We start from the raw sequence: 72,089 nt of genomic DNA, 5'->3' as shown, positions 1-72,089 counted from the left end.
TCCCTGGTGTTACGCTGATTTCCTTCCCCAGCCGATGAGTTCCCTCTCTCCCTGCTTGGCCCTTCTCCGGCATCGCTTGGGAGCTCTGCCTCCACTCCTGGCTCCGTTGTCAGTTCCCTGACATCTGCAGACAGTTTTTCTGAGTCATGTGGCCAGCATGACTAAGCCGCTTCTGGCGAAACCAGAGCAGTGCACGGAAACGCCGTTTACCTTCCTGCTGGAGCGGTACCTATTTATCTACTTGCACTGTGTGCCTTCGAACTGCTAGGTTGGCAGGAGCAGGGACCGAGCAACGGGAGCTCACCCTGTCTCGGGGATTCGAACCGCCGACCTTCCGATCAGCAAGCCCAGAGGTTCAGCAGTTTACACCACAGTGGTTTACACCACAGTAGTAGTAGTATTTATTACATTTGTATACCACCCTATACCCATGGGCCTCAGGGCATTTCACAACACAAAGTTACAATATACAAAGTTCAGTGAGTCCTAGTAAGCTAGCAAAAATGTATAAGTACAAATATCTGTTGGAAATGTAAAGAAAAAGAAGGTACCTTTTATCATATGTGGTGGAAAACATTCTGGGAAATGATATATAATGAAATGGGGAAAACGTTTAAAATAACTTTTATAAAGAAACCAGAAGCATTTTTATTTGGAATTGTAGGTACCGAGATCCCAAAAGAGCAGAAAAGACTTTTCATCTATGCATCAACTGCCACACAGAGGTTACTAGCCCAGAGATGGAAAGAGGATAAAGTCCCTACCAGGGAAGAATGGCAAATTAGGCTGTTGGAATACGCCAAAATAGCAAAACTGTCCGGAAAGCTCAGGAACTTCAAGAAAGAATGGGAAAAAACTATAATTTATTTAGGAGGCCATTGTAAGCAGATGAAAACATTAGCAGGATTCTAATAACACTTGCAATGTAACAAATATTATGGAAAATACGGAGAGATATAAAATACGGATGATGAAATAATAGGAGTTGAAAACGTTAACAGTAGGACCCAGGGAGTTAACAGTAGGACCCAGGGAGGGGAAGGTGGGAAATCAGGAGATTTGGAGAAATCTCTAAACAGAGATATGTATTTGGTATTGTTATAACTCTTCACTTGTAAAATCAAATATATGTGGTATAGAGTGGTACCTCAGGTTAAGTACTTAATTCGTTCCGGAGGTCCATTCTTAACCTGAAACTGTTCTTAACCTGAAGCACCACTTTAGCGTTAACAGTAGGACCCAGGGAGGGGAAGGTGGGAAATCAGGAGATTTGGAGAAATCTCTAAACAGAGATATGTATTTGGTATTGTTATAACTCTTCACTTGTAAAATCAAATATATGTGGTATAGAGTGGTACCTCAGGTTAAGTACTTAATTCGTTCCGGAGGTCCATTCTTAACCTGAAACTGTTCTTAACCTGAAGCACCACTTTAGCTAATGGGGCCTCCCGCTGTTGCCACGCCGCCAGAGCACAATTTCTGTTCTCATCCTGAAGCAAAGTTCTTAACCTGAAGCACTATTTCTGGGTTAGCGGAGTCTGTAACCTGAAGCGTCTGTAACCTGAAGCATATGTAACCCGAGGTAGCACTGTATACACAGTATATACAATGCTCAGAATATATAATAAAAATAATCAAAGCAGAAATTACTTAATAAAAGTAATCAAAACATAATAAAAGTAAAAGTAATAAAAATGGAATAAGAATAATCAAAACAATTAACAATACTAATGTATACACAGGGACGCGGGTGGTGCTGTGGGTAAAACCTCAGCACCTAGGACTTGCCGATCACATGGTCGGCAGTTCGAATCCCCGCGGTGGGGTGCGCTTCCATCGCTCGGTCCCAGTGCCTGCCAGCCTAGCAGTTCGAAAGCACCTCCGGGTGCAAATAGATAAATAGGGACCGCTTACCAGCGGGAAGGTAAACGGCGTTTCCGTGTGCTGCGCTGGCTCGCCAGATGCAGCTTGTCATGCTGGCCACGTGACCCGGAAGTGTCTGCGGACAGCGCTGTCTCCTGGCCTATAGAGTGAGATGAGCGCACAACCCTAGAGGCTGTCAAGACTGGGCCGTATGGGCAGGGGTACCTTTAGCTTTACCTTTAATGTATACACACTAATAAACAACACAGTCCCCAACAAAAGCCCCTAAGTAATACTCCAGCCCACAAATCCAAAAATCCAAGTGAACGTGTATCATTTAACAACAATTGGAAGCAGTCCCACACTCCAAAAAAACAACAACAGCCTCACTGCCCTCACAGCATGGATTTCACCTGAAAGCTGGGTTGTGTTTTCTCCCTGCATATTAGGAATGCAAAACTGGTATTAATCTATTTTCCTAGAATAAGGATGGATCAGCCAAGCATACCGCAGCCTTACAGTAAATTAGTTAGTGTAATTATATCATTATATCCACTAGAGTGCTGATAACGACAGTCATAATCAGCCGCCCCCAGGCTGGGGAGACAGATTGAGAAGTTGCAGGATCATGTACCCCGGCAGCAATTGGGACCTGAGGTGGTGGCAGAAGCAGGAGGAACTTTGGGGAAGCAGCGAGGTTTTAATTTGCACAGAAGACTCGAAAGATGCCAGATGTTAATATCAGTGCAAAGCATATAATTGGTAGGTATGCTAATGAGCAGGCACAGATCGCTCTATGCAAAGGGAAAAGGCAACTTGTTATCTGGGACGCTGAAGCTTAAAGACAAATTGTCTGCTTGAAATGATGGGCATGCAGGCCTCCTATGAACATAAGAGCTCAGGGGAATGGCCTGTCTGGTTCCAGTATTGTGTTGCATGGCAAGTCCCTCTCCCCCCCCATGAGAAATAAAGACACAGGACACGGTATATAAGGTTAATGTGCAGAAAATGGCCACAACTTTATTGATTGCAGGAATTGCAGGAATTGAGCGGTATTGGCTTAGGCATTGGTCCTATCAGCTAACCGGTGAGGGTTAAGCACCAGTAGGGGGAGTCCTGCTGATGCACGTCAACTAGGAGCTCCCCTGGGGTCACCGCTTGGGGGCGTGCCTTAGGCCCACACCTCCATAGGCTTCAGACAAGGCAACGCCCCCCAGAATCCTTTACCGGACTACCCTTTGCTTTGGGGGAAGGTGATGGCACTTCCTTCCGACAGACGCACACACCGCAATACAAACCAAACCTGATCAGCTGGAGAGGCGAAGAGAGGGCGGACCTCAGGTGCGCTGGGCATAAATAGCCCAGGCCATGCCTCCCTGACCAGCTGATTGGCTAGGCAGGGAGCTGACGCGCCCAAGGATTCCCTCAATCTTGCAGGGGCTGGAAGCCATCCCCGGCGTGTGTGGGGAGGGTGTGGGCCCGTGACCCCACCTCCTTGCCATTTCGGAAGTGGCTTTCTCACAGTTAAGCAGCCAAATGCCTGTGGCCAGTGATCCTTCTAGCCCAGCATCCTGACATAAGCCAACCAGATGCCTCTGGGAGCCTGAAAGCAGAGTGCACTCATTGCTTGTGATTCCCGGCATATCACCTTTGACAGTGGAGGTAGAACATGGAGGTAGTCCCCTTTAAGCCCTGGAGGTGATAGGGGCATACAGCATCAGTTTCTGTGATTGGTGGGCAGTGTGGATTGGCCAAGCCTTCCACTTCACTGGGGTATGGAAATGTGGGCTTGGGTATACATCCAGGGGCAGGTATCTGGCACTCAAAACATGGGACCCAAAACACACGCATGCATGCACACACGCGCACACACACACAGAGAGAGGGGGGGAAGCTTATCTGTGCTTTTCAACAATATGGGGGGGGAGGAGGAGGAGGAGGAGGAGGAGGAGGAGGAGGAGGAGGACAAGAAGAAGAAGAAGAAGAAGAAGAAGAAGAAGAAGAAGAAGAAGAAGAAGAAGATGTCAGGTGTGCGTGCAGGAGCCAGGCCCTGTGACCAGGACTGGGGCCTTCCTAGGTTTGTTCTAAAGAGGCAAGGTGTGACCTCACAGGTGAGGCTGATTGGTAACTCATAGCACCTGGTGGCAAGAGCCGGGAAGGGATATAAGATCAGCATTTCCGTTCAGCTCTTTGCCACAGCAGCACGTTCCCTGCCTTACTGCATTTGGTTCCTTGACTCCTTGCTCCCCTGCCTTTGTGACTCCTTGATCCTCTGACCCCTGCCTTTGTGACTCCTTGCTTCTTGATTCTTGGACCCCTGCCTTCGCGACTCCTTGCTCCTTGATCCTCGGATCCCTGCCTTTGTGACTCCTTGCTTCCTGACCCTTGGACCCTTGGCTTCTTGACTCCCAGCTCTCTGACCCTCAGACTCTTGGCTTCCCAACTCCTGGCTTCTGGACTCCCATTCCTCCTCCCACCCCGCCATCTTGCCCCTGGTTCTGACGTCCCCAGCCAGGACTTCGGTTGCCCGTGAACCAGACCATGACAGAGGAGGAGTAGGAGGAGTTTGGACTTGATATCCTGCCTTTCACTCCCCTTCCAGAGTCTCAAAGCGGCCAAGAATCTCCTTTCCCCTCCTCCCCCACAACAAACACTCTGTGAGGTGAGTGGGGCTGAGAGACTTCAGAGAAGTGTGACTAGCCCAAGGTCACCCAGCAGCTGCATGTGGAGGAGTGGGGAAGCGAACTCGGTTCACCAGATTACGAACCCACCGCTCTTAACCACTACACCATGCCCACTATGAGAGGCCCACTAGCGCTAATACGCCCAGGAACCTCACCAAAATGCTGGAGAGGATGCACCTCTACAGGCACATACTTCCACATGTGGTGGGAATGCCCCCAAACCCAACTATTCTGGACAACAATCATACAAGAAATATGCAAAATAACTAAGCAAGTATTAGAAATCACCCCAGAACTGGCCCTACTAAACATCTTCCAAGATAAGAATGCCAACTCACATCATAAAGAGCTCATAACCCACCTACTCTCACCATCCAGAAACATCATAGCCAGACACTGGAGAGACCTGTCAGGAGTAAGCATGGACCAATGGTATCAAATAGTATGGGGAACAGCCTTATAAGAAAAACTAACCAATAAACAGAAACTGACATGGGGACAAATAGAAGAAGACACTTTTATCGCATCCCCTTTATCACATCCACAGCCCAACAGGACAACGACAAAAATCCACCAACCGGTTTAAGCCTTAAAGGATACGCTCTCTCCGAAGGTCCAGTCTTCCTTAAAAAACTGAACCCCTTGAAGGGACCCCTCCATATTCTTATTTCATTGTCTTGTATCCTTTTCTGATCTTATAGCTCTGTGGTTTCCTATATCTTTATGTTCCCTTAATTCCATGGCATTTGCAAGAAATAAGCCTCTCAGTAGTTGTTTTCCCATACAAAAATTCAATAGCATTTTTTTATGAAAGAAAGAAAGAAAGAAAGAAAGAAAGAAAGAAAGAAAGAAAGAAAGAAAGAAAGAAAGTTTGTCCCAAATGCCACTTGCAGAGCCTTGAAGTGCTTGCATCTGTTTTGTTAAAGCACAGCAGTGAGTTTTTGTTTTTATTTTAGTTGAAAGCTTCATTTAATTTTTATGTTGCTTTGCTTTAATGAAACCAACCCTCCTGATCACTTCAGAAATCTGTAGGCAACATTCTAAGCCTTTCATCTTGGGTTTCATCAAAAGCCTGGTATCAGGAAAGGCCAGAGTGAAGCTTTTAAAAAAAAGTATCAGCAAGAATATCCACAGTCCAACCAGGGGGTACTTCTGGCTCGATGCTTAAGACTCAGGTGGCCTCGACGGCACAGAGTGCCTTCCATTAGGTTCAAATGTTGGCCCAGCTGTGCCCCTGTCTGGACAGAGATAGCCTAAGTCCTGTTGTCTGTTCTCTGATAACCTCTAGGTTGGATTACAGTGGTACCTTTGTCCTCAAACGCCTTGGTTATCAAACGCTGAAAACCCAGAAGGAAGTGTTCTGGTTTTCGAATGTTTTTCGGAAGCCGAACGTCCGACGCGATTGTCGGCTACTGTTTCCGGGGCACCTGCACCAATCAGAAGCTGCGCCTTGGTTTTCGAATATTTTGGAAGTCAAACAGTCAAACAAACTTCTGGAACGGATTAAGTTTGGTACTTCTGTTTTTGCTATTTATTTTGTGTTTTTGAGGCTTTTTCGGTTAATTTGTTTTTGTGGCTGTGTGGAACCCAGTTCTTGGGCTGATTAAACAATCTATGGCCTTTTAAATGTGCTTGTGGGGTGTGTGTGTTTGTTATTAGTTTGTTTTTGTTTTATTCTGCATTTTGTGTTCTCATTTTGTATTGTGTGTGTGTGTGTGTGTGTGTGTGTGTGCGCCCTGTGATCCTCAGATGAAGGGTGGCATACAAATTTAATAAATAATACTAATAAATAGGGACGCGGGTGGCGCTGTGGGTTAAACCACAGAGCCTAGGACTTGCCAATCAGAAGGTCGGCGGTTCGAATCCCCGCAATGGGGTGAGCTCCCGTTGTTCTGTCCCTGCTCCTGCCTACCTAGCAGTTCGAAAGCACGTCAAAGTGCAAGTAGATAAATAGTAATACTAATAAATAACTAGAACTAATACTAATAAATAGATACTAATAAATAACTATAACTGAGGGAAGCTTAGGATATATGGTTTCTTCTAGAGTCATTTTTTGTTGTTTCCCCAAAGGATTTACCTGAGAGACTCAAGGGGGAAGCATAGGCAGTAATGAACCATGGATGTTCTGGAAACATGAACCAAGATCTCCAAATCACACTGAGAAACGCAGAGGCATACCTTCCTGATGTTACTAGCAGTCAGGAACAAAAAACACTTATGCAAAGGTTCAAAGTGTTCTCTCTCTGCACTTTAAAGCAACACGTTAAATGCTCCCCTGGGGAGCTGCTGCCACAGCCTTGCATAGGCTTTTTATTAATCTTCTTCAGATTTCCCCAGTAAGGAATTGAACCTGTGGTCTTTGACACAAGAAGCAAATTATCTAATAGCCGGTTCCTGCCTTTGAGGGTCCAGTTCAGACAAACACACTCACACAAGAAAACCACAGCCTGCTTCTGGGCCATTCCTGCCTCCACCTCCCAGCTCTGGGTGCTCTAAGACACGGTGGAAATTAAATTTATCTCATTTCTTTCCTGGTAGCTGCTATTCTTCCGTCTTCTTTTTAAAAATCCTACTTATCGTTCTTTTTTTCCATGGCTCTCTATTCTTAATTCTAGTCTGCTGGCTGCAATTGTATTAGGCTGAGGCCAGAAGATCAAGGGACCATTGTTTGTTCAGCAATGTCTGGGCTTCTCAGATAAGATTAAACAGCATTTGAAAGGCGGGCTGGAGGATGAAGCCTTCCCATGTACAGCTTGGCCATAAATCAAAGGAGGAAATGAAACAACGGGGCCTTGATAAAGCAACATTGAAAGGAAGAAAAAGTACCCGGAGGTGTATATTTTGAAACTTTGGGAACAAGAAAGATGAATGGACTATCTCCCTTTTATTTTATTTTTCTTTGGGCTTCTTTTTTTTTTTTATAAAAAAAAAACAACAACCCAAATGGTTATTGCAAGTTTTGTGCAATAAATTGTAAACAGAAACAGAAATGTTTCTCGGCTTTAGCAAAAACATTTGAAGGAGTTAAGTTTAAATATGGTTTAAATTTCGAAATTTTAATGTTTTGAAGGTAAGATAAGGTTAAAGAAATTAATGGTAAATTGAACTGTAAAATTTTCAAATGTTAATGATGTTGAAATGAAATGAAGTGGTTCTAGTAATAAGGTAAAATAAGAACTTGTAAGAATGGATTGACATTAGATGAAAATCTGAAGTTATAATGAGGCACCTAACCATAAGCCTGCATTTTTATCAAAGCTTCTATATATTTCAATCAAGGCTTGTATTTAAAAATGAGCTTAAAAAGGATTTTCAAATGTTTCATGCCAGGCAGAGAAAACCTTGGCCATTCTCCTAAGACAAGGGGGCCCCATTGATTTATAGTAGAAAAACAATTCTCCAAGTCATAAAAAGGGAGAATTACATATGCTGCCCCAAGGCTGAAAAAACACCATTAGGAATGGGGTAAGATAATACTAATGTGCCTCCCAGTAAAATGAGCCAGATCTTCTTTCTAAGGTTGAAAGGCCAAGAGCAATGGAGAAGCATCTAGCTGGCTGTGAAAGGAGGGGTGCAAACTGAAGAGGCTTCTTTTAAAAGTTGTGTTTTACTGAGTTTCTTCCTTTTTACTTTGAAAAGCTTTATTCTTTTAAGAGGCTACCTATGATAAATGTATGAAATATATTAGCTTAAATATATTGGCTTAAATGTAATTATGCAAAGGATTTAAGGAATGCTAGATTCTTATTTCATATGGTTGTAAGAGTTGTATTTATCCTGAAATTAAGTCAGCCACCAGCCTAGCCCCCCCCCTGCCAGACAGAAGACGCCATCCAAGCAGTCTTGATATATAGTTGTCAGGCATTTGTTTAGAAACATTAAATGAAGGAAATCTTTCAATGTTGATGTGAAACTCAAGATCCTTGACATCTGTTGAACATAAAAATGTAAGATTAAACATTTGTTTTAGAAGGCAATAGGGCAAGGAGGGCAAGAGGTGAGCTGGTAATTAAGATTCCATGTAAGATATATTATTACTTATATGTCATATATATAGCTCTTTGTCTCCCTTATAAGGGCAAGGAAATGGGTGTATCTTTTGTGGGTGTATCTTTTGTGATTGGTTCTACCAAACAGCCAATAGGAATTTCAACCAGGCTGATTGGACAGAGGCAGCCACAGGAGGAGCAAAGGGGGCTGGATTAAGGGAATATAAGTGCTGGCCAGAATGGCAGGAGGCCAGGCCAGAGCTTGGTAACCATGTACCACTGTGCCTCTTATTTATTTGTCTGACAAATAAATTACTATTTTAATTTCTCTATTGCTGCGTTGAATATTTCATTCCAGCTAAGCGTTAACCACAAGCAGGGTGCTACAATAACATATTAGGATAAACAATTAAGGGTAAATTAAGAGGGTATGAATTTGCTGAACCAACTTTTAAATGGAATACAAAAAAGGGAGGTGAGAGGAAGTCAGGAAAATAAGTAAATGAATGGTAAGAAACTGAAAAGAGATATTTTTATTTTTTATTTTTATTTTTTTATGTTAAATTTTGGTTTTTGTATTTTTCTTTTCTTTTTTATTATTGTTCTGTAACTTTTTTCTTGTTAAAATCTAATAAAATATCATTAAAAAAAACCACACAGAAATGTTTCTCTATAACTAGGCCTTTGGTCGATTTATATTCTATGACCTTTTAAATGTGTTTGTGGGAAGGGGGTTTGTGTTCGTTTTATTATGTATTTTGTGTTCTTATTTTGTATTTTATGCTGTGAATCGCCCTGTGATCTTCGGATGAAGGGCGGTATATAAATTCAATTAGCAACCACCACCAGACATATATATAAATGACTACTTTCCATAACACATTCATTAGTCATAACTACACATATTAAAGTAATTAAGTAAAAATGAGACTGTTATACGTATATTGCTCAGGGCCAGATTTAGGTTTGATGAGGCCCTAAGCTGCTGAAGGTAATGGGGCCCTTTATATGTCCAGCTGCCCTTTGTCAACAACAAATTGTCACTGTTTTTTGTGTTGTGAATATATGCTATATGGTAATTTACGGACCTAATAGGTATCTCAAGCCATTTGCACATAACAAAATATGTATTTTATCAAAGTAATTGTTGAACTGAAATACCATTAAGAAGTATATTAATAGTGAAATACCATTAAGAAGTATATTAATAGTGAAATACAATTAAGAAGTAGTATATTTTGGGTGGGGTGGCCCAAGAGAGTGGGGTCCTAAGCTATAGCTTGTTTAGCTTATACATAAATCTGGCACTGATATTGCTTCACTGATATATCTAGCAAATCATAAACACATTGTACCAATCAAGTTTATCTGGACTCTGAAGAGGAAAAGTGACTGAGTTTATTTGACCTAAGGGAACCCAAACCTACAATCACCACTCTGTGAAGTTTGTGGCAGCAGCACAAATAAGTATCAGTGATGGATAAGTAGTGAAGTCTCTAATCACTGCTGTCATCATTACACTTCATGGTCCTCTGCCTCCCTACTTCTGCGTAATTTCTAAATTGGGCTCTGATGTTTGCAGTAATGAGATTTGTTGGGATGGCACTTACCTGCGTTTGTGCATGTTGTAAATGCCCCTCTCTGGTTTGCTTCAGGCAAAGAGTGGGCACTTGCCCTTAAAGTATAATCCATAGGTCTGAAATATCAGGCATGAACAAGAGATGGTATTAGCTCCCGAAGGGGAAGAAATGTACCATTCCATGTCATGTTCCTGATTAGGACAAATAAATTAGATGCTCAGCTTTCTATAAGTTCCCTCTACTAAAAACACAACAACAACCTGGAAATTGAAAATATAATAATGCCATGCACTTAGGTGATTCATCCTGTTACTATGCGGTATTCCCAAGCTACGTATTATTAACCCTGAGCATACTGGAAAATAAGCTCTCTCCCTTCTCCAAACCTCCCATTACCAGGTGCACAACAAAAACAAGCTGATGGCAGAAAATGCCAGTTGTTTCTGAGGAGTGGAACTCTTGTGCAAGTGGTTCTGGGAAGTAATGGAGGAAAGGCCCTAGCTCAGTGGTCAAGCATCTCTGCCTTGTATGCAGAAGGTCACAGGTTCAAATCCAGGCATCCCCAGGTTGGACTTGGAGAGATCCCTGCCTAAAACCCTGGACAGCGCCTGCCGGTCAGCATCACCCATAGTGTGCTAGGTGGGTCTCCTTCTCCTTCTGACTCAGTGTTAAGCAGCTTCCATACATTCTTATCTACCGTATTTTTCGCTCTATAAGACGCACCAGAGCACAAGACGCACCTACTTTTCGGAGGAGGAAAACAAGAAGAAAAAAAATTCTGAATCTCAGAATCCAGAACAGCAAGAGGGATCGTTGTGCAGTGAAAGCAGCAATCCCTCTTGCTGTTCTGGCTTCTGGGATAGTTGTGCAGCTTGCATTCACTCCATAGGATGCACACACATTTCCCCTTACTCTTTGGGAGGGAAAAAGTGAGTCTTATAGAGCAAAAAATACAGTATTTGAGGAAAGAGCTTTTCTTGCAATGAACGGTGCTCTTTGCTGAGGGCAACAGCAGCAAATGGTTTCCTGAAGGGGAAAGTTCTTTCCACATTTTTTTTTTCAAGCTTGGAGCTGCAGGCAATGATTCTGTATACAGTGGTACCTTGGTTCTCAAACACCTTGGTACTCAAACAACTTGGAACCGAAACACTGCAAACCCGGAAGTAAGTGTTTTGGGTTGAGAACTTTTTTCGGAAGCTGAACGTGCTCCTTTTTGAGAGTTATGCTTCCGATTTGAGTGCCACACTGATGATTTGAGTGTTACGCTGAGGTCTGTCTGTTTTTGCTATTTATTTTGCGTATTCGTTTTTGCGGCTCTTTTTGTTTTGTTTTTGTGACTGTGTGACCAGTTCAGCTACTGATGGATTGATTGTGTGATTGCAGTACATTGTTTATTGCTTTCGTTTTATGGATCAATGGTCTTGTTAGATAGTAAAATTCATGTTAAGCTGCTGTTTTAGGGGTTGTTTTTAAAAGTCTGGAACAGATTAATCCATTTTGCATTATTTTCTGTGGGAAAGTGTACCTTGGTTTTGGAACACTTTGGTACTAGAACAGACTTCCGGAACGGATTAAGTTTGAGAACCAAGGTACCGCTGTATAAACATGCAGAATGTAGAATGGATGTTTGATTCTACATCCTCTGTTGAATGTCCATCTCTGCCAACTCTGAATGGGGTGGAAGATCTCAAGTGGGAACAACAAGTATAAGGTAGCAGGCCTGGATCAGCTGAGGAGCTGTCCTTCAAGGACATAGGAACCTGCCTCATAACTACTTAGAGTCCATTGGCCGATTTAGCTCATCATTGCCTACACCAGTTGTCTTCAATCTTTGCAGGTTCAGAACTTGCCTTTAGCCCAAACATGCTGCTGTTGTGACTTTAGGTCAGGTAGTGGCTTCTGACCCACCTGTTGAAGACCAACTGGGAATATCTCTCCGGGGTTTCCGGTAAGAGCAGGCATGTTCAAAGTCTGGCCTGGGGGCCTAACCTGGCCCTGGCCCGCCAGTCAGTTTAATCCGGCCCTGTGGCAGTTTATTTCCTGGGGTAAAATTCTAAAAAAAGTTCAATCCTAAAAAAAGGTCAACAACTTTGGTCGGCCCTCACGCATGTTCACTTCATCAAATTTGACCCTCTTCGAAAAATGTTTGGACACCCCTGGGTAAGAAGGACTGAGTGGAATCCATTGTGCATCCTGGACACTGATTTCCAGCTCCAAGGGTCTTCTGGAGGTTTTCTCACTGTGAAAAGTGAGGTTACAGGGAACCAGGCAGATGGCCTTCCCTGTGGTTGCACACTCCCTGTGGAACGCCCTCCTATCAGATGTCAAAGAGACAAAGAACTACACAACTCTTAGAAGACCTCTGAAGGCAGCCCTGTATCGGAAAGTTTTTAAGGTTTGACATTTTTTTATGTTTTTATATTTTGCTGGAAGCTACCCAGGGTGGTTGGGGAAACCCAGCCAGATGAGTGGGGTATAAAATAATAAAATGATGATGTTGATGTGCAAGATATTAGTCAGGAAACCTGGGTCAGCTGAGTTCTCCAGTGGCGGCAGCAGTGGCAAGGAGGTCTGGAGCTACACAACAGAATCTAGGTAGCTAGGGCTGGATCTGCAAAACAAAGGGAGGTGTGTTAGGATATTTCCGTTCTACCTTAAAAAGGGAGCAGGTTGTTGTGACACAGCCTGCGTATTTCCTGTTCACAGGATGTTTCTGTTTTGTATATAGCTGTTGTTTTTCTCTCTGTGTGTCTGGACACAGTCATGTTTTACTTTGTTCTGACCAACGCTGAATAAAGTTGCAAATAATGCTCTCCTGGGTGCATCTTTCATTGTGTGAACTCTGCAAAGGGCGTGCACCAGTCCTTGGAATGTGGAATACTGTTTCTGAGGCTTGTGTTGCTAATTGACTGATACTGCATTTCATAGAATCATAGAAATCATAGAAAAAGCATAGAATCATAGATTTGGAAGAGACCCCAAGGGCCATCGAGTCCAACCCCCTGCCAAGCAGGAAACACCATCAGAGCACTCCTGACATATGGTTGTCAAGCCTCTGCTTAAAGACCTCCAAAGAAGGAGACTCCACCACACTCCTTGGCAGCAAATTCCACTGTCGAATAGCTCTTACTGTCAGGAAGTTCTTCCTAATGTTTAGGTGGAATCTTCTTTCTTGTAGTTTGGATCCATTGCTCCGTGTCCGCTTCTCTGGAGCAGCAGAAAACAACCTTTCTCCCTCCTCTATGTGACATCCTTTTATATATTTGAACATGGCTATCATATCACCCCTTAACCTCCTCTTCTCCAGGCTCTTATGAGCCGTTCCTCATAAGACATCGTTTCCAGGCCTTTGACCATTTTGGTTGCCCTCCTCTGGACACGTTCCAGTTTGTCAGTGTCCTTCTTGAACTGTGGTGCCCAGAACTGGACACAGTACTCCAGGTGAGGTCTGACCAGAGCAGAATACAGTGGCACTATTACTTCCCTTGATCTAGATGCTATACTCCTATTGATGCAGCCCAGAATTGCATTGGCTTTTTTAGCTGCCGCATCACACTGTTGGCTCATGTCAAGTTTGTGGTCAACCAAGACTCCTAGATCCTTTTCACATGTACTGCTCTCAAGCCAGGTGTCACCCATCTTGTATTTGTGCCTCTCATTTTTTTTTTTGCCCAAGTGCAATACTTTACATTTCTCCCTATTAAAATTCATCTTGTTTGTTTTGGCCCAGTTCTCTAATCTGTCAAGGTCGTTTTGAAGTGTGATCCTGTCCTCTGGGGTGTTAACCACCCCTCCCAGTTGGGGTGTTAGCCACCCCTCCCAGTTTCTACGGGAGATTGATGGATCGTCCGGAGACGGCGTGGGGGCATGATGGCCTTTGTCTCCCTGGAAGTATCCCAACAAGGTGCTCCTCCATAGAGTGTTATTCTTAGCAGCTAGGGCACTGGATCTGCCTCTTCCTGGATCTTCTCTGGCCCCTTCTATGTAGTGTAGAGCATACATGGACCTCTTCCTGAGTAAGCCAGATGGGATGAGGAACATTGGGCTGCTAGAGGGGAACTGCACCTCTTGAACTTCAGTTTCATCATAACGGGCCATGAAGTTTTGAGGATGGTGAAAGAGGAACCAGGTATTCTGAAAGGGGTGTGTGCACAGCATCATTCCCTGGGGCAATCTGGGTAAAATTTCAAATGTAGCTGGGTGGAATGAGCCCAGCCAAGCCACTGTAGCACCCTGCTTGTGGTTAACGCTTAGCTGGAATGAAATATTCAACGCAGCAATAGAGAAATTAAAATAGTAATTTATTTGTCAGACAAATAAATAAGAGGCACAGTGGTACATGGTTACCAAGCTCTGGCCTGGCCTCCTGCCATTCTGGCCAGCACTTATATTCCCTTAATCCAGCCCCCTTTGCTCCTCCTGTGGCTGCCTCTGTCCAATCAGCCTGGTTGAAATTCCTATTGGCTGTTTGGTAAAACCAATCACAAAAGATACACCCACAAAAGATACACCCACTTCCTTGCCCTTATAAGGGAGACAAAGAGCTATATATATGACATATAAGTAATAATATATCTTACATGGAATCTTAATTACCAGCTCACCTCTTGCCCTCCTTGCCCTATTGCCTTCTAAAACAAATGGTTAATCTTACATTTTTATGTTCAACAGATGTCAAGGATCTTGAGTTTCACATCAACATTGAAAGATTTCCTTCATTTAATGTTTCTAAACAAATGCCTGACAACTATATATCAAGACTGCTTGGATGGCGTCTTCTGTCTGGCAGGGGGGCTAGGCTCATTTGCCCCTCTGGTCTCCTATTGCAATATGACTCTATGAAATAAGAATCTAGCATTTCTTAAATCCTTTGCATAATTATATTTAAGCCAATATATTTAAGCTAATATATTTCATACATTTATCATAGGTAGCCTCTTAAAAGAATAAAGCTTTTCAAAGTAAAAAGGAAGGAACTCAGTAAAACACAGCTTTTAAAAGAAGCCTCTCCAGTGTACACCTCCCCCTTTCACCCCCCTTTCCAGCCTCAAAATAAAATAGGAAGAAGCTTCTTCTTCTGCCAAGCCAGTTGCCTTTCCAACATTTAACACATTTTAACCTTTTTAACTCTCTCAGTTTAAGAAACAGCTTTAGAAGAGACTTTTCAAAAATGCTCTCTTTCTTTCTAGCTAAATGTTTTTCCCCATTTGCTCCTGGCCTTTGAACCTTAGAAAGAAGATCTGGCTCATTTTACTGGGAGGCACATTAGTATTATCTTACCCAGTGTTTTTTCAGCCTTGGGGCAGCATATGTAATTCTCCCTTTTTATGACTTTGAGAATTGTTTTTCTACTATAAATCAATGGGGCCCTCTTGTCTTAGGAGAATGGCCAAGGTTTTCTCTGCCTGGCATGAAACATTTGAAAATCCTTTTTAAGCTCATTTTTAAATACAAGCCTTGATTGAAATATATAGAAGCTTTGATAAAAATGCAGGCTTATGGTTAGGTGCCTCATTCCCCCCTTTCAAGCTCAAGGACCTTCATCCCAAGTGTCCTTGATAGCTTGACCTTCATCATATTCCTGAGGTAAAGCTCTGTATAGGGCCATGATATGAGGTAGAGTTTCATTTGAAACCATCTTGCTAATTGTACTTCTAAAACATGAAATGATACATGGCATCATACATAAAACCAATACTACTACTGTCAAGAAAAACAAGCAAGACAATAGTATCCCTTTGAGTCCTGTGACATTAGGTAACCAATTGGTGAGCCATCCCATATCCCATCCTTCCCATGTTTGTACTGGGACGTGTGCTATATTCTCCATCTTTGTGGCCAACACACGGATTGCCTCACCATTATCAGAAATGTTAAAGCAACAGGCATTCCCTGTCAAGTTCAAGACTCCACATAGGCCTCCCTGCCTGGCAAGTACATAATCCATTCCCATTTTCAGCTGCAAAATGGCGGCTCTACTTTCATCCAACTGTTGTGCAATAAGTCTCAAACTCTGGGCCGTTGCATTGGTTACAAGTTCCACTACTGCTTGCAATCGAATTATTCTGTTTAGATTATAAATAGGATCCCGTGCCCCTTGTATGAGCTCACCAGGATTCCAGGAGGCAGGATCATAATAGGCTATAATGCGCTCTGGCGGCCAATCATCAGTACCGCTCCAACTTTGGGTACTTCCTCCTGCTATATGAGAAATATCAGCATTCCTTCGTGTTCGCCTGGCCGAACTAGTGGGCATAATCCACATTGGTGGTAATACCCAACCCAAGAAACAAGTCCCACTCCATTTGGAAGGGAGTTTCTTGTATGCCCATTCTCCACATATCCACCACAACCATCGGGTCTGAGGTTTTTGGTACGTGGAGTACAGAAGGCGAAATACCAAAAGGGGTAGAGAGTTCACAGTGCAGTATGTTAGATTGCCTTTTTCTGTCACAGTTATGTTCCACACCACTTTCCATGCGTGAATAAAAGGAGGTGCACAGGGCAAGGCATTCCGAGTTCGATAGGTAGTACCGTGCGCCCAGGTATGACTATTCTTAATATAATCCCAAGTATAGTGACAATGAGAAGAGCCTATCATGGGAGAATCAGCTGCATCTGATGATTTATGTACACAGAATTCCCCTTGTACAGGTATAACTCGTAATGGTTTAGTTGAGTTCCATCCGGGGAAATTCTGTATTTCAGTTTGGTGTGGCATTTCGCTTACCATACCAATGGCATCTAATGGTATCGGTAATAAGGGCATACCTCCCTCTGAATCATCTGGCCCAAGAGAGCAAACAAGGCAATTGGTCCTATTTGCAACATTAGCTACCATTTCAGCTAAACCTACCCACATATTGTGGTCATGGCTGAATCCATATTTAGCCAATTTGGTCAGATTCAAGGACCCTTCCCCTTCCCAAGGGATCAGGATTAATAATAAAATCATGTTGATGTCTAGTATATGCATTCCTTCCACAAAAGATTACCTTATTGTGATAGCAAATAATTATTAGCCCCAATATAATTCCCCCAGTGACAGAAATGGGGAACCACCAAGACCAAAACATATATCCCGAGGATCCCCAATGAGTAATATCTCTGATAATTGTTCCACAAGGGGGGGCAGTCAATCAATTGTATTAGAGAATCTTTCCGTTCACAGTCGCTGGTTCAGACGCTCCTCAAGCTTTAGGCGTGCGCAGGTCAGCCAGCTTCCAGGTTGTGGCTGCAGCAGGCCGGTCGTCAAATGTTGCCCGTGACCTAGCCCGTTCCCGGTAGGGCTAGATACAGGGGTTTTTGGAGAGAGTTAGTTTTAAAGGATTAGAGGGGTCACCTTTGCACGTCCAACTGCCTTCAGACCTCTTCAAACGAGAGTGATGAATCCAGGGGGTCACCTCAGCTACCTTCACCGCTGTTGGAGTAGAGAGCAAGACGGTGTAAGGTCCACGCCACTTAGGTGCAAGTGGATCACGTTTCCACTCTTTCACCCATACGCTATCGCCAGCCTGGAACTGATGAATCGGCTCGGCAATGCTGCACGGCGTGCGCTCGAGGGCCCACCTGTTAAGAGAAACAAAAACACGGGAGAGAGATTGCACTTGTCCCTGTGTCACATGATCTCCTATTTGTTTAAGGTCAGCTGGAATATCCTGAACAAAGGAGGGCGGTCTCCCATACAGGAGCTCAAAAGGTGACAACTTAAGTCTTTTTGTGGGTGCACACCGAACACGAAACAGTGTTATGGGTAACACATCTACCCTTCTGAGACTTTAGACATATTAGTGGGCTTCTGGCATGCCCTGCGGATACCTTGCACAAGTGTCTGGCGGTAGGTGGTGAGTCTGGCCAGGTGAATTGCATTGTTTGGATCCCAATTAGGATCTTCCAAGGGAAAGTTATCTTGGAGATGACGGTCAATATTATAAATATTTCCCACTCTGGCCTGCTCACGCAAATATATCTGTGCCTTTTCAATTATGTCTCTCCTTTCCTCAGTGGTGAACAGAGTATTTAGGAGCTGGCGACAATCTGTCCAAGTAGGGCTATGAGTATTTACTATTGAAGTCACCAAGTCCATCATAGCCTGAGGTTTTTCTGCAAAAGATGGGGTGTGTGTTTTCCAATTCATCAGATCTGTAGTTGTGAATGGAATATATTGCAGGGTCGAAGTTCGAGGTGGCCGTGGTCCGGGTTGCCCATTAACCAGCGCAGGCTCCTCAAGTGCATCAAATACTCTTCTAAGAGGGGCTACTACGTGACCTTTCTCTTCACTTTGCTCTAGGGGCCTCAAATCATAGGGGATGGTATCTGTCGCAAGGCGTTCTTTTAGCAGCTTTATACGCCTGGCTGTATTGCTTGCTGACCGAGCAAGGTCTCCCTGTAACTTCTGTAACATTTCTCTGGGACTTGGATGTACAGGGGTTTGGGGTGGGCAATCAGTTGTTCCACTAAAGGAGACTGTAGATGGAGGTCTATTAGGAGTCACAGGTGGAATAACCACTTCTGCTTGGGCTTTATTATAGGACTCCAATGCCTCCTGAAGATATTTATCATAATCTATCAAGGAATCAAGCTCTGTGACTCCACCCCCATTATTCATTCCAGTTTCTTGCCTTGGGGTTACAACTGGTGGAGTGTTTGGATTAAGCTCCCTTCGATGTGGAGCATAGGGTGGAGGTGGAAGCACCTCTTCCTCTGGCCCCTCAAAAATGGGTTTGAGTTTATTTGGCAAGATTCCTTTCCTAGCTTCGGCTTTTACAGCCAATAATTTGCATCGTTTGACTTTGCATTCCCTTATCCATGGAGGATTTTTATTTAATGTGCTCAGCCAGGAATCTATATATGGAAATTGTTCTGGGCACCCTCCAGTTTCTTTGGCGATATCAGTCCAAAGTTTGCTCACTAAATTTATATCAAAGGTTCGCTGGGATGGCCATCCAGTAATTTGTTTTGGCCATTCTAGTTCACATAACGTTCTCAAGCGCTCTGGCGTCATTTTGACTCCATATGCCCCTGAGAAGGCTTTCTTAAAATTATTTAACATACACTCAAGAGGTGTATTTTCCCCCTTTGAACCCCCAACTCCCATTGTATGGCCCTGTGAAGTATCCACTCAGTCACTCACAGACGCGCTTTGTGGGTTTCCTTGCCTAGATGGAGTCGCCTCACTAGGAACCGAAGTACTGCCCACTCCACACTCAGGTCAGCTACAGATTGCTCTGTACTTTCTCACACATACAATGCGCTGGATACTTCACCACACTCTACCTCCCAATTTTTCCCTTTCCCTACACCAGATCACCATCTGATGTACCCAACCACCTAGCGTACTCAGTTTCCCCTTACTGAGACGCAGAAGTTTGATCAAGACTTCTCTTCCTCCCAATTAATTGGAGGGCCAAAAATCCCTTTGTGCACTTACCCTTGGTTGGTTCCCTGTTTCCCCCGGTCCGTCGCCGCCAGTGAGCAGGGTATCAGACAGACGAGTCTTCTGCGTTCCCCCTGGAAAAATTTACCAGTGCGCGCTTTGGGTAAGCAGTTGTCCTCTCTCTTGTACCCTGCCCAGTAGGGCGAAGGGGCTGCGTTCCAGCAGACCACTTATCCGAGTCACAGGGCACCATAAAATGTAGCACCCTGCTTGTGGTTAACGCTTAGCTGGAATGAAATATTCAACGCAGCAATAGAGAAATTAAAATAGTAATTTATTTGTCAGACAAATAAATAAGAGGCACAGTGGTACATGGTTACCAAGCTCTGGCCTGGCCTCCTGCCATTCTGGCCAGCACTTATATTCCCTTAATCCAGCCCCCTTTGCTCCTCCTGTGGCTGCCTCTGTCCAATCAGCCTGGTTGAAATTCCTATTGGCTGTTTGGTAAAACCAATCACAAAAGATACACCCACAAAAGATACACCCACTTCCTTGCCCTTATAAGGGAGACAAAGAGCTATATATATGACATATAAGTAATAATATATCTTACATGGAATCTTAATTACCAGCTCACCTCTTGCCCTCCTTGCCCTATTGCCTTCTAAAACAAATGGTTAATCTTACATTTTTATGTTCAACAGATGTCAAGGATCTTGAGTTTCACATCAACATTGAAAGATTTCCTTCATTTAATGTTTCTAAACAAATGCCTGACAACTATATATCAAGACTGCTTGGATGGCGTCTTCTGTCTGGCAGGGGGGCTAGGCTCATTTGCCCCTCTGGTCTCCTATTGCAATATGACTCTATGAAATAAGAATCTAGCATTTCTTAAATCCTTTGCATAATTATATTTAAGCCAATATATTTAAGCTAATATATTTCATACATTTATCATAGGTAGCCTCTTAAAAGAATAAAGCTTTTCAAAGTAAAAAGGAAGGAACTCAGTAAAACACAGCTTTTAAAAGAAGCCTCTCCAGTGTACACCTCCCCCTTTCACCCCCCTTTCCAGCCTCAAAATAAAATAGGAAGAAGCTTCTTCTTCTGCCAAGCCAGTTGCCTTTCCAACATTTAACACATTTTAACCTTTTTAACTCTCTCAGTTTAAGAAACAGCTTTAGAAGAGACTTTTCAAAAATGCTCTCTTTCTTTCTAGCTAAATGTTTTTCCCCATTTGCTCCTGGCCTTTGAACCTTAGAAAGAAGATCTGGCTCATTTTACTGGGAGGCACATTAGTATTATCTTACCCAGTGTTTTTTCAGCCTTGGGGCAGCATATGTAATTCTCCCTTTTTATGACTTTGAGAATTGTTTTTCTACTATAAATCAATGGGGCCCTCTTGTCTTAGGAGAATGGCCAAGGTTTTCTCTGCCTGGCATGAAACATTTGAAAATCCTTTTTAAGCTCATTTTTAAATACAAGCCTTGATTGAAATATATAGAAGCTTTGATAAAAATGCAGGCTTATGGTTAGGTGCCTCATTCCCCCCTTTCAAGCTCAAGGACCTTCATCCCAAGTGTCCTTGATAGCTTGACCTTCATCATATTCCTGAGGTAAAGCTCTGTATAGGGCCATGATATGAGGTAGAGTTTCATTTGAAACCATCTTGCTAATTGTACTTCTAAAACATGAAATGATACATGGCATCATACATAAAACCAATACTACTACTGTCAAGAAAAACAAGCAAGACAATAGTATCCCTTTGAGTCCTGTGACATTAGGTAACCAATTGGTGAGCCATCCCATATCCCATCCTTCCCATGTTTGTACTGGGACGTGTGCTATATTCTCCATCTTTGTGGCCAACACACGGATTGCCTCACCATTATCAGAAATGTTAAAGCAACAGGCATTCCCTGTCAAGTTCAAGACTCCACATAGGCCTCCCTGCCTGGCAAGTACATAATCCATTCCCATTTTCAGCTGCAAAATGGCGGCTCTACTTTCATCCAACTGTTGTGCAATAAGTCTCAAACTCTGGGCCGTTGCATTGGTTACAAGTTCCACTACTGCTTGCAATCGAATTATTCTGTTTAGATTATAAATAGGATCCCGTGCCCCTTGTATGAGCTCACCAGGATTCCAGGAGGCAGGATCATAATAGGCTATAATGCGCTCTGGCGGCCAATCATCAGTACCGCTCCAACTTTGGGTACTTCCTCCTGCTATATGAGAAATATCAGCATTCCTTCGTGTTCGCCTGGCCGAACTAGTGGGCATAATCCACATTGGTGGTAATACCCAACCCAAGAAACAAGTCCCACTCCATTTGGAAGGGAGTTTCTTGTATGCCCATTCTCCACATATCCACCACAACCATCGGGTCTGAGGTTTTTGGTACGTGGAGTACAGAAGGCGAAATACCAAAAGGGGTAGAGAGTTCACAGTGCAGTATGTTAGATTGCCTTTTTCTGTCACAGTTATGTTCCACACCACTTTCCATGCGTGAATAAAAGGAGGTGCACAGGGCAAGGCATTCCGAGTTCGATAGGTAGTACCGTGCGCCCAGGTATGACTATTCTTAATATAATCCCAAGTATAGTGACAATGAGAAGAGCCTATCATGGGAGAATCAGCTGCATCTGATGATTTATGTACACAGAATTCCCCTTGTACAGGTATAACTCGTAATGGTTTAGTTGAGTTCCATCCGGGGAAATTCTGTATTTCAGTTTGGTGTGGCATTTCGCTTACCATACCAATGGCATCTAATGGTATCGGTAATAAGGGCATACCTCCCTCTGAATCATCTGGCCCAAGAGAGCAAACAAGGCAATTGGTCCTATTTGCAACATTAGCTACCATTTCAGCTAAACCTACCCACATATTGTGGTCATGGCTGAATCCATATTTAGCCAATTTGGTCAGATTCAAGGACCCTTCCCCTTCCCAAGGGATCAGGATTAATAATAAAATCATGTTGATGTCTAGTATATGCATTCCTTCCACAAAAGATTACCTTATTGTGATAGCAAATAATTATTAGCCCCAATATAATTCCCCCAGTGACAGAAATGGGGAACCACCAAGACCAAAACATATATCCCGAGGATCCCCAATGAGTAATATCTCTGATAATTGTTCCACAAGGGGGGGCAGTCAATCAATTGTATTAGAGAATCTTTCCGTTCACAGTCGCTGGTTCAGACGCTCCTCAAGCTTTAGGCGTGCGCAGGTCAGCCAGCTTCCAGGTTGTGGCTGCAGCAGGCCGGTCGTCAAATGTTGCCCGTGACCTAGCCCGTTCCCGGTAGGGCTAGATACAGGGGTTTTTGGAGAGAGTTAGTTTTAAAGGATTAGAGGGGTCACCTTTGCACGTCCAACTGCCTTCAGACCTCTTCAAACGAGAGTGATGAATCCAGGGGGTCACCTCAGCTACCTTCACCGCTGTTGGAGTAGAGAGCAAGACGGTGTAAGGTCCACGCCACTTAGGTGCAAGTGGATCACGTTTCCACTCTTTCACCCATACGCTATCGCCAGCCTGGAACTGATGAATCGGCTCGGCAATGCTGCACGGCGTGCGCTCGAGGGCCCACCTGTTAAGAGAAACAAAAACACGGGAGAGAGATTGCACTTGTCCCTGTGTCACATGATCTCCTATTTGTTTAAGGTCAGCTGGAATATCCTGAACAAAGGAGGGCGGTCTCCCATACAGGAGCTCAAAAGGTGACAACTTAAGTCTTTTTGTGGGTGCACACCGAACACGAAACAGTGTTATGGGTAACACATCTACCCTTCTGAGACTTTAGACATATTAGTGGGCTTCTGGCATGCCCTGCGGATACCTTGCACAAGTGTCTGGCGGTAGGTGGTGAGTCTGGCCAGGTGAATTGCATTGTTTGGATCCCAATTAGGATCTTCCAAGGGAAAGTTATCTTGGAGATGACGGTCAATATTATAAATATTTCCCACTCTGGCCTGCTCACGCAAATATATCTGTGCCTTTTCAATTATGTCTCTCCTTTCCTCAGTGGTGAACAGAGTATTTAGGAGCTGGCGACAATCTGTCCAAGTAGGGCTATGAGTATTTACTATTGAAGTCACCAAGTCCATCATAGCCTGAGGTTTTTCTGCAAAAGATGGGGTGTGTGTTTTCCAATTCATCAGATCTGTAGTTGTGAATGGAATATATTGCAGGGTCGAAGTTCGAGGTGGCCGTGGTCCGGGTTGCCCATTAACCAGCGCAGGCTCCTCAAGTGCATCAAATACTCTTCTAAGAGGGGCTACTACGTGACCTTTCTCTTCACTTTGCTCTAGGGGCCTCAAATCATAGGGGATGGTATCTGTCGCAAGGCGTTCTTTTAGCAGCTTTATACGCCTGGCTGTATTGCTTGCTGACCGAGCAAGGTCTCCCTGTAACTTCTGTAACATTTCTCTGGGACTTGGATGTACAGGGGTTTGGGGTGGGCAATCAGTTGTTCCACTAAAGGAGACTGTAGATGGAGGTCTATTAGGAGTCACAGGTGGAATAACCACTTCTGCTTGGGCTTTATTATAGGACTCCAATGCCTCCTGAAGATATTTATCATAATCTATCAAGGAATCAAGCTCTGTGACTCCACCCCCATTATTCATTCCAGTTTCTTGCCTTGGGGTTACAACTGGTGGAGTGTTTGGATTAAGCTCCCTTCGATGTGGAGCATAGGGTGGAGGTGGAAGCACCTCTTCCTCTGGCCCCTCAAAAATGGGTTTGAGTTTATTTGGCAAGATTCCTTTCCTAGCTTCGGCTTTTACAGCCAATAATTTGCATCGTTTGACTTTGCATTCCCTTATCCATGGAGGATTTTTATTTAATGTGCTCAGCCAGGAATCTATATATGGAAATTGTTCTGGGCACCCTCCAGTTTCTTTGGCGATATCAGTCCAAAGTTTGCTCACTAAATTTATATCAAAGGTTCGCTGGGATGGCCATCCAGTAATTTGTTTTGGCCATTCTAGTTCACATAACGTTCTCAAGCGCTCTGGCGTCATTTTGACTCCATATGCCCCTGAGAAGGCTTTCTTAAAATTATTTAACATACACTCAAGAGGTGTATTTTCCCCCTTTGAACCCCCAACTCCCATTGTATGGCCCTGTGAAGTATCCACTCAGTCACTCACAGACGCGCTTTGTGGGTTTCCTTGCCTAGATGGAGTCGCCTCACTAGGAACCGAAGTACTGCCCACTCCACACTCAGGTCAGCTACAGATTGCTCTGTACTTTCTCACACATACAATGCGCTGGATACTTCACCACACTCTACCTCCCAATTTTTCCCTTTCCCTACACCAGATCACCATCTGATGTACCCAACCACCTAGCGTACTCAGTTTCCCCTTACTGAGACGCAGAAGTTTGATCAAGACTTCTCTTCCTCCCAATTAATTGGAGGGCCAAAAATCCCTTTGTGCACTTACCCTTGGTTGGTTCCCTGTTTCCCCCGGTCCGTCGCCGCCAGTGAGCAGGGTATCAGACAGACGAGTCTTCTGCGTTCCCCCTGGAAAAATTTACCAGTGCGCGCTTTGGGTAAGCAGTTGTCCTCTCTCTTGTACCCTGCCCAGTAGGGCGAAGGGGCTGCGTTCCAGCAGACCACTTATCCGAGTCACAGGGCACCATAAAATGTAGCACCCTGCTTGTGGTTAACGCTTAGCTGGAATGAAATATTCAACGCAGCAATAGAGAAATTAAAATAGTAATTTATTTGTCAGACAAATAAATAAGAGGCACAGTGGTACATGGTTACCAAGCTCTGGCCTGGCCTCCTGCCATTCTGGCCAGCACTTATATTCCCTTAATCCAGCCCCCTTTGCTCCTCCTGTGGCTGCCTCTGTCCAATCAGCCTGGTTGAAATTCCTATTGGCTGTTTGGTAAAACCAATCACAAAAGATACACCCACAAAAGATACACCCACTTCCTTGCCCTTATAAGGGAGACAAAGAGCTATATATATGACATATAAGTAATAATATATCTTACATGGAATCTTAATTACCAGCTCACCTCTTGCCCTCCTTGCCCTATTGCCTTCTAAAACAAATGGTTAATCTTACATTTTTATGTTCAACAGATGTCAAGGATCTTGAGTTTCACATCAACATTGAAAGATTTCCTTCATTTAATGTTTCTAAACAAATGCCTGACAACTATATATCAAGACTGCTTGGATGGCGTCTTCTGTCTGGCAGGGGGGCTAGGCTCATTTGCCCCTCTGGTCTCCTATTGCAATATGACTCTATGAAATAAGAATCTAGCATTTCTTAAATCCTTTGCATAATTATATTTAAGCCAATATATTTAAGCTAATATATTTCATACATTTATCATAGGTAGCCTCTTAAAAGAATAAAGCTTTTCAAAGTAAAAAGGAAGGAACTCAGTAAAACACAGCTTTTAAAAGAAGCCTCTCCAGTGTACACCTCCCCCTTTCACCCCCCTTTCCAGCCTCAAAATAAAATAGGAAGAAGCTTCTTCTTCTGCCAAGCCAGTTGCCTTTCCAACATTTAACACATTTTAACCTTTTTAACTCTCTCAGTTTAAGAAACAGCTTTAGAAGAGACTTTTCAAAAATGCTCTCTTTCTTTCTAGCTAAATGTTTTTCCCCATTTGCTCCTGGCCTTTGAACCTTAGAAAGAAGATCTGGCTCATTTTACTGGGAGGCACATTAGTATTATCTTACCCAGTGTTTTTTCAGCCTTGGGGCAGCATATGTAATTCTCCCTTTTTATGACTTTGAGAATTGTTTTTCTACTATAAATCAATGGGGCCCTCTTGTCTTAGGAGAATGGCCAAGGTTTTCTCTGCCTGGCATGAAACATTTGAAAATCCTTTTTAAGCTCATTTTTAAATACAAGCCTTGATTGAAATATATAGAAGCTTTGATAAAAATGCAGGCTTATGGTTAGGTGCCTCACCACCACTAACTTCAGGACAGAGAAAATAAAGCACTTCTTCACACAGAACATTGTTAAACTACCAGATCACTGGACCAGTTCAGGAGAGCTCTTCTTAACTTCTTGCCACTTGCAAAACAAAATCGAGCAGAATAGTCTCTGATGCAGTTGTTAGTTTGATTTTATTTTGAAAGAAAGATAGCAATTTTTATTTTCTCCCTGGCACCCTTTCAAAATCAACACATTTCACTTTCAATTTCTTTCTCTCACTAGATGGAACAAAAATCTATCGCTCCCCATTCCCGGAGCACCGGCAAATTTCTAGTAGCTCTGTTCCCTTGATAGTCGGTTATCATTTTGACTATTTCTTCCAAACTCCCCGAGACATGTTTTGATGGAGCAATTCACTTTTCTGCAAAACCTTTTGTTTTCTGTTACATTTCAGCTTCTCTTCCTCCCCCTTCCCGCCTGCCCCAAACACAACACAAAAGGTTTAATAACTGTTAGTGTTTTAGCAGAAATGTTCTGTGTCTATCACTTCCTTATACCTCCATTAAGCAATAAAGAACAATTGATTTTCTGTCCTGCTGTCCCTTGGGACCACACTTAACCTTCTGAAGTTGATCACCTCTCGTATTTTCAGTAGCAGGTAATTTATGCAGTCCACCTAAAAAGCACTTTTACTGGGACACATCACTGCCCAAAATCCTGTTGACCTTTATGTTTGCAGAGACTGGAACTAAAACTAAGGGGTGGGCATCCAGTTTAGGTTTTAGTTGCTTTTTTCATGTGTATATATACAATGAGGGGGGGAAAGTATTTGATCCCCTGCTAAATTTGCCCCTTTGCCCTCTGACAAAGAAATGACCAGTCCATAATTTTAATTGTAGGTTTATTGTAGCTGTGAGAGACAGAATAACGACAGGAAAACCCCCAGAAACTCAGAAGACAAAAGTCAGAGATTGATGAGTGAAATGAGTATTTGATCCCTTTGCAAAAGATGACTTAGTACTTGGTGGCAAAACCCTTGTTGGCAATTACAGAGGTCAGACGTTTCTTGTAGGTGGCCACCAGGTTTGCACACATCTCAGGAGGTATTTTGTCCCACTCCTCTTTGCAGATCCTCTCCAAGTCAATAAGATTTTGAGCCTGATGTGTAGCTACTTGAACCTTCAGCTCCCTCCACAGATTTTCGATAGGATTAAGGTCTGGAGACTGGCTAGGCCACTCCAGGACCTTAATGTGCTTCTTCTTGAGCCACTCATTTGTTGCTTTGGCCGTGTGTTTTGGGTCATTGTCATGCTGGAATACCAATCCTTGACACATTTTCAATTGCCAACAAATTGCCAACAATTAAAATTAAAATTATGGACTGGTCATTGCTTCGTTAGAGGGCAAACGGGCAAATTTAGCAGGGGATCAAATACTTTCCCCCCTCACTGCTTTCTGAGAAACTTACTATGCAGCTTACTATCTCCAATAAAAACCAACCCCACCTGGCAATAAAATATAAAAATACAAAATACAGTTGAACAAATTGAAGTACAGAAATAGAATATAAAACATCATACAGATCATAACACAGTATTAAAGCATAAAACCAATGGAACTGTCAAGGGGAGGGGGGAAACCCCTGCAGAAGACAAATATGACTAATTTGCAAAGGCCAGAAAGAAAAGAAAATGATTTCATGTAGGATAAGGCTATGAACGGCTACAACAACTGGAGAGATACCAGTGAGCCATCCTGATTTGAGGGGAGATGCCCTGGGTCTGTTGGTGGAATTCAGCACAGTGCTAAAGGGAGCATTCTGTCAAGGCACAGATTTTTCCTTGCACAATGAAACAGTATTCCCCCTCCTCCCTCTGCACTTCTCCCCATATATATATTTAGGGCAGGCATATCCAACTCCCAAGAGACTGTGATCTACTCCCAGTGTAAAAAAAACTTATAGATTCTTCAGGTTACAGACGCTTCAGGTTACAAACGCTGCCAACCCAGAAATAGTACCTCGGGTTAAGACCTTTGCTTCAAGATTAGAACAGAAATCGTGCTCCAGCGGTGCGGCGGCAGCAGGAGACCCCATTAGCTAAAGTGGTGCTTCAGGTTAAGAACAGTTTCAGGTTAAGAATGGACCTCCGGAATGAATTAAGTTCTTTACCTGAGGTACCACTGTACATGATAAGGATCCCACAATCCACCAGGATCAGCTGGGGATCTACTGGTAGATCATGATCTACTGGTTGGACATCCCTGTTTTATGGGTTCTCTCAACCCTCTGGAACAGATCTGGGATGGCCTCAGGGGCAGGAGAAGGGGTCAAGTCCTGTTGTGCAATTAGCAGTCATTTTCCACATGCAATTATTATTTAGTCGAATGCTGCCCTGTTTCTGTGTATTCAGACTGGGGCAATGCGCTAAGGAACTGAAAGTATTCTGTGTTCCGGGAGTCAAGTTCCTTCTAAATTAGTTTTCAATTCTGTACTGTAGAAAGTGAATGAAAGTAATGAACTTCCTATTTGTTTCTCACCAGAAAGGATGAGAGGAGTGTGTTAATGGACACCTACAGAAAGAACTTAAAATGACACCCTCGCCCCCCCCCCCATTGATTCCTCCTAATGGCTCTGCCATATTGTCATGTTGATGAGCTCTTGCTCCCTTTGCGGGGGCACAAGGCACAAGCGACAGATCTCTTAGCAAATCCTCAAGGGAAAGCTAAGCAGCATTCTGTTACATGCTCTGACAAATTGCTCTCTGTGTTTAAATGAATCACAAGTACTTTGCTGAGACTCGCCTTTGCCAGTGCTTTGTGCTGCAGTGTTAGCCTGACGGCAAAATTGCTTATAAGATAAAGAAGGGTGGATCGCTTGACTCAACTCTATGGTGGAATCTATACCCATATAAAAACCGTTCTGAAAATGCTTTTTTTAAAAAAGCGTTTTTAAAAACACATTGAATTTTCCATAAGGCTCACCATCGCCATCTAGTGTCACATTTTATATTGCACTTAAAACACACTTCAAACATTTTATTTGCAGCTGTATAAAGGTAAAGGTAAAGGGACCCCTGACCATTAGGTCCAGTCGTGGCCGACTTTGGGGTTGCAGCTCTCATCTCGCTTTGTTGGCTGAGGGAGCCGGCATACAGCTTCCGGGTCATGTGGCCAGCATTACTAAGCCGCTTCTGGTGAACCAGAGCAGCGCACGGAAATGCCGTTTACCTTCCCGCCAGAGTGGTACCTATTTATCTACTTGCACTTTGATGTGCTTTTGAACTGCTAGGTTGGCAGGAGCAGGGACCGAGCAACGGGAGCTCACCCCTTAACGGGATTCGAACCGTTGACCTTCTGATCAGCAAGTCCTAGGCTCTGTGGTTTAGCCCACAGCACCACCTGAGTGCAAAAACTTGCATCCATCCAAGTAGAACTTGCTGGGAGGCAGGGAGAATACTCCAAAAGTTCTATTTTTTATTTTTATTTTTGCAGGAGATTTGGGTGGCAAATATCAAATACGAACTCCTACCTCTATGGTTCAGACAGAGTTGGATGCTAGTCCAGTGGAGGTGTCTAGAGCACTGCCTGTTCCATCTGTACTGGATCAGTTTAGATAATTGCAGCCTGAGGATGTTAACAAGCTGCTTGGAGAAATGAAGCTGGCCACCTGTCTCCTTGACCCTCACCTATCTTGGCTTCTACGAGCTAACTGTAGGGGGTTGCCTAAGTGGATCCAGTGAGCAATTAATACTTCATTGGTGAAGGGGATGGTATCAACTGCCTTGAAGGAGCTGGCAGTTCACCTCCTCCTTAAGAAGACCTCCCTGGACCCAGAAGTGTTGAGCAACTATCGCCCAGTGGTGAATATCTCCCTATTGTGGAGGAAGAAGAAGAAGAGTAGTAGTAGTTTGGACTTGATATCCTGCCTCTCACTCCCCTTAAGGAGTCTCAAAGCAGTTAACATTCTCCTTTCCCTTCCTCCCCCACAACAAACACTCTGTGAGGTGAGTGGGGCTGAGAGACTTCAGAGAAGTATGACTAGCCCAAGCAGCTGCATGTGGAGGAGTCCACTGCTTTTAACCACTACATCATGCTGGCTCTCTCTGGAAGACGCCCCCTTAGATGGAAGTCAGCAATTGCACACTTTGTAGGTGGTGCTTTGCAACTCCAGGAGAGGCCTGCTTTTCAGATTGAGAGGTAGGAGAACCCAAGGTTACTCAGTAAAACCTGCCAGAAGTTTATGAAGTTGTCAGAAAGAATGGAACTGGGAGAATGTGCTGGGTGGGTCTGGAAGGGGACTAGTTTCCTCTGCCCTGTAGATGTTGCTGCCCCAACCAGTGGTGGAAGCTTCGTGGGCAAAGGAGAATGCCAGTTTCTTTTTTTATATATATAAATAATTTTTATTAAAGTTTCCACAATTTTTTATCAGAACAAACAGAACATAACAATAAAAGACATACAACACGTATAATTTCAACTCTTAATTTCATATACCTTTCTTTCCCGACTTCCTCATACCTCCCCTTTCTGCATTCTCATTTCTAGTTAATTAATTAACAAATCCCTCCCTTACTTTCAACTTAATTATAATAACACTCATTTTCTTTAACTTGACCATTACCGCTGTTAACCCCTATTTTTCTCATCCAACATCAATCTAACATTCACTGATTTTTGAATATTTCTTTAGATAGTCTTTACATTTTTTCCAGTCCTCTTCTGCCGTTTCTCTTCCCTGGTCTCGGATTCTGCTCGTCATCTCTGCCAAACCCATATAGTCAATCACTTTCATCTGCCATTCTTCCACGGTGGGTAGATCTTGTGTCTTCCAGTACTTTGCGATGAGTATTCTTGCTGCTGTTGTAGCATACATAAAAAATGTTCTATCCTTCTTTAACACCAATTGGCCGACTATGCCCAGGAGAAAGGCCTCTGGTTTCTTAGGGAAAGTGTACTTAAGTACCTTTTTCAGTTCATTATAGATCATTTCCCAGAAAGCCTTAATCCTTGGGCACGTCCACCAAAGGTGAAAGAATGTTCCTTCAGTTTCTTTGCATTTCCAACATTTATTCTCGGGCAAATGATAGATTTTTGCAAGTTTGAGAGAATGCCAGTTTCTTGCCCCATAATCATTACACAGACATGGGGGAGAAATTCAGTTACATTCACATGTAAAGACAAACATACCTAATTCTCAGTTTGTGAAACAATATGTGAACCAGTGGCTGTAAAATGGTGGACACTGGAGGTCACCAAGATCTGAAGGACCACAGGTTCCCCATCTCTGCTACATGGGCAGATGGTACCATACTAAATGACGCTTTCTGTCCTAAGGGGACAGAAACCTATCCATTCTGAAGGAAATCAGCCCTGAGTGCTCACTGAAAGGACAGATCCTGAAGCTGAGGGTCCAATACGTTGGCCACCTCATGAGAAGAGAAGACTCCCTGGAAAAGATCCTGGTGCTAGGAAAGATGGAGGGCCCAAAGAGAAGGGGACGAAAGTGGACGAGATGGTGGGACAGTGTTCTTGAAGCTACAAACATGAGTTTGACCAAACTGCGGGAGGCAATGGAAGACAGGAGTGCCTGGCCTGCTCTGGTCCTTGGGGTCACGAAGAGTCAGACACGACTTAGCAGCTAAACAACAACAAGAAGTCCTAAGGGGTAGTAAGTTCCAGAGATCTGTCATAGTCGAGCAACCACATTTTCATATAGAAAGAAGATTCCTCAGCCTATAATACATTGGTTATTTTCCTTAGTATTAGATAATACAAATTTGTGAGCTGGCTTTATAGTTATGCTTTTTGTGATCTGAAGTTTCCCCGGGGAAATGGGGTGTACTGGGAGAAATCTGCAATTTGCTGCCACTTGTTGGGTACCTGCCATCGAGGGGGAAAAATTTTCTAATCCAAAATATCAGGATAATCTCCTTCTTCCTGCACATTCTTTTGCTGGATAGAATGAATTATTTCCCCACAAATATAATGTGTGTGCTTATGACAGGTGCTATAAATGCATTTGAGGGGGGGTGGATATTGAAATATACCATGTAATTTTCCAGAAGTTGCTTCTTCTGCCTCTTATGCTCCCCCCAGCAAGAGAAGGTGCCTGAATTAGTAATGTAGCAAATTGCATTTCGAAGTGAATTCTGGTGTTTGGTAGGAAATGAAGACAGAAACATGCTATAGAGGTGCAATACAGAATTCAAGATGAAATCCAGATTTAACTCAGGTGGATTCATGCTCCAGAACTTGCTCTGTAACCCACACAATTTATCTCAGATTCTTCTTGGTCACTCTTAATACATACCATATTTCACGTTTGAATGGCCCTGGATATCTTTGTGCATGGACTTATCACTCGCACTGCACCATGTGCTTTGCAGTCTACATTCACAATCCAAGTGTAGCTCTCCCACATGCTCATTGCACAGCCATGCTACACTGGAACAGAGGTTTCTTAACAGAACATTGTCGTGTGCGCCCCAATCTCTGAGCAGCGAGAGACTTCAGGGATTCAAGAACTTACCCAAGATTTGGTTTCCTTGGAATTAAGGACACTGGAGATTGTGGTGTCTTTAGGATATGTGGTTTAATTTCAACATATCTACATCCTGTGTATAAGATAGCAGGCTCATAGCATTTACACTCCAATGTATCCTGCTTTCCAAATAGGTTTTCAGGAAAGCCACAGCTTTAGTCTCAGCTTGGAGAACAAGCTTCATCTTCCCTGCTTCCAGCTCCTGACATAACTAAAACAAAAGTTTAGGTAAAGGTAAAGGGACCCCTGACCATTAGGTTCATTTGTGACCGACTCTGGGGTTGCGGCGCTCATCTCGCTTTGTTGGCCGAGGGACTAAGCCACTTCTGGCAAACCAGAGCAGTGCACGGAAACACTGTTTACCTTCCCGCTGGAGCGGTACCTATTTATCTACTTGCACTTTGATGTGCTTTTGAACTGCTAGGTTGGCAGGAGCAGGGATCGAGCAATGGGAGCTCACCCCTTCACGGGGATTTGAACCGCTGACCTTCTGATCAGCAAGTCCTAGGCTCTGTGGTTTAACCCACAGCACCATCTGCGTCCGTGTCTTTAGGATATGTGGTTTAATTTAAACATATCTACATCCTGTGTATAAGATAGCAAGGCTCATAGGATTTACACTCCAATGTATCACACTTTCCAAATAGATTTTTTGGAAAGCCATAGCTTTAGTCTCAGCTCAGAGAGCAAGCTTCATCTTCCCTGCTTCCAGCTCCTGACATGACTAAAACAAAAGTTTAGCTCCTGGGATATTGCTCTCCTTCCTACAAGATGATGTGTCCTCCAACCAGGTGAGGAGGGGAAGGCTTACATCCTTCTGAAAAAACATCACCCAGCTCTTCCAATGCCAACACAGCTATACTCAACCAGCTCCTTAGACGTGTAAATAGATACCTAACAAACATGGCCAGGCCTACTGACTTAACAAAGAGAATGTCCAATGCTTTTAAAAAGGTAAAGGACCCCTGGACAGCTAAGTCCAGTCAAAGGCGACTATGGAATTGTGGTGCTCATCTTGCTTTCAGGCCGAGGGAGCCGGCGTTTGTCTGCAGACAGCTTTCTGGGTCATGTGGCCAGCATGACTAAACTGCTACTGGCACACAGAGGACCAAGTGCCAGAGTGCACAGAAACACCATTTACCTTCCCGCCACAGTGGTACCTATTTATCTACTTGCACTGGGGTGCTTTCAAACTGGTTGGTTGGCAGGAGCTGGGACAGAGCAATGGGAGCTCACCCCATTGTGGGGATTTGAACTGCAAACCTTCCGATCAGCAAGCTCTAGTGCCTCAGTGGTTTAAGCCACAGCGCCACCCGCGTCCCTATGCCTTCAGAAGTTTCTTCTAACACCGACAACAATCTTACAGATTTTTTTAAGCTGCCCAATATCATTGTGAAGCCAAAATGACTTACTGTTTTAACAAAAGATCCGTGATTAATTGTCATATCTTCAATCAAACATGCAAATACCACTAGACAGAAAGACAGAATTTCCTCATGAGCACAGCTGTTGCTTTCAGTCACAAATGGAAATCCAGAAGACTGAACAGGTTTCTACCTTCATGAATCTGATGAAATGCTTAGCTGTCAAAAGGATGCATTATCAACACTGGCAAATGTAAACCTGAAAGGTGGATAAAATGCACACACACCATTTAAGTGGTGTGTGTGTGTGTGTGTGTGTGTGTGTGTGTGTGTGTGTAGAATTTTGCCTCCAACCCTTTAAGGAAATGAGGCATAATGAGGAATTAGTTTATAACTGGGGTGTTTTCCATGAACAGCTGCTTCCCAGTTCAAGCAAACAGAGTCATCAAAGATGCATCGACCATCCGGACGATGATCTTCAGAGGAAGATAAACCACCCTGAGATCTATGAACCACCCTGAGATCTATGGATGAAAGGTGGTATACTAAATAAATAAATAAATAAATAAGGGCTCTACAAGTACAGCAAAAAGCTTGGGTTGGATAAGTGTTTTCAAAGACTGTGGTTGGATGACGAGACTTCGAGGTGCTGGGGCGGCAGAAGGTAGCAGACGATGGCTGGCTAGAAAATAAACAGCCAATATGATGTATATTTTCTATATTGGGAGTGTTCTAATGGATAAGCTCTCACAGACTCTTTTGGACTCTGAATAAAGTGTGACTAATTGGGATTCTGGTTTAAGCCTCTGTACTGAATCCCTAAAGGTAATACCCACCCACACTTTCCATTTTAAAACGGGTTAACATTTTCCTCAGCTCCAGATGCACCACACATCTTCAATGGTGTCTAGGGGTCCACACAACCTCTGCTTCCCAGCACTTCCTGCTGCCCTCCTGCTAGAAAATGCAAAAAAAAAGAAAAAAAGAAAGTGAGTAGCAGGGGGTGTCTCATTCAGACTACGGGGCTTTTGCATTGGTTGGTCAGTCTCAAAGGCTTCACACATACAGGAAGTGGTCACATTATTTCATACCCTCCAACATGTCGCATAAAAAAACTGGGGTACGTGTCTCATGGGCCATGCTTCCAGGTGAGTCACGTGACCTGAATGAGAGTACAATGCCACAAAGCCCACTTTTTTGGTTCAGTGATCTCGTGTGTTTTTGAGCTCTGTGCTCTTTCGTATTTTGAGGTACTGGGCTCTTATGCGAAAGCACAGAGCCCCAAAACAGAAAGTCCCAATTTAATCAGGACAGTTGAGGGGTATTCTGAGACCTGTTGCCTCAATTGCACTAGTGCTGTTATACCAGTGCAAGTCTCTATGGTACTACCAACCTTACTGTATGCTTGTGAAACATGGCAGGCACAGGGCCTTCTCAGTAGTGGCGCCCGCCCTGTGGAACGCCCTCCCACCAGATGTCAAAGAGAACAACAACTATCCAACTTTTAGAAGACATCTGAAGGCAACCCTGTTTAGGGAAGTTTTTAATGTTTGAAGTTTTATTCTGTTTTTAATGTTCTGTTGAAAGCTGCCCAGAGTGGCTGAGGAAACCCAGCCAGATGGGCGGGGTAGAAATAAATTATTATTATTATTATTATTATTATTACTACTACTACTACTACTACTGCTACTACTACTACAGGCCACTTATAAATGCCATCTCCAACTCCTTGAAAGATTCCATCAATGGTGTCTCCGAAAATTTTACATATCACTTGGGAAGACAGACGAACTAATACCAGTGTACTGGAAGAAGCAAAGATCACCAGTGTCGAAGCAATGATTCTTCAACATCAACTTCGTTGGACTGGTCATGTTGTGCGGATGCCATCTTCCAAAGCAACTACTCTAATCCAAACTTAAAAATGGAAAGCGTAATGCTGGTCGTTAACAAAAGAGGTTCAAAGACTCTTTCAAGGCAAATATTAAAAAATGTAGAATAAACACTGACAACTGGGAAACACTGGCCTGCAAGTGCTCCAATTGGAGAACAGCCTTTACCAAGGTGTCTTAGCCTTTGAAGACACTTGAACTCAGGACGAAAGGGAGAAATGTGCTAAGAGGAAGGTATACTTGGCAAATCCACACTGTGATCAACTTCCGCCCAGAAACCTATGTGCCCAGTGTGGAAGGACGTGTGGATCCAGAATGGGCCTCCACAGTCACTTACGGACTCATTGTTAAATCCGTGTTTATGGAAGACAATCTTACTCAGCTACGAGTGATCGCCAAAGAAGAAGAAGAAGAGTAAGTCTCTAAATAAAGTTTTAATGCGCACCACACTCACAGTGGCCTGTTGGCAGGACTCAGCCCCCAACACGTGAGCCAGAGCTGGTCACAGGAACAGAGCCCAAGCAAGTCCGCAGACAATGATGTTTCCAATTAAATCCAGCAGTCTGCGAAGCATGGTAACCTGGGGAAATGAACAAGCCTGGGCTGGAACTGCCAGCAGCGGCCTCTTAAACATATTGCCCGCTCTCCAAGACAGATAGCTCCGGGGAGCATCCATGTGTGGAGAGCCAGGCAGTCTGCAGAATGAAAGCAGCAGTTTGTCTTAGCCAACTGACCCAATGCTTATCTGAATGTCCCAGATGGCTTGCTAAAAGGTCCAGGTAGTAACCAGTCCAATTGCAGCATCTGGGGGGCCATGGCATTCTCATCCCCTAAGGTAAGGTAAAGCTTCTACAAGGATGAGCCCTGTGGCTAAATTGGGCCACATTGTAAACTCCAACTCCTCAAAAGATTACATCAACGGTGTCTCCGGAAATTTTTATGCATCGCTTGGGAAGACCTGCGAACTAATGCCAGTGTACTGGAAGAAGCGAAGATCACCAGTGTCGAAGCAATGATTCTTCAACATCAACTTCATTGGACTGGTCATGTTGTGCGGATGCCTGATTATCATCTTCCAAAGCAACTACAGTGGTATCTCAGGTTACATAAGATTCAGGTTACAGGCTCCGCTAACCCAGAAATAGTACCTTGGGTTAAGAACTTTGCTTCAGGATGAGAACAGAAATTGTGCTCTGGCGGCACGGCGGCAGCAGGACGTCCCATTAGCTAAAGTGGTTTTTCAGGTTAAGAACAGTTTCAGGTTAAGAATGGACCTCCGGAACGAATTAAGTACTTAACTCGAGGTACCACTGTATTCTTAAAAATGGAGAGTGCACTGCTGTTGGTCAGCAAAAGAGTTTTAAAGACTCTCTCAAAGCAAATCTAAAATAAAAATAAAAATGTAGCATAAACACTGACAACTAGGAAACACTGACCTCCGAGCGCTCCAGTTGGAGAACAGCCTTTACCAAAGGTGTCATGGGCTTTGAAGACACCCGAACTCAGGACACAAGGGAGAAACGTGCTAAGAGGAAGGCACGCTTGGCAAATCCTCACCGTGATCAACTACCACCCGGAAATCTATGTCCCCACTGTGGAAGGATGTGTGGATCCAGAACTGGCCTACACAGTCACTTATGGACTCACTGTTAAAACCGTGTTTATGGAAGACAATCTTACTCGGCTACAAGTGATCGCTAAAGAAGAAGAACGTATGGTGATTCTGATGTGGGCGCTACTTACCTTAAGCAATGTGTAAGTTATTATTCAGAATTAGTGAGACACCATACAAGACCAACATCACAATCCTTGTTTGAGATCACTGGTTATTCAACAATAAAAAGGCTGATCACTGTTGGAAGAATAGGACATCTGTAGTAAGCTTTGTTGGTCATAATACATCTTTTATATCAAGAATCTCTTTTTAACATTTTGCATGTAAGGGAGGTGGGAACTTCCAGTGGAAATGGGAGCAGAAATTGACGATGTCAGCTTAGTCAATAATCCAGTGGATCATTCCACAATTGATGTTCGTATGTCACTGCTTTCAGTCCACAAATGATGATGCAATTGATTATATCTTCCCCCTTTTACATTGTGTTTCCTTTGCATGGAAATGAATGGGGTTGAATAACACAATGAAAGTATAATTTATGAAACTAATTACGCTGAGCTGTGTAATTTCACCGCAGCGCAGTGAGGCAAATGTTGTACGTTTTGGCAGAAGACAAACCATGCTGGCATATGAACAGTCCTGCATGTGATAAACACAGGGCAGAATGGAAGATGATGTCTTCTTACTCCCTTTCCACCCATCAGTCTCTAGATAGAGAGTGAATAAGACAGAGAGAGAATGTATTCAGTCAATAGAGCACAAGACTCTTACTTTATGATATGTATTTTATTCTTAATCTCGATCCAATATACCTGAAGGAGCGTCTCCACCGCCATCGTTCTGCCTGGACACTGAGGTCCAGCACTGAGGGCCTTCTGGCGGTTCCCTAACTGCAAGAAGCGAAGTTACAGGGAACCAGGCAGAGGGCCTTCTCAGTAGTGGCACCAGCCCTGTGGAATGCCCTACCACCAGATATCAAAGAGAAGAACAACTACCAGACTTTTAGAAGACATCTGAAGGATGCACTGTTTAGGGAAGCTTTTAATGTTTAACAGACCACTGTTGGAAGCCGCCCAGGGGGGCTGGGGAGACCCAGCCAGATGGGTGGGGTATAAATAATAAATTGTTGTTGTTGTTGTTGGTTTGAGCCCCATGTTGAGGGAAAGATTCCTGCACTGCAGGGGGTTGGACTAGATGACCCTCGTGGTCCCTTCCAACTCTACAATTCTATGATTCTATATTGTAAACTGCCCTGTGATCCTCAGATGAAGGGAACTATAGAAAGTTAATAAATAATAATGTATTTAATGTACATGTGTCATGCTGTCTGGGGCTGATGGAAGCTGTAGTGCCAAAAAAGCTGGAGGGCACCAGGTTGGGGGAACCCCATGTGGCCTTCCAGATGTTGCTGGACTCTATCTCACATTATCCTTGACCACTGGCCATGCTGACCTGGGCTGATGGGAGCTGGAGCTGAACATCATCTGGAGGGCCATAGGTTCCCAGTCCTGATACAAATGGCACGATGTAGTTGTGCAAGAACCCTTATTGTTTCAAAATAGCGTCATGGCATAAATTTCCATCAAATTACATCTTTTTGAAGTGTTCTCTGGTTGCTTCCGGAGAAGGTTATCTGGCACTTGAAATCCATTAAGCTAACTGGAGGGCCCTAGAATATAAATAATGTTTTTTAGCACCTTCCGAGGCTCAATTCTGTTTGTCTGGAGCTTGGCCCTGCTCTCTTCCCCCCACTTCTCCTGCGTCACTCTCAGCTCCATGAACTGACATTTAGACTAGCCCCAGTCTCTGTCTGCTTCATCTCTCTCTCTCTCTCCAGCATGTTTTCAAAGCCCAAGATGTCTTTGTCCACAAGAAGCCCACCAGAGTGGAGGTCTGCAGATGCAAAGGCATGCAGATAAGGGCTGAGTCAGTTCTCAGTGGCTCCCTTCGAATCCTATTGGACAAAGGGGTAGGTGGCAGACTGGAGGCCGTATTCCTTCCTGAGCTACCTTCTGGGGGCCACAAACTAGTATTTGTTGAGACCAGAAACAGAAGTAGGAAAAGCAATGGAGGTAACTCTGACTTTTCTCTTTTGTTGTTGTTGCTTAGTCGTTTAGTCGTGTCCAACTCTTCGTGACCCCATGGACCAGAGCACGCCAGGCACTCCTTTGTTATTGGTATGAGCTTTCATGTGCATGTATCTGAAGAAGTGTGCATGCACACAAAAGCTCATACCAATAACAAACTTGTTGTTGTTTAGTTGTTTAGTCGTTTAGTCGTGTTTGGCTCTTCGTGACCCCACGGACCAGAGCACGCCAGGCACTCCTGTCTTCCACTGCCTCCCGCACTTTGGTCAAACTCATGCTGGTAGCTTCGAGAACAGTGTCCAGCCATCTCGTCCTCTGTCGTCCCCTTCTCCTTGTGCCCTCCATCTTTCCCAACATCAGGGTCTTTTCCAGGGAGTCTTCTCTTTTCATGAGGTGGCCCAAGTATTGGAGCCCCAGCTTCAGGATCTGTCCTTCCAGTGAGCACTCAGGGCTGATTTCCTTCAGAATGGATAGGTTTGATCTTCTTGCAGTCCATGGGACTCTCAAGAGTCTCTTCCAGCACTATAATTCGAAAGCATCATTTCATTTCATTTTCAAAAAATGCCGTGTGATTTTACATATCTTTACATTACCTATATTCTGACTCTCTCTAGTCAACGACTTCACCCCATCCCTCTCAACTGACTTTCTAACTTCCAATTATAATTTCATCCGCATTTCTCATTCCCCACATCAACCTTTCCTTTTTTTACTTTGAGATTCCTTATCATTGTAAATAAGTTTCTAATTTTAACTGACAAACCTTTAAGCCAGTCCTGTTAGTGTTGTTAAGTGTTTACAATGTTCTTTCAAATAAATAATACATTTACTCCAGTCTTTTTCAAACTGTTGGTGTCTCTGGTCTCAGATTTTCCTGGACTGTCTTGCTAGCTCTTTATATTCAATCATCTTATTCTGCCATTCTTCTACTGTCGGAGTTTCTTGCTGTTTCCACTTCTGGGCAAAAAGAATCCTTGCCCCTGTTGTTGCGTACAGTGGTACCTCAGGTTAAGTACTTAATTTGTTCCGGAGGTCTGTACTTAACCTGAAACTGTTCTTAACCTGAAGCACCACTTTAGCTAATGGGGGCCTCCTGCTGCCGCCGTGCCGCCAGAGCACGATTTCTGTTCTCATCCTGAAGCAAAGTTCTTAACCCAAGGTAATAAAGCAGCCGATGGGCTGAATTAAGCCCCCAAAACGGACTTTGGACATGCCTGCCTTATGGAGTCTCAAAGCAGCTAACAATCTCCTTTCCCTTCCTCCCCCACAACAAACACTCTGTGAGGTGAGTGGGGCTGAGAGACTTCAGAGAAGTGTGACTGGTCCAAGGTCACCCAGCAGCTGCATGTGGAGGAGCGGGAAATCAAACCCAGTTCACCAGATTAAGAGTCCACCGCTCCTAACCACTACACCATGCTGTGCTGGGGGCACCTAGTTCACACGCACCAAATGCTGGGTTGGCCAGCCAAGCTCCCCCCTGCATGGGCTGGCTGGTGGTGCAGCATGGCCCGCTTGGCTCCATTGCAGGGAGGGTTGCTCTGGCGGTGTCGGCTGCGAGGGCTGGAGTGCCGTGGCTGGATCCTTTACCCTCCGTTCACCGTGTCCCACCCTCTGGCATGTTTGCACCCACCCCAGGCACCAGGATCTCATGATACACATCTGCCTGCAGGGTCACATTTGAAGAAGAGTTTGGATTTGATATCCCGCTGTCAGGGGTTCAGGAGCAGAGACACAGGGGAGAGAGGAAACGGAGAGCGAAGGGGAAGAATCTGAGGGCAGCGTAGGGGAGTATGACAGTGGCCCGAGAGATTCCATGAGCTTCTCCAGCGATTCAGAAGATTCCCAGAGGGGGGCGCCGGTGGCCAGGGCAAGGGGGGTTCCAGGGGGGACACACCAGAAACAAGGGGCCAGCGGGGACTCCCAAAGCAGCAGCGGGAGATCAGGACCAGTTCCCCCACCAGAGCGGAGTGGGGGGGGGAGGAGTCCCATGAATCAGGGCCAGCGGCTTCTCCAGTAGGGAGAGAAAATGAGTCAGAGCTGGCCACGCCTCCATTGGAGAGTGAGGGAACGGAGGGGAAGTCAGGTCCAGCTACCCCCCCCCCGAGGGGGGAAGCAGTGACAGGAGCAGTGAAACGGTCAGAAGGAAGGTTGCCGGCTGGGCGCGCGCGCCAAGTTCAAATGTACAGGCGCGTGGGACAGCAGGAAGCCCGGATTGGGAGCCAGGTCCTAAAGCACGCCGGAGGCAGGGGGAAGAATCCGGGGACTCAGCATCAGAAGAGTCCAGAAAGGGCAACACCCCAGCGGGCAACACCCCAGAGGAGGAGAGAGCAGAGGAGGAGGTGGAGCAAGGCTAGAGTCTTAAACTGGTGTCTAGGGGGAGGAGATTCGGACAGAGCTTCAGCGGTCTAGAGTTGAGACGTAGAGCTGCGCGCCGCGGCTTTGAAATCGAAACTGAACTTTAATAAAGACTGTTGTATATAACAAGAACTGGCATTGGTCCTTTGTGAGCTGGGACCTAGGGCAGCTCTGACACCCGCTTTATCACTACCCGAAGGAGTCTCAAAGTGGCTAACAATCTCCTTTCCCTTCCTCCCCCACAACAAACACTCTGTGAGGTGAGTGGGGCTGAGAGACTTCAGAGAAGTGTGACTGGCCCAAGGTCACCCAGCAGCTGCATGTGGAGGAGCGGGGAAGCGAACCCAGTTCACCAGATTACGAGTCCACCGCTCTTAACCACTACACCACACTGACATTCGGAGCTAAGGTTTTCCACTCCCTGCTGCAACCAGGGAGCTAGTGGGGTGTTGCAGTTAGAGTGTCAGACTAAGACCTGGGAGGCCAGGGTTCAAATCCCCACTTGGGCATAAAGTTCACTGGGTGACTTTGAGCCAGTCACTGCCTCACAACCTAACCTACCTCACACGGTTGTTGTGAGGGTTAAACGGGGAGAAGGAGAGCTCTTTGGAGGAAAAGATTGGATATACATGTAATTTTAAAATCCCTAACCACACAAGTGCAGAGGCAGCCCTGTTCTTCATCCCAAGTACAGTGATACCTTGGGTTACAGACGCTTCAGGTTACAGACTCCGCTAACCCAGAAATAGTACCTCGGGTTAAGAACTTTGCTTCAGGATGAGAACAGAAATTGTGCTCCGGCGGCGTGGTGGCAGCAGGAGCCCCATTAACTAAAGTGGTGCTTCAGGTTAAGAACAGTTTCAGGTTGAGAACGGACCTCCAGAACGAATTAAGTACTTAACCCGAGGTACTACTGTACTGCATCTCTCCAGAGGTAGGGAGCACATCCAGCCCCACCCACTGAGCTTTCTGTGTGCACCTCTAGACTTCCTGCCATATAAATGAATGGCTGCCATTTGCTCCTACGGGGGGAAAAGAAATAAAAATTACTGAACAGGCTGTACTCATGGTATTAAAAAAACTGTATTGCTCTTTGAGGCCTCCATAATAAATGGGCTCTTGTTTTGCATACACACACAGAATAAACAACATAAAATAGAAAATTTATGAGCCATTTAATATGGAGAAGGCAAGAGAGAGAGAGAGAGAGAGAGAGAGAGAGAGAGAGAGAGAGAGAGAGAGCAAAAGACATAATAAATTGAGAAGGCAGAATGCTAATTTGGTAGTGCAAACAAAAACAATGAATACAATCCAAAATCAATGAAAGCATAATCCTATGCCTATCCACTCAGAAGACCCACTGAGTTCAGTGGACCTTATTCCTAGAAAAGATTGTTTGGGACTGTATTGCTGTTCTATAAGAGGTTCCAGTCTCATCTGGCTCCCAGCATGTGGATATCACTTTATGACCATCTGAGCTTCACGTGGTGTCCTGCTTCCGAACATCTCATCTGTCTCCTAGCATATGGAAATCAGTTTATGAGCTGGTGCGTATGGCAAACTGCCTGCTTCACAGCTCTTAGCTCCACTTCTGCGTAGGGTAAGCAATAGATCCGTATTCCCAATGACAGGATGGTAGCAGCTTCAGCTTCAGAAAGGCTTTCCAGATCAGACAGCAAAGATCTGGGGTGTCAACAGTAGGTGTCTTTCATCTCCAAGGCCCCGATCAGCGCTGGTGAGAACATAGCAGGGAACCCCCATCTCATCTACAGACGGGATGTTGCATCTCAGAGACATTCCGTCTTGAATTTCTGCCTCAGAGCTTTCTGCACGTTCTGGATCTTCTCCGTGATCACCGTGTCGCTCAGATGGTCCCCAAACTTCTGCTTCAGCAAAACCCTGATGATTTTGATGCACCTCTCGTCCATCATGGGCTTAGCCTCCCGGAAGGTGTTTCCCCGCCTCCCTGTGATGGAATGGCTCTGTATATAGTCAGAACTGAAGAGCTTGTAGAGAAGCGTTTTGCAAGCGGTGCTGATCTTCTGGTCAAACCGGATGGCCTCTTTGAGTTGCCCCCTGGTGTACCCATTGAAGAGTTCGGAGGCCTCGCAGGGATGGCGTGCGGGCTCCTGCTCTTTAAAGGAGGAGGCTTCCAGGTACTGCACTTTCCGCTTCAAGGAGAGGACTTCTCTCTGGAGGCTGAGGACCATTTGTTCAAGCTGCTCAATCTTTTCTTCCCTAGAGGAGTCAAGCAACAACATGGATGGCTTTAAAAGCAGGGGGATAGGAGGGTAGACAAATTCATGGATGATGAAGCTATCAGTAGGCCAGACATACTGTTCATTGTGCATTCATGATGATCTGTGCTCATTATGGTATAGGGATAGTTATACACAATCTCACTTTCAACATGGTTTGCACCTGCAAAACTTCCAGGGTACTGCCTTGTTTCCAGTTGTCCCATAGCTCCCTGCTGTTGCTTTTTAATCATCCAAATGTTCCAGGGGTGTTTTTCCCCCCCCCATCCACTTTTGTTGTATTATAGCGCCCTCCTAGACAGCAGTAATGTGTAAAGCATTCGCTTATTTGTTAATTGCACTTATGGTATATATCACCTAATGGTAAAGGGAGCACGACCGTTAAGTCCAGTCGCAGACGACTCTGGGGTTGCGGCGCTCATCTTGCTTTACTGGCCGAGGGAGCAGGCGTTTGTCAGCAGACAGCTTCCGGGTCATGTGGCCAGCATGACTAAGCCGCTTTTGGCGAACCAGAGCAGTGCACAGAAATGCCATTTACCTTCATGTGCTTTCAAACTGCTAGGTTGGCAGGAGCAGGGACCAAACAATAGGAGCTCACCTTGTCATAGGGATTCGAACTGCCAACCTTCTGATCAGCAAGCCCTAGACTCTGTGGTTTAGACCACAGCGCCACCCATGTCCCTACAGAACACCTACAGACCACCTACAGAACAGCTAATAAAGCAGAATGATATGTGGATTGTCCAGTACAAATCCACCATGGATGCACTTTTATTGCATCAATGAAATGTTTCAGAATACACCCACCCAGTCCAGAAGGACACTGTGGCCACTTGTTCGCTATCTGTCTTCCTCCCGGGTCAGAGACAGCCTGCTTTTGAATATCTGACCCCAGGGAACAACATTGAGAGAGGGCTGTTGCCGTCATGTCCTGCTTCTGTGCTTCCCAGCTGGTTCTCCACTATGGGAAGCAGGATACTGGACCAGATGGTCCTTTGGTCTGATCTAGCATTTTTCTTTGCATGTTCTTGGGTCAGAAATGAATTTTTGATGACAGCAATCTAATGTAGGGTAGCCTTTGCTTGCTATTGCCTCTGCATGTCCTATTTGCACCAGAAGTGAAGCTTCCTATCCAAAGCAAGCAGCAGTTTCAGGGGGGTCCTCTGCAGTCTCAGTGCTGCTTCCCCCTCTCATGGCTTTACAAAAAGTTTAGCCATTGAATTGTGTAAATTGGGCTGCTGGTTTGTGCATTAGGATGTCCGGGTTAGCACCATCAAGACTTCCGGGTTAGCGCCATCGAACTTCCAGGTTAGCGCCATCAACTAATGGCGGATTCCCTCTGATCTCCGGAGGGAATCGGCTCCGCAGGATCGGGACTTGCCATGGCGGCGACGCGGGGACCCTTAAAAATCACAGGTGTGGAAGCCTGTGAGCGTGGTGACTCAGCGGGCACCATTTGCACCCCCCCAAACTGCGAAGGAGCCTTTTTAAAGGCTCCGGAACGGGGACGGGGTGCGGCGCGGTGCTGAGAGTAGACTGCTTCTTCTGCGGAGTGAAGCCGCAATGCCATTGTCGGAGAGCGCTGACTTTTTCCTTTGAACAATTGGACTCTAAAGCAACAACCCGTGAGTAGTACGGAAATTGGAACTTTAAAGAAAATCTAGATGAATTAGGCACGAGCGGGGAAGGTTTAAAAAGGAAGTCCGCCCCCCCTCTTTGTAAATAATTTAAAGCAAAGGACCTGCTAACTAAGGTCGAGAGAATCCTTTTTTTTCTTTTTTGTAAAAGACTTTAATTTCATGGTTTGGCATTATAAGAGATTTTACTGGAGGATAAAGAACTAATTTTGGAAGCTGAAGTTCCACACCCCCCCCGGACCCGGGAGCGTCCCGCAAGAGAGCCTTTTGATGAAGTATTGAAGAGTTTGACAGCTGTCAAGTTAGCTGTCAAGACGGAAAAAGAGAACTTTGTTTCTGTCGCTTCTGCTGGCTATATTTGTTACAATTTGTTGAAAATGAGGAAGGGCTGATACAAACTAACTTGATTTTTGGATTTGAGCTGAAAGGAACATTAAGGAACCAAAATCCCTCTAGAGGGGGTTTAGGGACATTACAAGAATGGCTGGAGGAGGGAAAATCCAGGCTGAATTGGATAGAGCATTTGTTCTCTTGGGAAAGTTACAAGGCCAAATTGATGTTTTGGCTACAAATGTTACAATTCTGGACTTAACAGTAAATAACATTGTTGGATTTGATAAGGAATTGAAACAGGAAGCCTATTCAATTGGACAAATAGAGAAACTTGAGAGCTTTGAGAATATGGAAAAGGAGACATATGTTGCCCCTGAAGAAAAGGAAGGAGGAGCTGTAATTTTGCAGATGTCAAAGGAGAGCTGTAACTTGAGGCCTGACATGATGGCAGCAAAGGAAAATAAAAACTTGATGTGGAAAGTCTGGCCTGAATTGGAGAGTGAAAAATTGAGAGATCTCCTTATGTGGAGATCTGAAGACCGAAGGATTATAAATTTGATTAAGGTGGAAGTTGGAGCTTTGGGGACATTTGGACTGGAAAGGAGTATGAAACAAGATTTGGAATACCCCATAGGCTTTACTTTTAAGTATGGAGGTCTGGCTGGAAGAAACATGGATCCTGTTGGGCCGGAGCCTCTCCAAGATTTGGGGTTCAACATTAAGGACTATCAAAAAGGCCGGCAGAGAGGAATTGAGAGAGATTTAAGAGCCTCGGACGTGAGATCTCCAGGCTAATAGTATATTGAGACTGATGGACACTTGTTGGGGACTGAAACTGGGAAAGAGGTGGGTGGAGTTTGGGAATCCAAAGGGTATATAATTATAATTTGTTCTGTTTTTATTTTGTTTTGTTATTCGTACGAAAATTGGGAAAGTCGTGGAAGGGAATTTTGGTCGACTTTAGGAAAAATGTTTAAGAATGAGTTTTGATGTATAAATATTGATGTTTAAGTTTGGATGAGCTAAAACTGGTCTTTAAAATGATCTAAATTAAATGAAAATAAGGTCTGCAAACATAAATTGAGGAAATGGATGAAAGAAAATAAAATAAAATAATAACATGTTAAAATAAATTATTAAGTTAAAGTTGAGAAATAAGTAATAAGGATTTGCTGAGCTAATAATTTGAATTGGAATACAAGAAGGGGAGGTGTGAGGAGGTCTGAGAAGCAAGTTAAAAGAAAATAAGTAATTGAAATTTTATGTGTTTTTAAATGTTTTTTATGTTTTGTATTTTTGTATTTTTGTCATTTTTTGGTTTATTTTTGTTTTTGTGTTTTTATTGAAAATGCTAATAAATATTCATTAAAAAAAAAGGATGTCCAGAGCTACACTTCCATGCACTCAGTATCTCAGCACCTGTGTAGCAACCTTGGTGAAATGAACCTTGCCTGTTCATTTCCAGGAGCAACTCAAGGGGCTCTCGTCTTCTGCCTTCAATCCTCCACGTTCTTTTCTTTTCCTAACTCAAGGTGTTCACATTAGTCTTCAAAACCCTAAACGATGTAGGACCTAAATGTATGAAAGACTGCTTCCTTTCCTACAGACCCTCTCAGGTGTTGAGATCAGCAGAAGGGGCCTCTTGGTTGTTCCACTATCGTCACAATCTTGGGTGGTGGTGGCCCAAGAGAGGGCATATTCTATGGCAGCCTCTAAGTTGTGGAACTCCTTCTCCATGGAGAAGAAGGTGCACAGCACCTTCACTATACAGTTTTCATCATGTGCTGAAGACACACATCTTTACCCTGGCCTTTGATACTTGAGATGTATATTTTCACCACCCATCCTATTCTGGTGATTTATACACGAGGAACGGGGGTGATGGGTGGGTAATAAATCATCATAATAGCAGCAATCCGAATCCCAAAGCAGGGCAGTGCCAAAGTGCTCCAACTACTGCACAATTGCACTCATTTCACACGCTAGCAAGGTTATGCTTAAAATTCTACAAGGCAGGCTTAAGCAGTATGTGGACCAAGAACTCCCAAAAGTGCAAGCTGAATTTCAAAGGGGCAGAGGAACCAGAGACCAAATTGCAAACATGCACTGGATTATGGAGAAAGCTAGAGAGTTCCAGAAAGACATCTACTTCTGCTTCATTGACTATGCAAAAGCCTTTGACTGTGTCAACCACAGCAAACGATGGCAAGTTCTTAAAGAAATGGGAGTGCCTGATCACCTCATCTGTCTCCTGAGAAATCTCTATGTGGGACAAGAAGTTACAGTTAGAACTGGATATGGAACAACTGATTGGTTCAAAATTGGGAAAGGAGTACGACAAGGCTGTATATTGTCTCCCTGCTTATTTAACTTATATGCAAAATTCATCATGCGAAAGGCTGGGCTGGATGAATCCCAAGCCCGAATTAAGATTGCTGGAAGAAATATCAACAACCTCAGATTTGCAGATGACACAACCTTGATGGCAGAAAGTGAGGAGCAATTAAAGAACTTTTTAATGAGGGTGAAAGAGGAGAGTGCAAAATATTGTCTGAAGCTCAACATAAAAAAACGAACATCATGGCCACTGGTCCCATCACCTCCTGGCAAATAAAAGGGGAAGAAATGGAGGCAGTGAGAGATTTTACTTTCTTGGGCTTCGTGATCACTGCAGATGGTGACAGCAGTCATGAAATTAAAAGACGCCTTCTTCTTGGGAGGAAAGCGATGGCAAACCTAGACAGCATCTTAAAAAGCAGGGACATCACCTTTCCAACAAAGGTCTGTATAGTTTAAACTATGGTTTTCCCAGTAGTGATGTATGGAAGTGAGAGCTGGACCATAAAGAAGGCTGATTGCCGAAGAATTGATGATTTTGAATTATGATGCTGGAGGAGACTCTTGAGAGTCCCATGGACTGCAAGAAGATCAAACCTCTCCATTCTGAAGGAAATCAGCCCTGAGTGCTCGCTGGCCACCTCATGAGAAGAGAAGACTCCCTGGAAAAGATGGAGGGCACAAGGAGAAGGGGACGAGATGGTTGGATAGTGTTCTTGAAGCTACCAGCATGAGTTTGACCAAACTGCAGGAGGCAGTGGAAGACAGGAGTGCCTGGCGTGCTCTGGTCCATGGGGTCACGAAGAGCCAAACACGACTAAACGACTAAACAACAACAACAAAAGCAGCAATAGCAACAAACTCTTTTTAGCACTTAAGAACTGCCTTGATTAATCAGATAAAGGACCTCCAGTCTAGCACTCCCTTTAAAACATCAATTTAGAACATCAGATGTCTGAGGCACTCACAGACAGAGAATGAACATGACAGCCTTTTCTTATTCTTTGTCTCCAGTCCTCAGCACCTGGTACACAGTGTGACATTCTGCTTCTAATGGAGGTTCCATTCAACTGTCATCACTAATAGCTATGGACAGATCCATTGTCCAAAAACATCTCTCTCTCTCTCTCTTTCTATTTTTGTCAAGCCATCTAAGTCAGCTTTACTGAACCTTGTGCCCTTTAGATGTCTGAAAATAACTAGTTCAGTTGAATGTAATGCAAAACCTCAGAGCTACTTCTGGAAGTAGTCCTCATACTTTCCAGGTGAACTAAAGGTGAAGGACGTTCATGTTTGGGTAGAACTTTGAACACTTTCTAGTTCATCTTCACATTCATTCCCTCCCCCCTGCTACCTCCAGCTGGAGCCTTAGCTTTCATTAACAAAAAGGGGGAAGTCAGTTATCTATCGCCTTACCCCACATGCGCCCACTCAACCACTTTGATAAACGGAATTGGCACCACTACACGTGCCACATAGTACCCATTCCTCATGTATAAAAACTCAGTCATTTAATGTGGCAGCACCTGCACATTGGAACTCCCTGCCGATTGAGATCAAGCATTCACCTTCACTGTACTCTTTTCAAAATAAAAAAAAAATCTTTCCAGTAGCACCTTAGAGACCAACTAAATCGCCGAAGAATTGATGCTTTTGAATTATGGTGCTGGAGGAGACTCTTGAGAGTCTCATGGACTGCAAGAAGATCAAAGCTATCCATTCCTAAGGAAATCAGCCCTGAGTGCTCACTGGAAAGACAGATCGTGAAGCTGAGACTCCAATACTTTGGCCACCTCATGAGAAGAGAAGACTCCCTGGGAAAGACCCTGATGTTGGGGAAGATGGAGGGCACAAGGAGAAAGGGACGACAGAGGACGAGATGGATGGACAGTGTTCTCGAAGCTACCAGCATGAGTTTGACCAAACTGAAGGAGGCTGTGGAAGACAGAAGTGCCTGGCGTGGTCTGGTCCATGAGGTCACGAAGAGCCAAACACGACTAAACGACTAAACAACTAAAAAATAACAAGTTTGTTATTGGTATGAGCTTTTGTGTGCATGCACACTTCTTCAGATACATGAACACGAAAGCTCATACCAATAACCAACTTAGTTGGTCTTTATGGTGCTACTGGAAGGATTTTTATTATTATTTTTTTGACCACGGCAGACCAACACGGCTACCTACCTGTAACTTGTACTCTTTTCAGTGCCTGTTAAAAACATTCTCGTTTAGACAAGCCTACCCAGATGCTTAGAAAGTTGAGGTAATTTTATTCTGTTTCGGTATTTTAACGTGCATCTGTTTTAAAATATGGTTGTGATTTTTTAATTGATTTTCATGTTTTATCTTTTTGTAAACCTCTTTGAGGCTTCTTTATAATCAAGCGGTGTATAAATTTAATGAAATTCATAAATAATTTATGAAATATAAAGAAAGTTAGGAAACAAAATGAGGTGGCAACCTTCTCCGGCTAATTAACAGGCGAAGTCCCGGCAGACTGGAGGAGGGCAAATGTTGTCCCTATTTTCAAAAAGGGGAAAAGAGAGGACCCAAATAATTACCACCCAGTCAGTCTGACATCAATACCAGGGAAGATTCTGGAGCAGATCATTAAGCAAACAGTCTGTGAGCACCTAGAAAGGAATGCTGTGATCACCAATAGTCAGCATGGATTTCTGAAAAATAAGTCATGTCAGACTAACCTGATCTCGTTTTTTGACAGAATTACAAGCCTGGTAGATGAAGGGAACGCAGTGGATGTAGTCTACCTTGATTTCAGCAAGGCATTTGACAAGGTGCCCCATGATATTCTTGTAAAGAAGCTGGTAAAATGCGGACTTGACTATGCTATCACTCAGTGGATTTGTAACTGGCTGACTGACCGAACCCAAAGGGTGCTCATCAATGGTTCCTCTTCATCCTGGAGAAGAGTGACTAGTGGGGTGCCACAGGGTTCTGTCTTGGGCCCGGTCTTATTCAACATCTTTATCAACGACTTGGATAATGGACTCAAGGGCATCCTGATCAAATTTGCAGATGACACCAAACTGGGAGGGGAGGCTAACACCCCAGAGGACAGGATCACACTTCAAAACGACCTTGACAGATTAGAGAACTGGGCCAAAACAAACAAGATGAATTTTAACAGGGAGAAATGTAAAGTATTGCACTTGGGGAAAAAAAATGAGAGGCACAAATACAAGATGGGTGACACCTGGCTTGAGAGCAGTACATGTGAAAAGGATCTAGGAGTCTTGGTTGACCACAAACTTGACATGAGCCAACAGTGTGACACGGCAGCTAAAAAAGCCAATGCAATTCTGGGCTGCATCAATAGGAGTATAGCATCTAGATCAAGGGAAGTAATAGTGCCACTGTATTCTGCTCTGGTCAGACCTCACCTGGAGTACTGTGTCCAGTTCTGGGCACCACAGTTCAAGAAGGACACTGACAAACTGGAACCTGTCCAGAGGAGGGCAACCAAAATGGTCAAAGGCCTGGAAACGATGCCTTATGAGGAACGGCTAAGGGAGCTGGGCATGTTTAGCCTGGAGAAGAGGAGGTTAAGGGGTGATATGATAGCCATGTTCAAATATATAAGAGGATGTCACATAGAGGAGGGAGAAAGGTTGTTTTCTGCTGCTCCAGAGAAGCGGACACGGAGCAATGGATCCAAACTACAAGAAAGAAGATTCCACCTAAACATTAGGAAGAACTTCCTGACAGTAAGAGCTGTTCGACAGTGGAATTTGCTGCCCAGGAGTGTGGTGGAGTCTCCTTCTTTGGAGGTCGTTAAGCAGAGGCTTGACAACCATATGTCAGGAGTACTCTGATGGTGTTTCCTGCTTGGCAGGGGGTTGGACTCGATGGCCCTTGTGGTCTCTTCCAACTCTAGGATTCTATGATTCTATGATTCTATGAATTAGCCTGTTATGAAGGTGCTGCTGTTGTGAACGATACGTAGTCACACTCGCTGCTCCTAAGCAGTCAGAAGGAAGGAACATGAGGCATTTCCTGTATTTTCCTTGCTGAAGAGATTTGCTCTCTTCTAACAGGAGCAGCTTGCAGCAAGAAGTACAGGGTTAGTAAGAAAGCAAATGGCGCATTTTCATCTTTAGAGCTGTGTGGCTGGGAAAAATTAAACCTGGCAAGCCTGTTCTAATCTGGAAATACAATTATGAGGAAAATTTCAGCTGCTGACATTTTTATACCAGACCTTTAATTACTGGTGTGTGGCCCCTGATTGACTTTTTCAACCTGTACTTCAGCACAGCAGTTCTGAATGTTATGAGAAATTGCTGAGGATTTGACCCTGAGACTGAAAAGGGTTACTCAACCCTGGCCTAAGCGTTATGAAGGATTAAACACAGGGGTGTCACAGTCCACTGCTGGAACTGCCCTATGTAGTTCTAGCCAGAAGGAAAACAATAGCATTTGGGTTAGGAACCCACCTGGTAAGTGGCTGGTATGTGATTCTGAAATATTTCACTTCTCTGCCACCACGAGCAATGCTGGACACTCCAGCTAGAATCCATCCAATGGAAAAGCCAGGTGAGTTTGTGGGCCTGAAAATTGCTACTAGGTTTCCAGGCATGTCTAATCTATATCCCATTATATTCTCTCAAGTTGCTAGAAATGCAATTAGGGGCAGATGGATCTCTTCTCTGCCAGATTACCTTTCCATTTCACAAGCACTGAAGACTTTCTGAGCCACCTCAAAGCCATCCATTTCCAGAGAATTGGTGTCCTTTGACTTGTCACAGCTAGAAGAACAAACAGTTAGCTGAAACAAGTGACTCCAGAGTTCATTAAAAACAGCAACAACCCACTATCTTTAGACCAAGAGAAGATTATATGGTTTTGTTTCATTTTGTGTGTGTGAAGTGCTGACACTGATGGGTGCAACTGGAGGCAAACTTGGGCAGAAAAACAAATGCATTCCCCCCCCCCCCTTTTTGGTTAGTGTCTACACACACACACTTATCTTTCCATGCATGAGACATTATATCAGATTCTATGAATGCATTACAAGCAGTCAAAAACACCCAAGGAGGCTGCATAACAGAGCAAGAAGGGTATGTGGCCTGGGAAGGGTGTGGGGCCTAGGGAAACTCTCAAGGGCCAAACAGAGTGGCTGCCAGGACCACTTTCAGCTTCTGGGTCTGAGGTTCCCCACCTGTGTCTTAGCACAACGCTCCTGCACATTATGCAGCTCACCTGCTTTCATCTCTGGCTGAGCAAAATATTCTTCTTCTCCCAAGTGTAAACAAAATCCATTCACCATATGCACATCCTCCAAGGCCTGTTTGTGTATATTGACCAGGAAATGTGCACAATTACCTCTCCATGGGAGGATTATGTGCACATTCTCCACGAGGGCTGGTGAATGTGCACAATGGCTGGTGATTATGCACATTCGCCGCTCAACTTAAAATCCTCTTAACACTTTGACAGGAACTGAATTGCACTCATAATTAGGGATGGGTGAATCTGTCAGTTTTGGGATTCTCATTTCTCCTCTGTTATTGTCGGCTCTCCATGTTTCCACATTTCTTTGCAAAAACTCCCTAGTAAATACATTTCTTCAAAGCAGTTTTCCCTTATACAATGCATTTTTGTGTTCTTTCATTAATATATGCATTTTTAGGGACACATTACCCTAGTATATGCATTTTTGTACTTGGATGGAGAACGGCATTGCAAAATTCAGAGAAGTGCAAATTTCAAAGGTTGGCTGTGTTTCGGAAATGTGGATTACATAGCCTGGCCTTGAAACGTGAACCAAATTTAACATCTCCCCAACCCCTACTCCTAATGAAAATGAAAATGCTTGACCCGTATACCATGACACATTTGTACAATTTTGGGGTTTTGGGGTGGGAGGGGGGATACCTTACCTGTTTATGAAGATATGTTTCTGACATTGGACCAGATGATCATCAGACCTCCTCCTAGTTGCTATGTTAGTGTAATCTAAAAAAGAAAATAGGATAAGGAAAGATTATGTAAAATTAAACATGGCAGATGAAACCCCCTTTGTTGTTCTAAGTGCAACCAATACATTTATGACCACCACATTAAAGTGATGGTCTTCTAAGGATTCAACAGCATTTAGGTGCACATTTTGATGTGTGATTTTCTGATTTCTTTGGCAGAGATACTGAGGAGAAGATCCAGTCTAATGTTACTGTAGAGTCAGCTCCAAATGTAATTCAATATAGTAGTAGTAGTAGTAGTACTAGTAATAATAATAATAATCTGGCTGGGTCTCCCCAGCCACCCTGGGTGGCTTCCAACAAAGTATTTAAATACAGTGGTCTGTTAAACATTAAAAGCTTCCCTAAACAGGGCTGCCTTCAGATGTCTTCTAAAATTCTGGTAGTTGTTCTTCTCTTTGACATCTGATGGAAGGGCGTTCCACAGGGTGGGCGCCACTACCAAGAAGGCCCTCTGCCTGGTTCCCTGTAACTTCGCTTCTCGCAGTGAGGGAACTGTCAGAAGGCCCTTGGAGCTGGACCTCAATGCCCGGGCAGAATGATGGGGGTGGAGACGCTCCTTCAGGTATACAGGACCGAGGCCATTTAGGGCTTTAAAGGTCAGCATCAACACTTTGAATTGTGCTCGGAAACGTACTGGGAGCCAGTGTAGATTTTTCAATAATGATAAATGCGTCTTCATGCTCAGGAACCTCATATATGCTTCTATGCTCACAGGAAGCCCCTCAAACCCACAATTTATCAGTCATTTCAATGGAGGGAGAAGAGCCACAAGGTCATTCCTTTGTATGCCTTGGGTTTTCTCCTTCACATTGGGAAGGAAGCCCTTGCATGGGAGGAAATTCTGTATGCAACTCATGTGGGAGGAAAATATATGATCCTTGTGACCCATGCATGTGGGGTGAATAGCAAAAGAATCAGCTGGGTGCCTGGATTCAAAACATGGGATTAAACTCACTCTCCAGCAGGAGAGAGCCTCCAGTAGCAGAGTTTAAACACTTAAAAGTTAAGCAGCACTGTGAAGCGTTAGGAATGTAGGCTGTTAAAACTTTTTATCCCAATCAGTCCACTTGCAAAGAGTGCTCCTCTTCTTCTAACCCGCTTAAAATGAACAGACCAAGCTGTGAAGTAAGTTTAAAAGCACACCAAAGGTCAGATTCATGAATTTATCCAAGCAGCAGCAAGGAAAACACAGGCAGAACACTCTTGTGGAAACCTTTTGGGAAAAGTGTATTTCTTGAGGTTTGATGGCTCAAAACGCCACTTCATTTTGAGTAATACCATAAAATTGTAAATCAATGGAAAGATAATTTATTGAAGAATGTAATGCAACAAAGTTTGTTCAATTATCTGTATTCTATCAAAAGTTATAGCCAAATAACCAGAAAAAGGAAGCACAACTTGCTTAGGGTGATTGATTTCATTTGAATGTAGCCAATGAGTATGAGTGTTTAGAGAGCCAATCAGCTGTTATGAGCCATCAAACCTTGGAAATACACTTTCCCCAAAAGGTTCCCACAATTTTGGCCACTAGTGTAGCTTCAAACACATGCTCTAAGCTTGGAGCACGTCTTCCTCGATCAGTTACATTCCTCCCTTATTGGAGAAAAGGGGGAGTGACCTACCTGAGCCTAGGACTTCAACTCTATTGCCTTGGCTCATGGATAGGCAAACTAAGGCCCGGGGGCCAGATCCAGCCCAATCGCCTTCTCAGTCCGGTAATCAGCATGTTTTTACTTGAGTAGAATGTGCTCTTTTATTTAAAATGCATCTCTGGGTTATTTGTGGGGCATAGGAATTTGTTCTTTTTTATTTCTCCAAAATATAGTCTGCCCCCCCCCCCCGCAAGGTCTGAGGGCCAGTGGACCGGCCCCCTGCTGAAAAAGTTTGCTGACCCCTGCAGCTCTTTCATGCACTAACTAGCACTCATGCATAGTTCTGTTTGACTGCAATTTCCCACAACTCAGAACACATGGCACACGAATTAGCAGGCTCATAAGCTGGGAATACAAATGAATGTAATCATCTCACATTTGCTGTACACTTGTTGCACCCTCATTCCATTCTTTGATCATAACAGATGTTTTACCTCTGGTTGCTGGGCTTGGCCTCGTTGTCCCTCTTGGGAATGCCCCAGCAGAAGATATTGTTAGGAAAGGAGGTGATATATGAAAGGGAGTAGAAGAGTGAGGAGCGGTTGGCTCAGAGGAATGGGACCTCATCATGACACCAAGGGTGCGCACCTCTCTAAGGCCAGAAGAGGTTGCAGGATCTTGCTGGAGATCAGTCTCTTCATCTTCCACAGTGGTCTTGACATCTTTATCACTGGGGCATTTCTTCAAACCATTCCCTGGGTTCCACTTGGGAAAGGACTTTCTGGACCTCTTCGGCTGTGGTGGCCCCAGATTCTGCACTGCCGACTGATCATCTGAAATCAGGAAATGTGCATCAAACAACAACACTGTGTGTGTTATTCTTGCTTGTACAGTGGTACCTCTGGTTGCGAACGGGATCCGTTCTGGAGGCCCGTTCGCAACATGAAAAGAGCGCAACCTGCAGCGGTGTGTCTGTGCACGTGCGGGTCGCGATTTGCCACTTCTGCGCGTGTGCATGATGTCATTTTACATGTCTGCACATGCGTGAGCGGTGAAATCCGGAAGTAACCCTTTCCAGTACTTCTGGGTCACCGTGGGACGTAACCTGAAAGAATGTAACATGAAGCGGACGTAACCAGAGGTACCACTGTACAGATTTGTTGGCCAAAGAATTGCACTGTATAGCATGATTAGAATATTCCATATTGAGAATTGCCTTACACAGACTAGTCTGTCTTGTCCCACATTGTCATCTACTGTGATGGGCAGTGGCCTTCCAGGAACTTGAGCAGGGAACTTTTACAGCATCTGCTTCCTAAACTTTTTAGGAATGTAGGATGGTATCTGACACCGAGTCAGAGCATTGGTTGATCTAGCTAAATATTGTCAGTGCAGACTGACAGCAGCAGGTCCAGCTGCCCAGCAAGCATTCCACATGTACAGAGCAGCATGTGTGAGAGGGGCCAGGAAGAACATTTATTGATTATTACATTTGCACTCTACCTTTCCTCTACCTTTCCTTGCTCCCCAATTTATCCTTGCAACAAACCTGTGAGGTTAGTTAAGCTGAGAGACAATGCCTGGCCCAAGGTCACCCAGTGAGCTTCATGGCTTAGTGAAGACCAGAACCCTGGTCTCCTAGGTCCTGGTCCAACACTCTGACCATCACACTAAGTGATTGTGTGTGTGTGTGTGTGTGTTTTCGTTCCATTAGACATTTCTCTAGAGCTCTGCAGCCTCCCTAGCTGCCCACACTTCCTGATATGAAAAAGAAGCCAAAGGAAGAGTTATCTTCCCCAGTTTATCTCAGTTATAGAAAAGTGGGAAGGCTGGGTAACAAGTGTCTGACATTTGCGTGCTTGCTGATTTTTCTTCTAAAGAAACTCTTTTAAAAACAACAGTTCACAGCTGTCAGGTAGAGATGCCAGTTTTAGTTTCTCCCAGTTTCTCATTTTTCCAATCTTAAATTCAGTTCTCCATATCTCCACTTCAGTTTGTGATTAAAAAAAAAAGTCCTCATGAAAATTTATCAGCATTTTAGTGTGTGCTTCTCTTAATATACACATTTCTGCAAAGCCATTTTCTCCAATTAAATGCAATTTTTTATATTACTTTCACTACTATATGCATTTATATGCAAAAATTAGCCAAATACCTGCATCCTTGTAAACATTTCTTGGCCAAAGAATTGCACTGAATTTTGAAGGCTGTGTTCACATATTCCTTTTGAAAACAGCAAATTCAGTAAGTCCACATTTAAGTCCCTGTTTAGGGAAGTTTTTAATGCTTGAAGTTTTATTCTGTTGGGAGCCACCAAGAGTGGCTGAGAAAATCCAGCCAGATGGGTGGGCTATAAATAATAAAGCCATTACTATTATTATTACTATTACTATTATTATTATTAGGAACTAAATCTATTCCCCTTCCCCTTCATACTGTCAGGAACATGGTAGGAAGCCTCCCCATCTCCCCATGCTTATAGGGAAGCTCAACCAAAAATAGCATGGGATTTTGAGGAAGTGCAGGCACCCAGGGAGGCTGCAGAATGAAGATCACTGCCGGGATGATTTGTGGAATGAAATAAAGGACAGCCACAAAAATCTTTTGGCCACCTCGGAAATAAGGTAGGGATGCCCCATCTACGAGCATTTCATGATAATTATCTCTCCCCTTTGATACAATTTTCAAGTGCAATATCTGTTCTCATTTATTCGTGTAGCGTGGTAGGGAGAATGCAGAAGGAAGTTTTGGAACCATACTAATTTAGATCTTTTTTGAATTATGTTTTGAAACTGTAATACTGGACTGCCCTGAGCCCCTGCTGCACTTACAAAGCACAATTAGGGACTCTGCTTACCCAACATCTCCAGCAGTTCTTTATCCTCTTGTAGCTTTTTCTCCAGGATATATTTATGCTCTGTTGGAAGAAAGGCCTTTTAATATTCATTTTTCACCTCCACAAGGGTTGCAGGCAAATCCAACCCACTGCGCTGTGGAACTGTCATCAACTTTTGCCCAAAACAAAATTTTGACAACAATAATACATGCCATTTACCTAATGCTTTGGAATACTCAAGGCAATTCATATACAGTGGATTGATTCCAAGTCATTGCATGAGCCTAATTCTGGCTTGCCCAACAAAACTTCCCCTTTTTCTCCACATTGCCACCCCTGGCCCTGGTGCACCCTGCAAGCCCTTCCCATCCCCAAATCTGCTCTGAGGGTTTTCTCACTTCATTGGTGCAGATTTCTGGTTGATTGAGCTGTACATCGGCTCCCTTGGCCAAGAAAGCGAGATGAGCGCCACAATCCCAGAATCGGTCACGACTGGACCTAATGGTCAGGGGTCCCTTTACCTTTACCTTAAGTCCTACCAGGTCCAACAGGACTTATTCCCAAGTACATTTGTACAGGACCACCATTTTAAATAACTCTGTGACACTAGTTATCTTCAAGGATAAATTAGGAAATTTCTACTCAGATTTTGAGGGAAGCAAAAAACATTTGATTAAATGGGGGGGGGGCGGAGCCACACTTTTCTGGGCCTGCAGTGAATGCTGGTTGTTAGTCAAGATGTGTTGTGGATGTAAGGGATGCACAAATCTCTTAGATGGCTATCTCTCCATTTTTTCCAGACTTAAGCTCAGTTCACCACGTTTGTACATGTTTGTAATATTAAAAAATCAGCATTTTTGTCCTCATATTCCCTAATATATCTTTTTTTTTGCAAGCAATTTCCTCCTGATATAATGTATTTTGTATACTATTTATATTAACATGTGTATTATTATTCTTTATTTACTACATTTACATCCCGCCTTTCCTCCAAAGAACTCAAGATGGCTCAAGGTTTGAAGCAGCTTAGGCTGAGAGGCAGAGACTGGCCCAAAGTCACCCAGTGAGCTTCATGGCTGAGTGGGGATTCGAACTCTGGTCTCCCAGCTCCTAGTCCAACACTCTAAGCACACTGCCATGCAGTTCTGCACACTTTCCCTTAATGTGCACATTTTTTGTTCCTTATTTGTGTTGGAGAACAGCATTGCAATGATTGGAGAAGTGCAGATATTAGTTGTGTTGCGGTTCACATGCTGCAAATTGCTAAAACCAAACGTATCCTGCATCCCTCGTGGATGCCATTCTTTGATCCCTTATGGGCACAGGATGTCCTGTTGAGAGTCCTGGGCTGTTCAAAGTTGATAAGAACTGGAAAAAGAGTTTCAAAGTTTTGGCGTTCTTTCTGTGGGAATGTTCAGGGGTGCAGGAGAGGATATATTGTGAGATTATATCCTGATCCAACTTGTGCTAACAAGTTCCCAAAATATCAGCAGAGTTTATGACATTCCCCTTTTAGTTCGCAACGGTAACGTCTGCACAGGTTCGCTAGAACCTCTATAATAATTACTCTGGCAATTTCCCCTTTTGTTCCCTCTTAAAATACAAGACACGACACAGTCTTTATAAAAGTATAAAAGAGTTTACTCACGTTCTGTTCACAATATGATCCCAGAAGGCAGATAGCTTTAAAAAAGGTTACATACACTTAGAATCTATCTTATAGGAAGATAGTACTGTCCTCTCCTGGCTAAGAGCCAAGAGGGCATCCTTAGATGTTTCCTCATCGAAGGAAGATGGCAGAGAGAGAGAGATGACTGCCTGCCCTGTGCTTTTATCATTTACCTGCACAGGTGAGGCCACACCCACCTCTAGTCCCATGCAGAGGAAGTCCGTCCCCAGGAAGTTTACCTGCTTGCTAGACAGACATCCCTCCCCATGTTCTAACATGTACACTCTAGGAATGTTGTCATTGACTGCTCCTGTGTTTACATCTCACACTTTCCTCTTTGAGCAGAACAACGGAGGAACTTCTGAGATCTTGGAGAGCGAATAGAACAAATTTTCAAGGCAGTACCTCCATAAAAACCACCCATTAATGGAAGGGTGTTTGTTTGTTTTTACAATAACGTAGCTATATAGTGAGTTCTGCTTACCGCTTATTCCTTCCACAATTCCCCAATACAGACCACTGAAGCCTGGGCATCGGGCCAAAACTTGCTCCCCAGCCTCATAGAGGTGGAAAGGTTTCCGTGGTTCCTTGATGTTTTCAATGTTGATAACACGGCTTCCGTCTGGCCAGCTGATGAGAACATAAAGCTTGGCAGCCATTGGCAGCTGGGTCACTTAAGATAAGGAAGAAGAGGCGGGGAACAATTCACATGTCTTTTTCTTGAAAGGAAGAAAACCACCTGTTAAAACATCATGAGTTGGTACTCTGAGCTTTCTGTAAATGGCTAGCAAACACTTTACCTATTGGCACATGCCTACAGAGTTTGAAATTGAACAAGTGGAGAGTTACAGTGCCTGCTGTGGCTGTAGAGACATGTTTTGTTGCAGCTGGGGCAGATGAAGACATCTGATTGTGCTGTTGCAGACACACCTTGACATTTCTTCTCTCTACACTCCTCCCAGCGGTTTTTGTCAGTTTTTTAATGTATATGTTGTGTTTTGAATTTTTAACTGCTTCTGATTATCCTCTGTGTGAATCGCCTTCAGATGGCGGTTTAGAAGGCAAATAATAATAATAATAATAATAATAATAATAATAATAATAATAATTTATTTATACCCCACCCAATTGGCTGGGTTTCCCCAGCCACTCTGGGCGGCTCCCAATCAAGTATTAAAAACAATACAGCGTTAAATATTAAAAACTTCCCTGAACAGGGCTGCCTTCAGATATCTTTTAAAAATAGGATAGCTACTTATTCCTTTCACATCTGAAGGGAGGGTGTTTCACAGGGTGGGCGCCACTACCAAGAAGGCCCTCTGTCTGGTTCCCTGTAACCTCACTTCTCGCAATGAGGGAACCGCCAGAAGGCCCTCGGCGCTGGATCTCAGTGTCCGGGCTAAACGATGGGGGTGGAGACGCTCCGTCAGATACACAGGACCGAGGCTGTTTAGGGCTTTAAAGGTCAGCACCAACAATTTGAATTGTGCTCGGAAACGTACTGGGAGCTAATAAATTAGCTGTGATCATCATCAGAGTTCAAGGGCATATCTGGAGTGAATATCTAGAGTTAGCAAAATTGACGGATATAATAAGGCATAAATCTAAAACGATGGTACAGAAACAATGGGAATGCTTAAATGAATATTTACACAAACAGGGATCAAACACGAAAGTTTGGTTGTGATTAGACTAACCTAGTGAAGAGTACAGAGAATACAAAGATTAGATGGACTATGAAAGAACTTAAGGAAAGGAAGTGACTGAAGAACAGATGTAAAGGTGAATTAGATAACCAAGAGACGTGTGGTGAATGCGGTGGAAGTCTTTTATAATATTTTAACTAGGATTTATATATTGTAATGTTTGAAGTATGAATTTGGAATTATTGATTAAGAAAAGTATTTTTTTCCTCTTCATTCTTCTTCTTTCTTTTGTCTCTTTCTTCTATTTTTCATCTTTCTTCTTTTCTAGTCTGCATTCTGGAAAATTATGCAGCTAAATGTTTTTATGTATGGTGTTTTTTTTGGTAACATCTAATTAAATTTAATATTTTTTTAAAAAAAAAGAGTTCAAGGGCACATTCCAGCCAGGCAAAAACAGCTGAGGGTGGGAAGCACCACCAATGAGGGGGGTGGCCCTGGGGATAAGGGGTGTGTCTGAGGAGTGAGAGTGACCTGGGGAGAATCCTGAGAACCAGGTAGAAAGGGCTAGAGGGCCACATTTGGCCACCAGGCCTGAGGTTCCACATCCTTGAATAAAGAAGGCTAGACACCATATTTGCTGACACATCTGATATTATATGGTTGATATGAACATTGAAATCAATAGTCGTACCTTCTGTCCCATTGCTATGTGAGATGTCATGGGCAGCTGCAAGACGCTGGGCCTTTTCAGTGGTGGCACCTGTGGAATGTCCTCCTGATGGAGAATCACCAGGGTTCCCCTCTTTTTGTCTCTAGGCATCTACTGAAGATCTTTTCAGAAAAAGAAATCAAACTTTTTTCATTTTTTTAAAAAACTACCTGCATGGTTGTTTGTTCATTAATTTTGAAATCATTTTTATTGGATTGTACAAATAAAAGTTTATATTAATACCAAATACCTATCCGTATACATTTCTCTGAATCTCGAGCCTTCCCCCCACATCCCCTCCTATCGTCAACATTTTCAACTACATCTTATTTCATAATCTGTATTTTGTATCCATCCATATTATCCATAGTATTTGCTACATTACAAGTGAAATTAAAATCCTGCTAAGGTTTTCATCTGCTTACAGTGGTCCCCTAAGTAAATGATAATTTTTTCCCAATTCTTTTTTAAAGTTTTTGTCCTCTTGGTTGCTGAGCTTTCCAGTCAGCTTTGCCATTTTGGCATAGTCAATCACTTTGGTACGGTAAGCTTTTTTCATTATTAACAACCTGCTGGTTGTATGGGTTGCATTAAAGCTGCTATTTTAGTGCTGCTATTTTCTGTACTATGTTCTATTGTTCTCAAGGCTGGCCTAAACAATGATAGATATCAGATGTGAAAATCTAAATGATTCTCACCACACAATCAGTGTAGAGTGCTATAAAGCTGGCCAAGTTATGTTGGTATCTGCGCCAGAAAAAGCTCACAAATGCCTTTCCCTGGGAGACAAATATACAATAAAAAACAACTTTTTGCTGCCCTCTCGCGACACTCAAAATCAGCTGCCTGAGGAGGCTGCCTCACTCTGCCTAAAGAAAGGACCAGGCTTCATGGAGGCTGCTTAATTCTATTTTCCTTAATTTTGATTGAGCTTAAAGCCACAGAAATGTTGATCTAGGGCATAGATCTCATGGATCTTCATGGGTTTTTTACACAGGACAATGAAACCATCAACAAATCATAGGACACATGTATGAAGGCAGGAATGACCCATGATTTAATGTGGTTACAAGGATGCATAAGGATATTTTTGAGCAATGACAGTGCTAGAAGGCAGAAGGCCCACTATTTTTACAGCTTAATCAAAAAAGACAAATGTGATCTGTGATCTGATGGAGATTTGGGGAATGAACTTCTGGGGGAAAACCCATGAAAATTCAATTTTACTGGATTCAGTGTGTGTGCATGAACATCCCTCCCTCCTTCCTAACTTCTGTGCCACCCCACTTTCTCTCCAGTCATTTTGTTTTCCTCCCCCAAGTCTCCCAGATCATCGCCCTTCCACTGGCTCGGTCTACCTGTTCCCCTTTTTCCGGCAGCCATGATGGGCTATCAGGGAGAAGACAGTTGCAGGCATCAGGTCTAAGAGATGCAGTACAGAAACTGATCATTCCCTTTCCCACTCTCTAGAGTCTGATGTTGTTCAAATTAGCCTTCTTGATTAAAAGCCTCAATCTAATTTAAGCATTGCTCAGTCCCGCTCCAACAAAATCTTTTAATTACCATCCATGTGGAAACGTTAGTTACGGAGATGTTAAAATTCTGCACATACCCTCACTCCCCCGGCCACAAACTGATGGTCCTGAAGCTCCTGTTTATGCATTTTGCAGTAGCTGCTCTTGCTCAAGCATCTTTAGACCCAGACCACAGGAAATATTAACCACTGGGAGTATATACCCTGCAAACAAATAGCTTTTCTTCTCTGGATCAATGCACCAGTGCAACCACCATTTCATAGAAATCGCAAAAGGAAAGCCCCAAACCAAACCCTCCAGCTGAGATGGCAAATCTTTTTAAAATACTGATTTAAATCTTCTAAAACTACCTGCCTGAATTACACACTGCCCTCATTTGTGTGGGTTGTGTGTGCTCTGGGCTGCCTGAGTGGACACTGGAGGCTGTGTGTCAGTGCATACACAATGCATTTGCAAGCCATGCATTTGCAAGCTGCGTGGCCACCAATCCAATCCACAAAGGCCCCAATTCTGCCTTTACATGGAAATTTAGAAGGGTGAAAAAAATGTTCCCCCTCAAACTCAACACCCCATTTCCCTATTGATTCCAACCTTCTGCTTTTAACCAGTCACCAATTCATAAAAGGTCCTGTTCTCTTATTCCATGACGGCTAATTTCACCCCCTTTGGTGAGGGACTTGGCCAAAAACATAACATCTACCACAGAGATGGGCAACTTGTGAACCTGCAGATGCTGTCGGACTGTAACTTTCATCAGCCCTGGCCAGCATGGTCAATGATGAGGACTGACTGGAGATGCAGTCCAGCAATAACTGGAAAGTCATAGGTTCTCCACCAATGGTCGGTTGGATTGCCTGTATCAAAATGCTTATTGACACTTGGAAAGAATCCTAGAACTCTGTGGGTCCCCAAAGGAAGAGAAAGATTCTTGGGTAGCTTTGAGGAAACAAGGAAGAGAGATGGTGAGGGAAGACCATGCTGCTGCCAAGGTAAATAGTGTACCAAACTGAGATTTCAGTTTCTCCATTTTATATATAGTTAACAGTATTTCTCCTATTGCTTCAGTGTGGGCTAGAAGGGTCTAGGACGCTGAAATCACCATGTGAATTAAGGGCCCCCAAATGTTTGAAAGCAGAACACAAGAGAGATAAATGATCCTTGCACATGGTGGACAAGATTATGTGCGCTAACCAATGTTCAGTCTGCTTTGGTGCGAGACTCGTGCTACTTATGCTCTGGTCTTTGTCCAGCTTGCTTCATAGCACAAAGCTCCCCCAAATACCAAGGAACCACTTGGGCTCCACAAGAGAGGGTGCTCAAGAGAGAGAACGTCACCATCCCATTTCATCTTGCTGTTTCATAGCAAGAACAGGACTTTGACGGGATCATCAGCTTTCTCTGTTGCAAAATCCCCCAGAGCATGCAGGGATACTGTACATCAGGTTCTACCAATCTCTGAGAGTGGGTTATCCAAATTGGCCCTCACCCTTATAGGGAAGAATTGCTGCTACCACTCCAAACTTTGACAGATAATGGTCCAACCATGGCAAGGGAGTGCATGTACCTCTACTCCATCCCTCATATCACTTGGGGTAAAGACAACATCAAGGGTAGTCTGCCCAATGTGTTGGATCAATGACCATTTGAGACAGCCCAAAGGTTGTCATGGAGGCCATGAAGCCTGCCCAATGTTGGAGTCATCCAGAATTATCATCATAGGGTTCTCCAACATGACACCAGAGACCTAAGCCTCTATCCAGGTACGAAACATTATTACATATTCCATCCAGGCAAAAGCATTAATGGAAGGAGCAGAGCCATAGCTGTCAACGTTTCCATTTTTTTAAAAGGAAAATTCCCTTATTCCGAATAGGATTCCTCACAAGAAAAGGGAAAAGTTGACAGCTATGAGCAGAGCTGGGACCCTGAGGGGCATAGACCTGTGGATTGGGGGGGGGGGAAGGAAAGGGGTGTGGATTGGGAAAGGTTCTGAAGGCTATAGAAAAATAGGGTCACATTTGGTTTTTAGGTCTGAGGCTCCCTACCTCTGTCCTATAGGATAACTCTTACCACTAGGAATCTTCTCCAAATGCTCAGCTGAAAACGGATTCCCTTGCAATTTCAAGCATCTCTTCTAGCCTGCCTTCTGGAACAACAGAGATCAAGCCCACTCCATCTTCTGCATGACAGCTCTCCAGATATTTGAAGACAGCTATCAGTTCTCCGCTTAATCTTCTCTCCTCCAGGCTAAACGTACCCAGCTCTCTCACCTGCTGCTCCGGAGACAGACCCATCACCATCCTGACTGAATTCAAATTAAAAGGATTTTATGTATTTTATTTCTCTTATCCAGTTTCCTTTTGCACTGGCTGCTCTTGCCTCTCCGGGATGCTGTCTTAGAAACATAGGAAACTGTTTTATATGGCGGTTTTTGGGGTAGGTAATTCCCATATCTGGAAGATGGGCCATTTGCTCGTTCTGAGTGGGATTGCACACCCTTCAAAGGATCAGATATGTAACTCCTGGGCACATCCTTGCCATTAGAAGACCTCAGTAGCTATGAGTGTCTTTTGCCAGTTTCACCTGATATACCAGCTATGTCCGTCCATATCTAGATCAGGATAAATATGGTCCATGCATTAGTAACCTCAAGACTGCATTACTGCACTGCACTCTTGCCACGAATTCTGCAGTACTACTAGGGTCAGGCTAGGGCTGACAAGCCCTGATGCAAGAGGAGGGGAAGCTGGGAAAAACAGTGGGAAGGCCTGGATGGTGAGGAGCTGAGCTGCAGAAGGGAGCGCTCCTCTTTCTACTCAGACTTCAGTTGCTTGCGGTGAGGGATCGAGGGTGCTTGGCCTCCCTCTCTTGCTTTTCTGCAAAGTGGACAACCTCAGTGGGGGACTCAGGAGGGCTCTGTGCAGCCAAGGGGTGAGCCAGAACCAGAGGTGGCAATGACTGAAGAGGAACCTCAACAGAAGAGTACAGTCTTGCCAACTAAAACCAGACACTGCCTTTGCATAAGGGAGCAGATCCACCCAGCCCAAAGAAGCACACTTTTGCAGCCCCCTACATTCTTGCAGGATGAGTGAGTCTCGTGAGCGAGCACACCACACCTCATCTTTAAAAGCTTGGTAAATGGGGTGTGGAAACTGGTTGGGACATCTTTGTTGCTTCTGCTCAATTCTGAACTTCTGGCCCTTCTTGTCACTTCATTGTGACATCAGTGGATTGGCAGATGAGTGCCCTTGCCCACCTGTCAAACCTAACCTGGCCCTGGAGTGGGTGGGTAGGGGAGAAAACAATTTCAGAATTCCACCAGGCAGGATTTGGATTCTTCGGAATGGTCCAACCCTCAAATTCAAGGTCAGAAATGGGCCCTAGATTCATCAGGGCCCATCAGAAAGCAAGCTCAGAACCTATCAAAAACACAAGTTAACTGATGCCCACAGCATATGTTTCCGATGTGCTCAGCTACCTCCTGACAGCAGCCATGCTTCATTAATGGTCCAGGAGAAGGGAGAGCACCACAGTGGCAGTTGCTAGGCAACCACATCCCACATGTTCTTTTCTGTAGGATGCAGAAATATCGCCAGGCCAGCGCTGGAGCTTGCAAGTGTTTCCTAAGAAAGTTGGTTGGGGTCATTCAGCAGATGGTTGCAAACTGTCCCTTGCTCCCAAGAGCATAGTCATTTCCCAAGGTCGCAACATTTACCATAAACAGAGACATCATTTGCTTTTCAAGTCTGGGAGAGATTTTTTCTTCCTGCCAGACACTGCATGCATTTTATGATACAAATAGTATCTTGACCATCATGCGTTAGTTGCAGGGAAAGAACCCTGCCCCACTAAATATTTACAATAGGATGTGCAGAATCCCACCCCCTTGAGAAACATGCTTCTCATTGCAATGTTCTGGTCCTCCTTCATAAGTTGCATTTCATACTTAAGGCTAAAACAGGGAGGGAGATGGAAGGGGGATGTTATGTGGCCCTGCCCCCAGTGTAACTATTCCCACTATCAGGCACCTGTGGACTTTATCTTCAGACCATCACTGGATGTCCAAAGGTCAGGATGGGTGGAGCCCTGCTCCCTTCCAGATGTTCCTGGACTCCATCTCCCTTGAGCCAAATGGTCAAGGATAATGGGAGTCGTAGTCCAGGAACATCTGGAGGTCCCACCATATGTTGTTGGACTACAGTGCTCAATAGACCAAAGCAACATGGCCAAGGTCAGAATGATGGGATTTCTAGTCTAGGAACATCTAGAGGGTGCCATGTTCAGGAAGGCCACCTGGTTAGATGTGGGGAAACTTCTAAATTGAGCCTCTGATCCTCTCAAGTCCTCAGAGCATGAATCTCAGGATAGGTCTATTAGTTATGGTGGCTGAATGGAATTTCCAGGTTCAGAGGTAGGGTCCCATGAAATACCAACTGCAAGGGGAAAATGCCAAAAGAGGGCTATTGCCTTTATGCCCTGCCTGTGGGCTTCCTAGAGACATCTGGCTGACCACTGCTGAGAACAGAATACTGGATCAGACAGACCTTTGCACTCTACTGCTTTTCTTGAGTTATCCAAACTTGCCTTTCAGTTATGCCTTAGAAGAATATTGGTAGCAGATGACCTGCCCAAGTAGAAAGCTTCAGGTTTTATTTTGGGCAAAATGAGAAACAAGAGCTGGGTGGGAGGAGGAACAAGTCTATGAATTGAATGCCAGGGCAGCCGTGTGTGTGTGTGTGTGTGTGTGTGTGTGTGTGTGTGTGTTGATACTGCACAGCCTTGAGAAGCCATAACCAGCTTTTCCTGCCCCCAGGCTATAAGTGCCGTTTGAGCTTGGGTGCCCCTAATTTCAGAAATGAAGTTGTTTCCAGAAGGTTTCTTTGGGTGGGGTTGGGGTGAGGGTGGGGAGGCAGGCAGCTCCTACAAAACCATCTCTTGATGGTATCAGGTGGTTTGGAGTGCTAGTCCCTCAGAGGAGTTTCCCCCCGTTCAGTTTTTAGTTTCAGGATAGCAATGAGCCAATCAAGTCATGCACCCAACACCCAAGAGAAAGAGAGAGAGAAGGGGAGAGAGAGAGAGAGAGAGAGAGAGAGAGAGAGAGAGAGAGAGAGAGAAGGGGTGGGTGGGTGGGGGATGAGAGGGAATTGAGAGGTGAAGTCCCACGGCCATCAGAAAAGTAAGAAGTACAAAGTCCTTGCCTGCTTTCCTTCGGAGTCTTCTTCTCTCAAAATGTCTGCTGAGGGTAGAAGTGGAGGTTGCCTTCCAGGTCTCCTTCTCCTTTCACCACCGCTCTTTGATGGGCTTCCTTTTGTTTGCAACCCCCTGCCCGCCCCAAGCAAAATCCCACCCCACCACCCTGAGATAGAGTTACAGCCCCACTGCCCTCCTCAGACCTCCACCCCCACAGCTGCAAAACAAATAGGTCTTTTGCTTTATTACAAACCAGCCCCCCCCCCAATCCCAAACACTTCCCTTATGGGAAGAAACAACAGAAAAACCGGGCTAAAGACAAAAAAGAAAAGAGAGAGGGGGGGATGAAATCTTGGCTGAGAAGAGGGGCTTCTTCTCCACCTCCTCCTCCTCCCCCCTTTCCGCAAAGCATGAATAAACCTTGCATTTCCATGAGTTATTCATGAATAATTCATGGCTGGGGTGTGGTGTGGGGGGAAAATGCATGATTAATTCAGGTTCATGCATTATTCAGGGATAATTCTCGAACATTCCTGGTTAATTCATGTTTGCCGAGGGAGCGGGTGAGTCACATCGCTGGCTCTCGGCTCCCCGAGATTCAGGGAGGCAGCGAGGGAGGGGTGCGCCCCCATGGCAAAGTTGTGTCAAGGGATGCCCCGAAATATTCTTTTGGAACCTTCTGAAATATGACAAAATAAGGAAGGGTGGGTGAGCTGTTGTTGTTTTCCCAGCTTTTCCTGGGTCCTCGAGGGGAGAAAGAGAATCTCACAGGTGACAGAGAACCAGAATTGTGAATTCCTTCGGGATGACTTGCAGCCTCTTCTAATGTGTTTTAAGGGGTTGCAAAATAAATAAATAAAATAAGAGCCTCTTTGACCTGCAAAAGTGGCCATCCACTCATTAGCATCTCTCTCGCTCTCGCTCTTGCTCTCAGTTCATTTCCCCTGCTCACAGTGGCATCATCCACACAGGCCAGTCAAATGGGATGCCCAAGGCTGAGATGTTATTTGCATCATGCATCACCTGGATGGCCGTGGAACCAGTGCCTACGCGTGGATGTGTAGGAAACTGCTGGCTGGTAAGGCCAGGCCTGCTGCTCCTGTCGGTCCTTTCCCCTCGAGCAAGATGGCACCTTCTTTTCGCACTCAGAAGCAACACGCATCCTGCAAACAAAATAATAATGCCAGCAAAGATTTACAAGAACAGAGCAAGCTTGCTAACAAAGATATAGGGAGGGAAGGCTTGGCTCTGTCATCAAAGGATGCTGCAAAAGGAGAATCTATGGGCCTGTGCTACTGCAGGTTCCAACTTGACTGTGGCAGCTTCAGTGGGGGAAGAAAGATTTTCTTTGGAAGCCCATTTTTGCAAATATTTGCTTTTTTAGTCCTGGGTTCCCATGCAACCAGGGTAGTAGGTTGCAGTGGGGAGAAAGATTACTGCTGTAGATGAGAAGGGTTAAGAAGGCTGAGGAGATCATGGATCAGGCCTGTCATCTGCTGATGTTTGTAGTTAAGTTTGGTATCCATGCTTTGCCAGTTCATTTCTCTCTCCCTCCCTCTGCCCTAGTGTTCCGGAACCCTAATAATTACACAGATGAGGAATTTTGCCAGATGCAATTCCTCAAATTCTTCAAACACGAGGATGGGGAAAGCAAAACAGATGGGAAGAAGAAGAGTTTGGATTTGATATGCCACCTTTCACTCCCCTTAAGGAGTCTCAAAGCGGCTAACATTCTCCTTTCCCTTCCTCCCCCACAACAAACACTCTGTGAGGTGAGTGAGGCTGAGAGACTTCAGAGAAGTGTGACTAGCCCAAGGTCACCCAGCAGCTGCATGTGGAGGAGCGGGGAAGCAAACCCGGTTTACCAAATTATGAGTCTACAACTCCAACCCCGGCATCCTCTATTTTTCCTCATGATTGCCAGTACAAATCTGACCCAAATCTGGGGGAATTGGCTAACCACTATGTAATGGTTCTAGGGGGTTGCTCGTGCGTAAGTCGTCGCCACACCTGGCTGAGTCACCTGGGTGAACCCTTTCTGTCGTGGCTGTCTCAATCGCTGGCAGAATC

General features: G+C 44.2%; 1 protein-coding gene across 2 annotated transcripts; it reads right to left on the bottom strand.

The window, feature by feature from the left end:
* Positions 1–43,476: 43,476 nt before the first annotated feature.
* On the bottom strand, positions 43,477–70,426 carry LOC309344990 (uncharacterized protein). Of its 2 annotated transcripts, XM_081867985.1 has the most exons (8): positions 70,028–70,426; positions 63,277–63,416; positions 61,424–61,612; positions 59,292–59,351; positions 56,929–57,267; positions 54,741–54,816; positions 53,520–53,606; positions 43,477–44,514 (listed from the first exon to the last, which is right to left on the bottom strand). In XM_081867985.1, exons 3-8 carry the CDS (start codon positions 61,596–61,598, stop codon positions 44,064–44,066), a joined length of 1,188 nt encoding a protein of 395 aa, XP_081724111.1. In that variant the 5' UTR covers positions 61,599–61,612; positions 63,277–63,416; positions 70,028–70,426; the 3' UTR covers positions 43,477–44,063. The 2 variants fall into 2 exon arrangements, with proteins under 2 accessions (XP_081724111.1, XP_081724112.1); XM_081867986.1 differs by lacking the exon at positions 61,424–61,612.
* Between the last annotated feature and the right edge of the window lie 1,663 nt (positions 70,427–72,089).

The sequence above is a fragment of the Podarcis erhardii genome (assembly GCF_964252035.2).
Source record: "Podarcis erhardii genome assembly, chromosome: 6".
In the NCBI taxonomy this organism is placed as follows: Eukaryota; Metazoa; Chordata; class Lepidosauria; order Squamata; family Lacertidae; genus Podarcis; species Podarcis erhardii.
Note: the sequence above shows the minus strand (reverse complement) of the source record. Positions and strands in the feature narration are given on the sequence as shown.

Coding starts and splice junctions, on each gene's coding strand:
- LOC309344990 (XM_081867985.1), bottom strand. CDS start 61,598: ATGGCTGCCAAGCTTTATGTTCTCATCAGCTGGCCAGACGGAAGCCGT. Junction 57,268..59,291: donor AGAACTGCTGGAGATGTTGG/GTAAGCAGAGTC, acceptor TCCTGATTTCAG/ATGATCAGTCGGCAGTGCAG. Junction 44,515..53,519: donor AGTGCTTGTGAAATGGAAAG/GTAATCTGGCAG, acceptor TGACTCCTCTAG/GGAAGAAAAGATTGAGCAGC.